Source organism: Micromys minutus (genome assembly GCF_963924665.1).
Source record: "Micromys minutus genome assembly, chromosome: 17".
In the NCBI taxonomy this organism is placed as follows: Eukaryota; Metazoa; Chordata; class Mammalia; order Rodentia; family Muridae; genus Micromys; species Micromys minutus.
Genome location: NC_137952.1, coordinates 7,339,498 through 7,411,586, shown reverse-complemented (window position 1 = coordinate 7,411,586; position 72,089 = coordinate 7,339,498).

Below are 72,089 nucleotides of genomic sequence, written 5' to 3'. Positions count from 1 at the left end.
CTCTAGATGCAGCCATTTTCTTAAGAATTTGGTTAAGTCATTGTTTCTGGTGGCTGAGTAGTATTCCATTGTGTATATGTACCACAATTTTGTATCCATTCATCTTCTGAAGGACATCTGGGTTCCTTCCAGCTTCTGGCTAGTATAAATAGAGCCGCTATGAACATTGTGGTGCATATATCTTTGTTGTGTATTAAAGTGTCTCTGGGGTATATGCCCAGAAGTGGAATAGCTGGGTCTTCTGGTAGTACTATATCCAATTTTCTGAGGTATCGCCAGACAGATTTCCAGAGTGGTTGTATTAGCTTGCAACCCCACCAACAGTGGAGAAGTGTTCCTCTTTCTCCGCAGCCTCACCAGCATCTGCTGTCATCTGAGTTTTGGATCTTGGCCAATCTGACTGGTGTGAGGTGGAATCTTAGGGTTGTTTTGATTTGCATTTCCCTGATGGCTAAGGATGTTGAGCACTTCCTCAGATGTTTCTCGGCCATTCGGTGTTCCTCAACTGAAAATTATTTGTTTAGCTCTGTACCCCATGTTTTCCTCTTGTTCTTTGTGTTCTTTGAGTGTTTTTCTTGTTTCTTCTTTAAAAGCTTGTGAATCTTTTTGCTTTTCCTCCATTTCTTGTTTAAGTAACTCTATCAGCATCTTGAGGTATGTTTTCAGGTCTGTGTCTTCTCTTTCTGAAGTGTTTGGAATTCCGATGTTTGCTTATGGGAGAGCTGGGTTGTGGTGTTGCTAGATTGTCTTGGTTTCATTGGGATATACTCTTTCTCTTTCCTCTTGCCATTTTGTTGTCAGTGATATGTTCTTGCCTTTCCCTTGTATCTCGTCTGTGTCCCTGGATCTCTCCTGGTCCAGATGGCAGAAGGGCCGAGCCCTGTTTTGAGCCTCAGAGTCGCCGGGTGGGTACAGAAGTTCTAATGTTGTGTCCCTGGTCCCTGGATCAGGCAGGGAGGGGGGGGTGCCCTTTCTGTGTGCACTCCTCAGAGATCTCTCTGCTCCCTGGCTGCCTCGATCTCCTACCCACCAGTTTTTAAACCTCAATAGTGATATTTCTAATTGAACAACTTTAACTTAAAAAACAAAGGTAAAAGTACAGATTTTAAAAGCAATTTTGCATAAAAGTATGTAAATACATTTTTGTCAGTTCTTGATTTTTTTTTAAAGTTTGATAGAATGCATTAAAATCTTACTAGTTACACTGAGCATAAAGTATATGTAAAACAAGATGAAACCTGGAAATAGTCAAAGTTTTCTTGGTGGGTAAAGATTAATAAGCTTAATGATTATTTTTTCTTCTTTTATGGCCTTTTTTTAAATTAAAATATATTCTTTTTTTTCTTGACCTTCATATAGTCTGTGAGTTGTTTCAGGGATGTTCAGAGCTTTCTGGGGTTAGTATCCAATTATCAGTGAGTGCATATTACATCTGTTCTTTTGTGACTGGGTTACCTTATTCAGAATGGTATTTTATAGATGCATCCATATTCTTAAGATTTTCATAAAGTCATTGTTTCAGATAGCTAAGTAGAAATCCATTGTGAAAATATACCACAATTTTTGTATCCATTCATCTACTGAAGGTCATCTGAGTTCTTTCCAGCTTCTGGATATTAAAAAAAGGGCTGCTATAAACATTGTGGTACATATATATGTCTTTGTTGTATGTTGGAACGTCTCTGGGGATTATGCCAAGAACTAGAATAATTGGGTTTTCAAGTAGTACAATGTAAAATTTTCTGAGGAACTGCCAGACCGAGTGGTTATACCAGTTTACAAAGCCACCAACAGTGAAGAAGTGTTCCTCTTTCTCTTCTTCCTCACCAGCATCTGTCATCTGAATTTTTGATCTTTGCCATTCTGACTGGTGTGAGGTGGAATCACAGGGTTGTTTTGATTTGCATTTCCCTGATGACTAGGGATGTTGAACACTTCTTTGTGACTGGGTTACATCACTCAGGATGATACTCTCTAGATGCATACTCTTTCTTAAGAATTTCATAAAGTCATTGTGTCTGAATGGCTGAGAAGTACTCCATTGTGTAAATATACCACAATTTTTGTATCCATTCATCTACTGAATGACATCTGGGTTCTTTCCAGCTTCTATTATAAATAGGGCTTCTCTGAACATTGTTGGGCATGTGTCTTTGTTGTATGTTGGAGCTTTTCTGGGGTATATGCCCAGAAGTGGAATAACTGAGTCTTCAGGTGGTGATATGTCAAATTTTCTGAGGAACCACCAGACTGAATTCCAGAGTGGTTATACCAGTATACAACCCCACAAACAGTGGAGAATTGTTCCTCTTTCTCAGATTCTGCTGTCATCTGACTTTATGATCTTAGTCATTCTGACAGGTGTGAGGTGGAATCTCAGGGATATTTTGATTTCCCTGATGACTAAACGTGCTGAGCACTTCTTTAGATGCTTCTGCACAATTCAATATTCTTCGATTGAGAACGTTTTGTTTAGCTCTGTATCCCATTTTTTAATAGGGTTGCTTGACTCTATGGTGTCTAGCTTCTTGAGTTCTTTGTATACCTTGGACATCAGGCCTCTATCAGAGTGGGGTTGGTAAAGATATTTTCCCACTCTGTTGGTTGCCATTATTTTATCTTGAAAGTGCCTTAGTGTTTTTTTTTTTTTTTCTTAACTTTATTTTAAAAAACAAAGATAAAAGAAAAAAATATTTAAACATTTTTGCATAAATGTATACAAATACAGTTTTTTCAGTGCCTGGCTTTTTTATTTTTTTAAGTTTTGATAATCTGCATTAAGGTCTCACTAGTAACAATGAGCAAAAGTTCATGTTAAACAGGATATAACCCGGAATTAGTCAATGTTTTCTTGGTATGTAAGGATTGAGCATAATGTTTCTTTGTTTTTTTTTTTTTGTTTGTTTTTGTTTTGTTTTTTTTTCCTTGAACTTCACACAGTCTGTGAGTTGTTTCTGGGGCAGTGCGAGCCTCTATATTTAGCATCCCACTATCAGTGATTGCCTAATATGACTGTTCTTTTCTGACTGGGTTATCTCACTCAGAATGATATTCTCTAGATGCAACCATTTTATTAAGAATTTGGTTAAGTCATTGTTTCTGATAGTTGAGTAGTACTCCATTGTGTAAATGTACCACAATTTTGTATCTATTCATCTACTGAAGGACATTTGGGTTCTTTCCAGATTCTGGCTATTATAAATAGAGCTGCTATGAACATTGTGTTGCATGTATCTTTGTTGTATGTTAAAGTGTCTCTGGGGTATATGCACAGAAGTGGAATAGCTGGATCTTCAGGTAGTAATATACCCAATTTTCTGAGGAATCACCAGAATGATTTCCAGAGTGGTTCTATCAGTTTACAACCCCACCAACAGTGGAGAAGTGTTCCTCTTTCTCCACAACCTTGCCAGCATCTGCTGTCATCTGTGTTTTGGATCTTGGCCAATCTGACTGGTGTGAGGTGGAATCTCAGGGTTGTTTTGATTTGCATTTCCCTGATGGCTTAGGATGTCGAGCACTGCATTAGATATTTCTCGGCCATTCAATATTCCTTAAATGAGAATGTTTTGTTTAAATCTGTACCCCATTTTTAATAGGGTTGTTTGATTCTCTGGTGTCTAGCTTTTTGAGTTCTTTGTATACCTTGGATATTAGGCCTCTATCTGATGTGGAGTTGGTAAATATCTTTTCCCATTCTTTTGGCTGCCATTTTGTTTTCTTGACAATGTCCTTAGCATTACAGAAACTTTGCAATCTCATTAAGTCCCATTTGTTAATCTTTGACCTTAGAGCTTGAGCCATTGGTGTTTTGTTCAGAAAATTATCTCCTGTTCCTATGTGTTCTAAGGTTTTCCCTACTTTCTCATCTAATAGTTTCAGTGTATCTGGTTTAATGTGGAGATCTTTGATCCACTTACACATGAGCTTTCTACAAGGAGAATGAAAGGGTCTATTTTCATTCTTCTGCATGCTGAGTGCCAGTTGAACCAATACCAGATTTTGAATAGGCTGTTCTTTTTTCATTGAATGTTTACAGCTCCTTTGTCAAAAATAGTGTTACCATATACTTGAGGGCTCATTTCTGGATCTTCTATTCTATTCCATTGATCTTCCTGCCTATTTCTTTACCAGTACAATGCAATTTTCAGCACAATTGGCTTGTAATTTAGCTTAAGATAAGGGATAGTGATTCTTGCAGATGTTTTCTTGTTGTTGAGGATGGATTTTACTATTCTAGTTCTTTTGTTATTTCAGATGAAATTGCACATTGATCTTTCCAACTCAATGAAGAACTGGGTTGGAATTTTGATGGGGATTGCATTGAATCTGTAGATTTCTTTTGGTAGGATGGGCATTTTTAAAATGTCAATTCTTTTATTCCATGAGCATGGGAGATCTTTCCATTTTCTGAGATCTTCCTTGATTTCCTTCTTTAAAGGTTTGATGTTCTTGTCATACTGGTCCTTCACTTGCTTAGTTAGAGTCACACCAAGGTATTTCTTAGTTTTTGTGATTATTACGAAGTGTATCTTTTCCCTAATTTCTTTCTCCACGTTTGTCCTTTGAATATAGGAAGGCTACTGATTTGTTTGAGTTAATTTTGTATCCAGCCACTTTGCTGAACATGGTTATCAGCTGTAGGATTTCTCTGGTGGAATTTGTGGGGTCACTTAAGTACATTATCATGTCATCTGCAAAGAGTAATGTTTTTACTTATTCCTTTCCGATTTGTATCCCTTTGATTTCCATTTGCTGTCTAATTGCTCCAGCCAGGACTTAAGGTACTATGTTGAATAGGTAGGGGGAGAGTGGGCAGCCTTGTCGAGTCTTTGATTTATTTGGGACAGTGTCTTTAGTCTTGCAGAAACTTTGCAATCTCATTAAGTCCCATTTTTTGATATTTTACCTTAGAGCAAGATCCATTGTTGTTCTGTTCAGGAAATTTTCTGTGCCTATGTGTTCTAAGGTTTTCCCTACTTTCTCATCTAATAGCTTCAGTGTACCTGGTTTAATGTGGAGATCTTTGATCCACTTGCACTTGAGCTTTGTATGAGTACATAAGAAAGGTTCTGGATGATACTTGCTTTGTCTTTCTCAGCTGCTTTTCCCCTTCATCCCTTCTAGTCTCTTTGGGCTTTGATGTTATTTCTGAAACAACATTTAGAATTTGTATATGTGGGAAAACAATATATTTGTCTTTCTGGTCTGAATTATTTTTCTTAAAATGTTGCTTTTCATTAGTTGCATCCATTTTCTGCAAGATGGCATAATTTATTATTTTTTATGGCTACCAAATTCCAGTCTTTGCATGCACTGCATTTGCTTCATTCATTTGTCCTTGTAGGTGGCTCCACTCTCTACCCAGCAGAGCTTCCATAAGAAACCTCCTGTAGAGAGTAGCACAGGTAAAAATGGATGGAGATCTTTGTTGTGTCCTGAGTTTCATTATTTCAGGTATATAGTTAGGGCTGTATTATCATATGTTAAAACATCAATTTTTATTTTCTTAATTGTGTCTCTGTGTGTGTGTGTGTGTGTGTGTGTGTGTGTGTGTGTGTGTGTGCAGCTATATGGTCATGTATGTAGGTGCCCTTACACAAGAAAATTAGTGAATATTCTGGGATATGAAGTTGTCTGTGGGTATAGGTACATTTTATTTTGTTTTTTGATTTTTTTGGGTTTTGTTTTTTGTTTTGTGTTTCATTCTTATCTAGGAATTTATTTTTCAATTGAGTGTTTTTCTTCCTAAATGACTCTAACTTTAACCAAATTGAAATAAAAATAAGCAACATACTAGATTAAATATGCTGTTATGTGGATATGATTTAAACTTATCATGGTAAAACTAAAATATGTAAAAATGTCAAAGCCACACAATGTCTGTGTGTTTTAATTTAATTTATTGTTATGTTTATAATTGATTATCTTAGTATAATTAAAAAGATACAAAAACTGCATCAGCTATAATGAAAAATGTTTTTCTAACAAAAATGTAAAATATGTACCACATATTAATATATATTTTCATACATTTACTTATGTACACAAATATTTGATTATATATTGATAGGAAGACTTTATATACAGGGAAATATGCCATTTTGTGCTTATCACTTTGAACAAGTAGAGTTTATGTTTCAACTTGTACTCTTTCTTCACTTTAATCTTTAGAAGTGTATATGCAAATCATACTATATTGCTTGACAAAATTATGTAGGTAATACTTTTTAGACTATATAATTATATTTATTTTAGTATTATATATTGAAAGTTGTCATACTTAAGAATGTCAAATGACATAGAAGCAAACAAAGCTGGAAATAAAGAAGAAATTGTAATTGAGAAACTGCTTCCATTAGATCATTATTGGGCAATCATTTGTGGCATTTTTCTGGTTGAGAACAAATGTGGGATGGTTCAGTCACTGAATTGTCTGTTTCCCCAGGAAAGTAAGGTTTGGCCAAATAAGAAAAATTCCCCCTGAAGCCAGTGAGCATTGTTGCTTCATATCCTGTTTGAGTTCCAGCCACCTGACTTGATTTCCTGCCTTGGCCTTTCTTATGATGGAGTATAATATGAAGCCAAATAAATAATTCTATCTCCCAGTTGCTCTTGGTCATACTGTTTGTCACAACAACAGAAGAACATACCAGAAGATGGATTTTAGTTTATGCTTATGAAAGGTACACTATTTTGTTTTACTTTATATGATTAATATTTTTTGAGGCAAAGTGATAAATTGGATAATATTTTTTAAGAAGAGGAAAATGCTATATTTACTTATTCATACACATAGGTATTATGTATGTCTTATAAATTCTCCTGCGTGTATATTTACATGTTTTAATGCACTCATCAAAAGTTAATTTCAGAAGAGGATTAACACATATTTCCATTCTCTGGCATTGATGCTCAATTTTCCTACTAGGAGAAGACACCAGTTAGATATGGTAACAATTTCATGAAGGCCTATTAGTGCCACTTGGGGCATTTCTCATTTCATCCAATACAAATTAAGAAGATTGACAATATTACTATTCTTCCTAATCTAAATATCATGATTAAAGTATTAATGTGCATTAATAGTACATTTGAATTGTTTAAAAGTCTTGTTGCTGATTTGTTTTGAAAAGCCTTCAAATTAAGTATGCCTGAATCCAAATTTCTCATTTGGTGGTAAAAACACAATAAAATAAAACTACAAATCCTCTCTGTACTGAAGTATCACTGCACTGCTAACAGCTACAGCCAGGTCTGTGGATTACAGCAACTCAAATAAATTAATTAGTAAAACTAGCAATTAATTTGCAGCCCATTTATCAGAAAAGCTTAATGACTCTGACATAAGCCCATATCTCATTTCACAACCTGCTGTACCACCCCTGCTCCCTGCAGCTGTTCCTTCATGTTCTATGGAACACCAGCATGCCTGCAAAATGCCTGCCAGAATTGGTGTCCCCAGGTCCTCCACACTTGTGGGGCGGGAGCCTGGTGGAGATCTGGGCGAGCTGATACATTTGCCATGCCAGACAGTATTTTCTCTGCCCAGTCCTTTGGGCCCGATTACATGATAGTAGCAGATGGTTCCCTATTCTCACATGCTTTGCAAATCTCAAAAAGGAAAAAAAAATGAAAGTCCTATTGCTGTCATTTCATTTTTTGTATTGACAGAAGGTAAGACTCAGAGGAAGAGAAAGGTTCAGGGAACACGTGAGAACTACAGTGAGAAATGACAGAACATCAATCCACACATCTTTTTATGTAAAAGGGATGATGAATGAGGCATTCTCACCTATGATTCAGTTAGTCTATATTTCATTGCTTATGGTAGCTTTTTTTATCAAAGCAAGCACATAGATGAGGGGGAGCTATCCTTTTTGTAAACATGATGGCTAAATAACTCACTTTCTTTGAAAAGAAATAAACTAAGTCAATCCTGAACTTTTAAATTTCTTTTTCCTCTCAAGGACATGTACTTTTATTATTTGTACTACACTGACTCTTTTTCTTCACTCTTATGGGATTTTGGAGAAACACAAGTCTTCTACATAAACTCCCAGGACAACTGCAGTCTATAATATATGGACTATACTTTGTATTTGGTTTTACAAGGTGCTTCCACTATACATTTTTTGATAAACTGCAAATTCCATATTTAAAGGCAAACAACATTGTTAAAAATTAACAAGAAAAAAATGATTGTGAAAATTCATTATTTAGAAGTTATACTTTTTATATTCAAGAAGTTCTTTGATGTTCTGACATTATGTCTCCAGAGATAGTCAATGCTCCAAAGAGAGCAAGAAAAATAAATGCAATTTATGAACTTTTATAACATAGAAAAAAATGACACTGTGTGTATGTGTATATGTCTATGTTCATGTATGTGTATATGTAGTGTGTGTATGTGTGTCTGTATGTGAGTATGTGCACATAAGAGACAAAGAGAAAAAAAAAAGCATCATTTTAGTGAGATACAGAAACTTTGTATTAGAGCCAGCAGGCAAAGGAAAGATGAGATGTCATCCTTTACTCAGTTGGAACCAGAAAATGAGATGGAAATGATAGAGAAACTTAGAAATAAGTTTATCTCTAATTAATTAAAAAATAATTTTTCAGCAGAGAAAAAATCTGTCTTAAAAACAATGATACATGTACTTCATATAAACACACACACACACACACACACACACACACTCATGAAGTATTGCTTTCTGAGAATAATTCATATACTATAATTCCAAATACCATTTTCTAATAGCCATCATAATCTAACACAAGTGGTCAAGAAGATAAATGTTTTTATATGATTCAGAAACAATGCTAACACATAAAACAATAACATTTTAATAAACTCATTTTCTGAGAAAATTTGTATTCTATTCTTAGGATAACACATTATAAATCCTCATAATAGTAACAATCACTACTTTGTATGTAAGTGCTAATCAAGGAACACCAAACATGATTCTTAGAGGTGACATTTCAAAAGGAGAATTAGATTCTAGAAACCACCTGTAGAGATGATTTTAAAGAATGTACTCAAGAACTGAGAACCACATGCATCTGAGACATTGATTTAAAAAGAACTAAACACTTACTGTAGGAAATGTAAATTTGACCTAACAGGATTTAGCACCTCTGAGTGTTCAAGCAAGATGTTTCTCAAGATGATATATGAAAAACTGTTTTACACAATGGAAGCCTATGTCAACAATGTTTGGCTATGGGCAAGAATGGATCTGAATTTAAAGAGTTGAGGAGAGAAAAAAAAAATCTCAGCTAAATTTCAGGCAACTCAAAATACCAAGTCCTATGATGTAAAGTTCTTTGTTATAAAGAATGTAATTTGGGGTTTCTGTATAAGACCCTTTCATATTTAAATAAAAAGTACATTTCAGGAAAATGATGTAAATTTTATTTAAAAGAATGATTCTTTGAAGCAGTCTTTCTTGAGTACTCTAAGCTTCAGAGTAGTTTTGAATTGTTTCTATTTTACAGAACTGGGTAGGTAAAATGTAAACTTGTCAGCATTCCCATCTGTTCTGTTCATTTTCATATCCTCAGTACACAGGCCAGTATCTGTCCTTAAATTAGATTTCAATATACTATTAATAGACAAGTAATAGATATAATAAAAGTAAATAAAACTTGCTCAGAAATTAATGATGCAGACAAGTACAAAATAAAGGCATTCTAGAGTCAATGTTCAAAGAGAAAATACTCAGTGGAATACTATTCTCGACAATAAAAATAAATTTCCAGAAAAATCCTGACCTCAAGCTATATTGTAGACCAATTGTGATTAAAAAAAAAAAAAAAGCATGGTAATGGTACAGAGACAGGCAGGTAGTTCAAAAGAATAAAATCAAAGACCTAGAAATGAAGTCACACACCTATGGTCACTTGATCTTTTAAAAAAGATTTAAGAACATTCAGTGGAAAAAGAACAGCCTCTTCAACAAATGGTGCTGGTTAAACTTGCAGTCAGCATGCAGAAGAATGCAAATAGACCCCTTCTTATCTCCTTGTACAAAGATCAAGTCCAAGTGGATCAAAGGCCTCCACATAAAGTCAGGTACACTGAAACTGATAGAACAAAAAGTAGGGAAGAGCTTAGAATGCAGAGGCACAGGGGAAATTTTTCTGAACAGAACACAAGTGACTTATACTCTAAGATCAATAATTGATGTATGAGACTTCATGGAATTGCAAATCTTCTGTAAGGCAAAAGACATAGTCAAAAGGACAAACTTGAAACCAACAGATTGGGAAAAGAGCTTTTCCAATCCTACATCTGATAGAGGGCTAGTATCCAATATATACAAATATACAAACTCAGGTGACAGCAGATGCTGGCAAGGATGTAGAGAAAAAGGAATACTCATCCACTGTTGGTGGGGTTGTAAAATGGTACAACCACTCGGGAAATCAGTCTGGCTCTGGTGGTTCCTCAGACATCTGGACATATTATTATGCGAGGACCCAACTATACCAGTCATGGGTATATACCAAACATCTAATAAGGACACATGATCTACCATGTTCACGGCAGCCTTATTTATCATAGCCAGAAGTTGGAAAGCACCCAGATGTCCTACTTCCAAGGAATCCATACAGAAATTGTGGTACACTTACACAATGTACTACTACTCAGCTATTAAAAACAATGACTTCATGAAATTTCTAAAAAAATGAATGGAACCTGAAGGATGCAAAACAACCCTAATATTCTATCCTGAGTGAGGTAACTGAGTCACAAAAGAACAGACATAGTATGTACTCACTGATAAGTGGATACTAGTTCAAAAAGCTCATAATACCCAAGAAAAAAATCACAAAATTTATGAAGCTCAAAGAGAAGGAAGGTCAAAAGGTGGATGCCTCGGTCCTTCTGAGAAGGAAGAACAAAACACTCATGGTAGGAAATAAAGGCACAAATAGGGGAGCAGGGATTGGAGAAAAGATCATCTACAGATGGCCTCACCTAGGTATCCACCACATATGCAGCTATTGCTGATATCAAGCAGTACTTATTGGCAAGAACAGAGATGGTTGCTTCCTCAGAGGCTCTGGCAAGGCCATTCTGATAGAAATAAGGATGCTTGAATCTAACCATTGGACTGAACAAAGGGTCTTTAATGAAGGAGCTATAGACAGGACTGAAGGAGCTGAAAGGTTCTGCAATCCCATGGAATAAACAAAATTATCAACTAATCAAACCCACCCCACCTCCCAGAGAAAATATCACCAATCAATGTGTCCACATGGAGAGATTTATATCTCCAGGTATATATGCAGCAGAGGATAGTCTTCTCTGGCATCAATGAAAAGAGAAGTCTTTGGACTTGTGACGGCTTGATTTCCCAATGTATTGGAACACCAAGACGTTGAGGTAGGAGAGGGTGATTGGGAGAGGAAGCACCTTCATGGAGGTAATGGAAAGGGGTGGGGGGATAAGATTTGGGTAATGGGATAACACCTGAAATGTAAATATGGAAAATATCCAATAAAAATGGGGAGGGATAAGATATTGAACTGGTGTTCTCAAAAGAAAAGAGAAATTCTCCCTTTAAATTTCCAATGGTAGGCTGGAGAGATGCTCAGAAATTAAGAACGTGGACTGCTCTTCCAGAGGTCCTGAGTTCAAATTCCAGAAACCAGATGGTGGCTCAAAACCATCTTTAATAAGATCTGATGCTCCCTTTCTCTGTGTTTTAAGACAGTGACAGTGCACTTATATATAATAAATAGATAAATCTTTAAAGATAAATTAATTAATTAATTAATTAATTAATTTTCAGGGTGAAGAATCAAGAAGCTTTAAGATTATATTAACATGTAAGATATATTTTAAGATATATTTTATTTGTCATAGAATTTTGTGTTTAAAATATAGTCTTTATATTTAAGATATAAATCTGTCTTAAAATACATTTACTATTAGACACATTTGCTGATGTATCTAAAGTATAACCCAAAAACTAAACTTCAAAGTAGTCAACTATGCCACCTTCTTTAAGTTTTAGAAATTTGAACTGTATCAAACAATGAGAAATTTTTATCTACTGAAATATTCTCAATTTATTCTTTATTGTCATTGGTCAAATTATAATCAGTATCTGCTATTTTGTAACATTTTCTATATTTCAAAGTGTTATCACAAACAAATCATTTGACCATAACATATTGCCAGGACATTTCTTTATCATTTAAATATTATTCCTCTATTGGATATCTTATGTATTTACATTTCAAATGTTATCTCATTTCCGGGTTCTTTCCTCTCTCATTCCCCTTCCTGCTTCTAGGAGGATGCACTTTCACCTCATCACTATGGCATTCCCCTATCCCAGGGATTCAATCTTTCACAGTACCAAGGACTTCTCCTCCTGTTGGTGCTAGACAATGCCATCATCAGCTACATATGTCTGTGAAGCCCTGGGTCTCTCTATGTGTACTGTTTGGTTGGTGATTTAGTCACTGGGAGCTCTTGGGGAACTGGTTAGTTGATACTGTTGTTCTTCCTATGGAGTTGCAAACCCCTTTAGCTCCTTTATTTCTTTCTCTAACTCTGTCATTGGGATCCATGTGCTAAGTTCAATGGTTAGCTGCAAGCATACTCATCTGTATTGGTAAGGTTCTGGAAGAGTTTTTCAGGAGACATCTATATCAGGCTCCTGTCAGTAAGTACTTTGTGGCATCAGCAATAGTGACTGTGTTTGGTGGATACATATGGGACAATTTGATTATAAATTATTTCACAATATGTAAAGGGAAAATTATATGTTTACAGTCTTATTGGTAGTAGTGGAGTATTTTAATAAAAGCTCCATTTCAAGACAAAATCTCTGATAAAATTTGTATAAGATTTTTAATCCAACAATATGATTTTAGTGGAAATGAATTATATCCAAAGACCCAGGTCTGTGAAATCTGGTTAGAATGGAGATACGCCATAAAACTTTAATCTCTCTAGATGGATTAGAGGCATGTCCTTATTAGACATTTTTTACATTAAAGTTAGTTTTTTAGAATGAAGCAGTAATTTTTGAATTATCATTTAATTTAGGAGCAGACAAACTGACGAATCAACACTTTGAGAGAAGTCAGAGATAGGATACCACCAACTCTGAGGAGAATAGCACAGGAAATCAAAGTTGTTTAAGAGCACTATGAAGATTCAGTAATTTGGGAGTGAATGAGTGGAGTGTGTGTGTGTGTGTGTGTGTGTGTGTGTGTGAAAGATATATATATATATATATATATATATATATATATCGAGAGATCGAGAGAGAGAGAGAGAGAGAGAGAGAGAGAGAGAGAGAGAGAGAGAGAGAGAGAGAGAGAGATCAGTGTAAGTCAGCAGAGGCAATTGAAACCAGAGAATAAGAAGGATCTAGAACATTAGAGAAAAACTTCCAAGTTGGTTTGAGGCTAGACAGAGCAATTCAGCCAAATCTGAGAGAAGACATATTGAATAAGTCAGCTAGCCAGAGTTCAGACAGAATTAGAAAAGCTGAACTTATTATGCCTTTGAATCAACAACTACATCAGATGAACACAAGTTATATTTACAAAAGTAGAAATCCATTAATCTACACTCACTAAGGACAGGATAACTTTTTACTTGATACATATCTTCCATATGTTTTTTCTGAGCATCATGCAAAAGATCTGACCTTGCAGTTGCTTTTCAGAAAACATTTGATGAATCTGTAATGTTAGACCAAAAACAGTAACAGTTTGCTTCTTACATAAGAGTATGGAAAATGTCCTAATTAGAAAATATATAAAACCAAATGAAAAGAAGAAAATATAAATATCAAATAACCACATGGCAAATGTTATCAGTTTGTACAACAGTGAAAAAAATGATCGATTCTTTTTGTTCAACTGGAAGAAATATAAACTTAAAACTATCAATTTTGTTTATGTTTTAGCTTTTATAGAATTCAGGGTGTCTAATTAAGGACTGCCTTCATTTTAATCACTCAGGTTTGAAGCTTTAACATGTAAAGCGATTCCTCCCAAGAAATGAATAAAAATGAACGACAACTGGTTAAATGTCCTTTAACCGTGTGAAAATTTGATTTGGGGCCTATAGGGTTGGATGCAAAAATACTGATTCTATAGACTATAATTCAGTCAAGACCATAAACTCCATTTACAGAGCAACCAAATCATGGTTTTTCTCTGGGTTTACTGTGTACTATCTTTTTGTAAAATTATTTTATTGGATACTCTCTGAATTTACATTTCAAATGTTATTCCCTCCCCCACTTTCCCATGCCTCCTCCTTCTCCACTTGTCTCCATTAAGGTGCACCCTCTCCCAATCACCCTCTCCACCTCAGTTCCTTGGCAATCCCCTGTATTGGGAAAATACATGCTCACTGGCCAAAGGTCTCTTTTCACATTGATAGCAGATATTGCTATCTTCGGCTTCATATACAACTGGAGTCATGGGTCTCTCCATATGTGTTCAATGGTTGTTTTTTTAGTCCACTGGAGTTGTGGAGGGTTTGGTTGGTTGATAATGGTGTTCTTCACATGGGGTTGCAAATCTTTTCTGCTCATTCAGTCCTTTCTCTAGCACCTTCATTGGGGTTTCTTGTTCAGTCCAATGGATAAATGCAAGTATACTAAACAGTACCTACATGACTCTGGCAGAGCCTCTTTGGTGGCATCCATATCTGCTTCCTGTCAGTAAGTACTTCTTGGCATCAGAAACAGTGTGTGGGTTAATTTTGTGCATATTGGGTGTATCCCAGGTGAGGCAGTTTCTGGATGATGTTTTCCCCAAACCTTGCCCCTGTATTTGTCCCTTTATTTCCTCTTGTGAATATTGTTCTTCCTTCTATGAAGGACTGAGGCATCCACTTTCTGGCCTTCTCTTTGAGCTTCATATGTTCTGTGCATGGTTTCTTTGATATTCAGAGCTTTTGGGGCTAGTATCTGCTTATAAGTGAGTAAATACTATGAGTGCTATTTTGTAACTGGGTTATCCCAGGTAGAATGATAGCTTCGAGATCCATCCAGTTGCTTAGCAATTTCATGAACTCGCTCTTATTAATAGCTGCATAGTGCTTGATTGTGTATGTGTACCACAATTTCTATATAATTTCCACTGCTGAAGGACATCTGGGTTCATTCTAGCTTCTGGATATTATAAATAAGGGTGCTATGAACAGGACTTAGCATGTGTTCTTGTTAGATGTTGGAGCTGTTTTGGGGTATATGCCCAGGAGCGGTATAGCTGGGTCCTAGGAAGTTCAATGTCAAATTTTCTGAGGAACATCAGACTGATTTCCAGAGTGGTTGTACTAGTTTACATCCACACTGACAGTGGAGGAGGGTTCCTCTTTATCCATAGCCTTGCCTGAAACTGCTCTCACCTGAGTTTTTGATCTCAGCCTTTCTGACTGGTGTGAGGTAGAATCTTAGGTTTATTTTGATTTGCATTTTCCTGATGTCTAGGAATGTTGTTTATTTCTTTAGGTGCTCCTCAGCCATTCGATATTCCTCAGTTAGGAATGCTTTGTTTAGCTCTGTATCCTATTTTTAATAGGATTTTTGATTCTCTAGAGTCTAACTTCTTGAGTTATTTGTATATATTAGATACTAGCTCTCTATCAGATGAAGAATTGGTAAAGGTCTTTTCCCAATCAGTTGGTTGTAATTTTGTCTTTTTGACAGTGTCCTTTGCTTTACCGAAGCTTTGCAATTTTCTGAGGTCTCATTTGTTGATTCTTGATCTTAATGCATAAGCCACTGCTGTTCTGTTCAGGAAATATCTATAGCCTCTGTCTACATATTCTAAACTCCTCCACCTTTCTGTTCTATTAATTTCAGTGTACCTGGTTTTATGTAGAGGTTTTTGATCCACTTGGACTTGATCTCTGTACAAGGAGATAAGAAAGGATCTATTTGCTTTCTTTTGCATGCTGACTGCCAATTTAACCAGCACTATTTGTTGAAGAGGATGTCCTTTTTTCTTTGAATGTTTTTTTTACCTCCTTTGTTGAAGATCAAGTGACCATAGTTGTGTGGGTCCATTTCAAGTATTCGATTCTATTCCAGTGATCTACCTGACTGTCTCTTTACCAATACCATGCAATTTTTTAAACTTTATTTAAAAAAACAAAGATAACAGAAAAAAAATTTTAACATGTTTTGCATAAATGTATACAAATTCATTTTTGTCAGTGCTTGGCTTTTTTTTTTTTTTTTTTTTTTTAATGTGTGCTACTCTGCATTAAGGTCTTACTAAGTAACAATGAGAAAAAAGTACCTGTAAAACAGGATTTAACCCAGAATTAGTCAATGATTTCTTGGTGTGTAAGGATTCAGCATAATGGTTTTCTTTTGTTTGTTTGTTTGTTTGTTTTGTTTTGTTTTCTTTTTTTCTTGAGCTTCACACAGTTTGTGAGTTTTTTCTGGGGCAGTCCGAGCCTCTGGGTTCAGCATCCCACTATCAGTGACTGCATATTATGTCTGTTCTTTTGTGACTGGATTATCTCACTCAGAATGATATACTCTAGATGCAACCATTTTCTTAAGAATTTGGTTAAGTCATTGTTTCTGATAGCAGAGTAGTACTCCATTATGTAAATGTACCACAATTTTTGTATCCATTCCTCTACTGAAAAACATCTGGGTTATTTCCACCTTCTGTCTAGTATAAATAGAGCTGCTAGGAACATTGTGGTGCACGTATGTTTGTTGTATATTGGAGTGTCATGGGTATATGCCCAGAAGTAGAATAGCTGAGTCTTCAGGTAGTACTATGTCCAATTTTCTGAGGAATTGCCAGAATGATTTCAAAAGTGGTTGTATCAGTTTACAATTCCACCAACATTGGAGAAGTGTTCCTCTTTCTCTGCAACCTCGCAATTATTTGCTGTCATCTGAGTTTTGGAACTTGGCCAATCTGACTGGTGTGAGCTAGAATATCAGGGTTGTTTTGATTTGCATTTCCCTGATAGCTAAGGATGTCGTGCACTTCCTTAGATGTTTCTCAGCCATTCGATATTCCTCAACTGAGAACGTTTTGTTTACCTCTGTACCCCATTTTTAATAGGGTTATTTGATTCTCTGGTTTCTAGCTTTTTTAGTTTTTTGTGTACTTTGGATATTAGGCCTCTATCTGATGTGGAGTTGAAAAGATCTGTTCCCATTCTGTTGGCTGCCATTTGGTTTTCTTGACAATGTCCTTAGCCTTACAGAAACTTTGCAATCTCATTAAGTCCCATTTGTTAATCTTTGACCTTAGAGCTTGAGCCATTGGTGTTTTTTCCAGAATATTTTTTCCTGTGCATATGTGTTCTAAGGTTTTCCCTATTTTCTGTTCTACTAGTTTCAGTGTACTTGGTTTATTGTGGAGATCTTTGATCTACTTGCACTTGAGTTTTGTAAAAGAAGATAAGAAAAGTTCTATTTTCATTCTTCCGAATGCTGATTGCCAGTTGGACCAACAACATTTTTTCAATAAGCTGTCCTTTTTCCACTTATTGTTTACATATCCTTTGTCAAAAATCAGGTGACCATATACATGAGGGCTCATTTCTGGATCTTCTATTCTATTTCATTTATACACATGACTATTTCTGTACCAGTATCATGCAGTTTTCATCATAATTGCCTTGTACTATAGCTTGAGATCAGGGAAAGTGATTCCTGCAGATGTTTTCTTGTTATTGAGGATGGATTTCACTATTCTAGTTCTTATGTTATTCCAGATGAAATTGCACATAAATCTTTCCGACTCAATGAAGAACTGGGTTGGAATTTTGATCATTATTGAATTGAATCTGTAGATTACTTTTGGTAGGATGGCCATTTTTAAAATGTTGATCCTTTCAGTCCATGAGTATGGGAGATCTTTCCATTTTCTGAGATCTTCCTCAATTTTGTTCTTTAGAGGTTTGAAGTTCTTGTAATACAGGACCTTCACTTGCTTAGTTAGAGTAACACAAAGATATTTCATAGTTTTTGTGACTCCTGTGAAGGGTATCTTTTCTGTAATTTCTTTCTTCACATGTTTGTTTTTTGAATATAGGAAGGCTACTGATTTGTTTGAGTTAATTTTATATCCAGCCACTTTGCTGAACTTGTTTTTTCCGCTGTAGGAGTTCTCTGGTGGAATTTGTGTGGTCACTTAAGTACACTATCATGTCATCTGCAAAGAGTAATGTTTTTACTTCTTCCTTTCTTATTTGTATCCATTTGATTTCCTCTTGCTGTCTAATTTCTCCAGCCAGGACTTTGAGTACTATGTTGAATAGGTAAGTTGAGAGTGGGCAGCCTTGTCAAGTCCCTGATTTAATGGAATTGCATCAAGTTGCCCACTGTTAAGTTTTAAGTTGGCTGTTTGTTTGCTGTAAATTGCTTTTATTATGTTTAGGTATGGACCTTGGATTGCTGTTCTTTCCAAGACTTCTAACGTGAAGGGGATTTGAATTTTGACAAATGCTTTCTCAGTATCTAGTGAGAAGACAATATGATTTTGTTCTTTGAGATTGTTTATATAGTTGATTACATTGATGGATTTCCTTATATTAAACTATCCCTGCATACCAGGGATGAAGCCTAATTGGTCATGGTGAATGATCATTTTGATGTATTCTTGGATTTGGTTTGCAAAGATTTTGTTGTGTATTTTTGCATCAATGTTCACAAGTGAGATTGTTCTGAAGTTCTCTTTCCTTGTCGGGTCTTTGTGTGGATTAGGAATGAGGGTTATTGTAGCCTTAAAAAATGAGTTAAGTAGTATTCCATCTTATTCTATTTTTTAGATTAGTTCAGAGAGTATTGGTATTATGTCCAGAAGCAATATCTGATAAAATTCTGCACTGAACCCATCTGGACATTGGCTTTTCTGGGTTGGGAGGATTTTGATGACTTCTTCTATTTCTTTAGGTGTTATGGGATTATTTAGATTGTGTACCTGGTCCTAGTTTAACTTTAGGATCTTGTATCTGTCTAAGAATTCATCCATTTTCTCCAGTATAGACTTTTGTAGTAGGATCTGATCATTTCTTTAATTTCCTCAGTTTCACTTGTTATTTCTCCACTTTTTTTTTCTGATTTTGTTAATTTGTATACTGTCTCTTTGCCCTCTAGTTTGTCTGGCTAAGGTTTTATCAATCTTGTTGATTTTCTCGAAGAACCAGGTTTTGGTTTTGTTGATTCTTTTAATGGTTCTTTTTGTTTCTCTTTGGACTATTTCTGCCTTAATATTGATTATTTTTTGCCTACTACACCTCTTGGGTGTATCTGCTTCCTTTTGTTCTAGGGCTTTTAGCTGTACTGTCTAATTGCTTATTTATGCCCTCTCCAGTTTCTTTTTGGAAGCGCTTAGAGCTATGAGTTTTCCTCTCAGTACTACTTTCATTGCATCCCATAGGTTTGGGTATGTTGTGTTTTTGTCTTCCTTAAATTCTAGAAAAATTTTAATTTTTTTCTATATTTCTTCTTTGACCCTGCTATAGTTTAACAGAGCATTGTTTAGTTTCCATGTATATGTGGGCTTTTGGTTGTCTTTTTTGTAGTGAAAGGCCAGCCATAGACCATGGTGATCTGAAGGATGCATGGGAGTATTTCAATCTTCTTATAACAATTGAGGTTCGTTCTGTGTCCAATTATGTGGTCAATTTTCCAGAAGGTGCCATGTGGTGATGAGAAGAAGATGTATTCTTTTACTTTAGGATGATATGTTCTGTAGATATCTATTAATTCTAGTTGGTTCAAAGTCTCTCCTAGTTATACAGTGTCCTTGTTCAGTTTCTGTTTCTATGATCTGTCCATTGGTGAGAGTGGGGTATTAAAATCTCCCACTATTATTGTGTGTGGTTAAATGTATTTTTTTTTAGCTTTAGTAGTGTTTCTTTTATGAATGTGGGTACTTTTTTATTTGGAGCATATATGTTAAGAATTGAGAATTCCTCCGGACAGATTTCCACTGTAATAAGTAAAGGGTGTCCTTTCTTACTTTTTGATAACTTTTGGTTGGAAATTTACTTTATTCAATATTATAAGAGCCACTCCAGCTTTCTTCTTGGGGTTGTTTGCTTGTAAGTTTTTTTCCCAACCTTTTACTCTGAGATATTGTCTGTCTTTGTCTCTGAAATGAGGTTCCTGTATGCAGCAAAATGCTGGATTTTATGTATCCAGTCTAATAACCTATGCCTCTTTATTGGGGAGTTGATTCCATTTATGTTAATAGATATCAAGAAATAGTGGTTGCTGTTTCTTGCTATTATTCTTTTTGTACTTTGAGTTGTGCCTTTGTCTCTTTCGTCTTTTGTTTTTCTTGCATAGGAGTTTTCTTGTTTTTACTAGGATGTAGTTCCTTTCATTGTATTGGGTTTTCAACCTACAATTCGTTCTAGTGCTGGGTTTGTGGTCAGATATTGTGTAAATTTAGATTTGTCTTGAAATATTTTCATCTCTCCATCTACGGTGATTGATAATTTTGCTGGGTATAGCAGCTTGCGCTGGCACTTGTTCTCCCTTAGGGTCTGCATAATGTCTGTCCAGGCTCTTCCAACTTTCATAATCTCTGTTGAGATATCGGGTGTGACTCTGATTGGTCTGCCTTTCATTGTTACCTGACCTTTTTCCCTTACTGCTTTTAGTATTCTTTCTTTGCTTTGGGCACTTGGTGTTTTGACTATTATGTGTCCTAGGAATTTCTTTTCTGGTCCAACCTGTTTTGAGTTCTGAAGGCTTATTTTATGCTCGTGGTCATCTCATTTTTAATGGTAGGGAATTTTTCTTCTACAATTTTGTTGAAGATATTTACTGTGCCTCTTAGTTTATATTCTTCTCCCTCTTTTATTCCTATTATTCTTAGGTTTGGTCTTCTCATTGTGTCCTGGATCTCATGGATATTTTGTGTTAGGAGCTTTTTGGTTTTTGCATCTTCTCTGACTGTTTTGTCTATGTTTACAATGTTGTCTTTAGCCCCCGAGATTCTCTGTTTCATCTCTTGTAGTCTATTGGAAATGCTTGCATCTGTGACTCCTGATTTCTTTTTTAGGTGTTCTACCTCTAGAGTTATCTCTTTTAGTGTTTTCTTTATTGTGTCAATTTTTGTTTTAAATTTCTTCTTCCATTCATTCATCTCTTTGTTTCTGTTTTCCTCTAATTCTTTGAATTCTTTGAGTGTTTTTCTTCTTTCCTTTCTAAAAGCTTCTGATTCTTTTTGTTTTTCCTCCCGTTCTTGTTTAAGGGTCTCTATCATCATCTTGAGGTACGATTTTTTGTCTGAGCCTTCTTTTTCTTGAGTGTTTGGCATTCCGCTGTTTGCTGCTATGGGAGAGCTTGGTACTGGTGTTGCCATGTTGTCTTGGTTTCATTGGGAAATGCTCTTTTGCTTTTCTTTTGCCGTAATGTTGTCAGTGATATGTTCTTGCCTTTCCTTTTTACCTGGTCTTTGTCCCTGGATCTCCACTCTTTCAGGTGGCGGATGGTAAGAGCCCTGTTCTATGCCCCAAAGCTGCCAGGTGGGAACAGAGGTCCCGATGCTGGGTTCCTGGTCCCTGGTTCAGGCAGGGCAGGGGTGTGCTTTCTGTGTGCACTCGGCAGAGATCTCTCTACCCACGGGCTAATCGTATCTCCTTTTCACCAAGTCTTTACCTTTGGGAACTGCTGGTCCAGGTGGCAGATGAGCTGAGTCCTGTTTTGTGCCCCAAAGCCACCGGGTGGGAACAGAGGTCCCAATGCTGGGTTCCTGGTCTCTGGACCAGGCAGGGCAGCGGCATGCTTTCCGTGCACACTTGGCAGATATCTCTCTGCCCCCTGGTGACTCGGATCAACCTCTCACCAGGCCTGTACATTTGGGAACTGCTGGTCCAGGTGTGCAATTTTTATCACAATGTGAATGGTCAGAAATTCAAGGCTCATACATAAACATGATAAAATCAATCAATATACAGCAAACTAGTAGCTCATATCAAATGAAAGGGTAAGAAAGTTGAAGTAATCTAACTAAAATCAGGGACTAGAAAAGGCTGCCCACTCTCTCCTTACCTATTTAATATAGTAGTGGATGTACTAGCTAGAGCATTCAGACATCAAAAAGAGGTCAAGGGGATAAAAATGGGAAAGTAAGAAGTAAAATATGATTATTTGCAAATGATATAATAGTATATTTAAGTGATCCCAAAAATTCCACCAGAGAACTTTTAGAGCTGATAAACACCTTCAGCAAAGTGGCAGGGTATAAATTAACTGAAACAAATTAACTGAAACAAATGTGTAACAATCCTCTACTCAAAGAACAATCTGGCTGAAAAAGAAATTGGAGAATTGACACCTTGTACAATAGTCATAAAGAATATAAAATACCTTGCTGTGACCCTAGCCAAGTAAGTAATGAATATTTATGACAAGAACTTAAAGTCTCTGAAGAAGGAAAGTGAAGAAGACCTCAAAAATGGAAACATCTCCCATGTTCATGGATTAGAAGGATCAACAAAGTAAAAATGGCCATCTTGCCTAAGGCAATCTACATATTAAATGCAACCTACATCAAAAGTCCACCTCAATTTTTTTTATAAATTTAGAAAGAGAAATTTGCAAATTAGTTTAAAACAGTATAAAACCCAGGAAAGCAAAAATCGTTCTCAACAATAAAGGACCTTCTGGGGAAATTGTCATTCCTTACCTCAAGCTACATTATTGTGTACTATCTTGATATATTTTATTCTCTTTCAGATTTGAAACACTTGTCTAAAGAGAATGAGAAATTATTCTGCTTTCAGAAATAATACACTGAATAGAACAACAATATAACATAGCACTCTTCATTCAGTTTTTCTTATTGTAGCTTTATATGCTTTTCTGTGATAGTTAATAGAGACAGATCTGAAAGAATGCCTTTTATTACACTATCTTTTGGAAAATTTAACAGGGGCTGATGGAGTACTATGTTGGCCAATTATCAGAGGTGCAGGTACCTTGACTTGTAATTTTGTTTGAGAAACTCAATGATAGAAGTTGCTGGTTATTTGAAACAATAGAACTTCTTTGACCATCCTAAAAGATAATTTATTGGAAGTCAACATAAGTTATGAGTTCCATGAAAAGTAGTTAAAACTTGAATCTTTGAAGAAAAGGAAACAAAATGAATAGGATGATTTTCAACCTTATTCAACCCTTTTACAGTGTCTGCCCTTTTCTGAGGAGACTCCCCAGTATATGCTAATACTTTGTTTAGCTTCAGAGAACTTGCCAAGATGCAGGATGCAGGCAAGATCATCAAAGGATCCCTATAATAATTGTGCCATGGTTACTTTTATTTCCTCTTTGTGCTGTTAGAAAATAAATCTTATAAACTGATTTTCTATTTTTTTACAATTTTATTGCATATTATCTGTATTTACATTTCAAATGTTATGCCCTCACGCCCACTCTCCTCTCTCCTCCCCCTCAACTTGCTTTCATGAAGATGCTCCCTCTCCCAATTTCTCTCTGCACCTCAGTGCCTTGACTGATGATGGTGTTGTTCTTCCTATGAGGGTACAAACCCCTCAACTCTTTCAGTCTTTAGCACTTATCAGTAAGTAGGGATAATTTAATAATTGTTACATGAAAGAACATCCTACCCTGAAGAGCAAAACAAATCCACTAGATATGATTACAAAGAGGCAGAATCACTAGAAAGTTAATATTATATGTTCTCTCTCATTCTCCTTCCCCATTTTCTCTCCTTTCCACAACTCTCTCCTTGAGTATATGTTAAGAGCTTCACAGAGAGATGGACACAGAAGCATAGCTATATAATGCAGATACCATTCTTAGTGATGACTATGATTATTTGATCTATTAAGAAGAGAAAAAAGGAAACTTCTTCATTATGGTAAGATTGAAAGCTGGTACAACCAATCTGGAAATGACTCTGGAATTTTCTCAAAAAATTGAAAATAGTACTACCTGAGAAACTAGCTATACCACTTGTGGGCATATACACGAAAGATGCTCTAACATACCACAAGGATACATGTTTCACTATGTTCACAGCAGTCTTATTTATAATATCCAAAAGCTGGAAAGAACCCAGATGTCCTTCAACAGAGGAAAGGATATAGAGATTTTGATGCATTTACAAAATGGATAACTACACAGCTATAAAACTACAATGAATACATGTATTTCTTAGGCAAATGGGTGGATCTACAAAATATTGTCCTGAGAAACCAATCACACACACACACACACACACACACACTCATAGTATACACTCACTGATAAGTGGACATTAATCCAAAATAACTCAGAATACCCAATATAAAATTCACAGCCCACATGAAGCTTAATAAGGATTACCAAAGGGCTGATGCTGCACTCCTTAGAAAATGGCATTCTCAAAAAAAAATACAATGACACAGTTTGAAACAGAGACTGCTGAACCTGGGTATCCAGCTCATATTCAGCCACCAAACCCAGACAATATTTTTGATTCCAAGAAGTTCATGCTGTCAGAAGCCTGATATAGCTGTTTTTCGAGTGGCTCTGCCAGAGCATGACAGATATAGACGCAAATGCTCACAGTGAACCATTGAACAGAGAAGGGCCCTTTTTTAATGGAGGAGTTAGAGAAAAATTGAATGAGTTGAAGGGGTTTGCAGTCCCATAAGAACAACAATACCAGCCCTAAGAACATCTGCCACCAGGAAGAGCAGAGACCAGACACACAGGACTGGCTAGAACCAGGTGAGAACTATTCCAAATAGCCAGGGTGGCAGAGAGATCTCAGCAGAGCACGCAGAAAGTGTGTGCCTGCCGGGCTTGCTCCAGGGATCCAGGAACCCGGTGGCATTAGGCCCTCTGTACCCAGCCAGGGGCTTCCGGGGTGCACAACAGGCACTTGGAACATCTGCCACCTGGAAGAAGAGAGACCCAGACATGCAGGACTGGCGAGAACCAGGTGAGAAATGATTCCAACTAGCCAGGGGGCAGAGAGATCTCAGCAGAGCCCGCAGAATGTGTGTGCCTGTCAAGCTTAATCCAGGGATACAGGAACCAGGTGGCATTGGGCTCTCTGTTCCCAGTTGGTAGCTTTTGGGGTGCACAACAGTTGCTTGGACCATCTGCCACCAGGAACAGCAGAGATCCAGAGACACAGGGCAGGTACAAGAGAAACCTGATAACCAATCACTGACAACAAGATGGCAAGAGGAAAGCAAAAAACCTGCCCCAGGGAAAGCAAGACAACCTGGCAACACTAGAACCCAGCTCTCCCATCACAACAAACAGCAGAATACCAAACACTCAAGAAAAAGAAGACTCAGACACAAAATCCTACCTCAAAATGATGATAAAGATCCTTAAACAAAAATGGGAGGAAAAACATAAAAAAAATAGAAGCTTTTAAAGAGGAAACAAGAAAATCACTAAAAGAACTCAAAGAACTACAACAAAACAGAACCTAAGAGATGAAGGAATGGAAGAAGGGATTTAAAACAGAAATAGACACAATAACAAAAAAACTTAGAGACATCCCTAGAGGTAGAAATCCTAAAAAAGAAATCAGGAGTCACAGATGTAAGCATTTCCAACAGACAACAAGGGATGGAAGAGAGAATCTTGGGGGCCAAAGACAATATTGAAAACATAGACAAAACAGTCACAGAAGATGCAAAAACCAAAAAGTTTCTAACCCAAAATTTCCAGGAGATGCAGGACACAATGAGATTACCATACCTAAAAATAATAGGAATAATAGAGGGGAAGCAAATAATATCATTCTCTGGCATCAATGGGAGGAGAGGCTTTTGGTCAAGCAAAGGCTTGTTTTCCCAGTGTTGAGGAATGCAAAGATGCTGAGGTGGGAGAGGCTGGTTGTGAGAAGGAGAACCTTCATGTCCGCAATGGGATTGGGAGGGGGGATGGGACTGGGAGAAAGGGGATAACATCTGAAATGTAAAAAACAGTGAATATCCAATAAAAATATTGGTTTATAATAAAAAGTTAAGAAGAGGGCAGAGAATATCAACTAAGAGGTACTGTAAAAATCTTCAACAAAATCCTGGAAGAAAACTTCCCTATCCTTAAAAATGAGATGCCCACAGGCATAAAAGAAGCCTGCAGAAGTCCATATAGGTTGGAACAGAAAAAAAATTCCTCTCAACACATAATAATCAAAACACCAAGTGCCCAAAACAAAGAAAAAATACTAAAAGCAGTAAGGGAAAAAGGTCATGTAACATATAAAGGCAGACCAATCAGAATCACACCAAATTTCTCAACAGAGACTATGAAAGTTAGAAGAGCCTGGATAGACCTCAAGCAGACCCTGAGAAAGCACAAGTGCCAGCCCAAGATGCGATACCGTGCAAAACTATCAATCAGCATAAATGGCTAGACGAAGATATTCCAAGACAAAACTAAATTCACACAATATATTATCAAAAACCCAGCACTAGAATGAATTATAGGTGGAAATCTCAGTACAATGAGGGGAACCACCTCAGAGTAAAAACAAGAAAACTTCTAAAGAAGAAAACCAAAAGAAGAAAGACACACAGGCACAATTAAACCTACCAAAGCAAGAATAGCAGGAAATAGCAACCACTATTACTTGATATCTATTAACATAAATGGGCTCAACTCCCCAACAAAAATATATAGGCTATCAGACTGGTACATAAACAAAACCCAACATTTTGCTGCATATAGGAAACTCATCTCAGAGACAAAGACAGACACTATCTCAGAATAAAAGGTTGAAAAAAAATTTTCAAGCAAATGGCCACAAGAAGCAAGCTGGAGTGGCAATTGTAATATCGAATAAAGTAGATTTTCAACCAAAACTTATAAAAAAAAAAAGGAAGGATATTTTTTGCTCACTACAAGGGAAATCTGTCAGGAGGAAATCTCATTCCTTAACATACATGCTCCAAATACAAAAGCACCCATATTTATAAAAGAAACCCTTCTAAAGCTCAGAAAATACATTGTGCCCCACACAATAATAGTGGGAGACTTCAATAACTGATTCTCACAAATGGACAGATCATGGAAACAGAAACTGAACAAGGATACTGTAAAATGAGCAGAGGTTATAAACCAACTGGAATTAATAGACATCTACAGATCATATAAACAAAAGAATACACCATCTTCTCAGGACCTCATGGCACCTTCTCAAAAATTGACCACATAATTGGACACAGAAAAAGGCTCAATCAATATAAGGAGATTGAAATACTCCCATGCATCCTTTCAGATCCCCATGGTCTAATGCTGGTCTTTAATAACAACAAAGACAAAAAAAAGCCCATATACACATGGAAACTAAACAATGATCTATTAAATGACAGCAGGGTCAAAGAAGAAATAAAGAAAGAAATTAAGGATTAAATGAAAATGAAAATATGACATACCCAAACCAAAGGGATGCAATAAAATCAGTGTTGAGAGGAAATTCATAGCTCTGAGTGCTTCCAAAAAGAAACTAGAGAGAACATACACTAGCCACCTGACAGCACAGTTGAAAAGTTCTAGAACAAAAAGAAGCAGATACACCAAAAATGAGAACACTGCAAGAAATAATCAAATGTAGGGCTGAAATAGAACAAATAGAAACAAAAAGAACCATTGAAAGAATCAACAAAACCAAGAGCTGGTTCTTTGAGAAAATTAACAAGATTGATCATCCCTTAGCCAGACTACCTAGAGAGCAAAGAGAGAGTACCCAAATTAACAAAATCAGAAAGGAAAGTGGAGAAATAACAACGGAAACTGAGGAAATTCTAGAAATCATCAGATCCTACTACAAAAACCTATACTCAACAAAGCTGGAAAATATGGAGGAAATGGATGTATTCCTAGACAGATACAAGATAACAAACCTAAACCAGGACCAGGTAAACAATCTAATAGTCTCATAACATCTAAAGAAATAGAAGCAATAATCGAAAGCTTCCAACCAAAACAAACCTAGGTCCAGATGGGTTCAGTGCAAAGTTTTATCAGACATTTATTGATGACATAATACCAATACTATCCAAACTATTACACAAAATAAAATTTGATAGAACACTACCTAACTCATTTTGAGGCTAAAATAACCCGCGTTCTTAAACCCCACAAACAACCTACAAAGAAAGAGAACTTAAGACCAATTTAACTTATGAACATTGATGCAAAAATACACAAGAAATTCCTTGCAAACAGAATCCAAGAACACATCAAAATGATCATTCACCATGACAAAGTAGGCTTCATCCCTGGGATGCAGGAATGGTTTAACATAAGGAAATCAATCAATATAATCCACCATATAAACAAACTCAAAGAACAAAATCATATGGTCATCTCACTAGATGCTGAGAAAGCATTTGACAAAATTCAACACCCCTTCACGTTAAAATTCCTGGAAAGAACAAGAATCCAAGGTCCAAACTTAACATAATAAAAGCAATATACAGCAAACCAACAGCCAACATCAAACATAACAGTGGGAAACTTGAAGCAATCCCACTCAAATCAGGGACTCAACAAGGCTGCCCACTCTCCCCCTACCTATTCAATATAGTACTGGAAGTCCTGGCTGGAGAAACTAGACTGCAAAAGGAAATCAAGGGGATACAAATCGGAAAGGAAGAGATAAAAACATCACTCTTTGCCGATGACATGATAGTGTACTTGAGTGACCCCAAAAATTCCACCAGAGAACTCCTACAGCTGATAAACAAGTTCATCAAAGTAGTTGGATAAAAAATTAACTCAAACAAATCAGTAGCCTTCCTATACTCAAAGGACAAACATGTGGAGAAAGAATTTAGGGAAAAAGTACCCTTCACAATTGTCACAAAAACTATGAAATACCTTGGTGTGACTCTAACTAAGCAAGTGAAGAAACTGTATGACAAGAACTTTAAACCAATAAAGAAGAAAATTGAGGAAGATTTTAGAAAATGGAAAGATCTCCCATGCTCATGGATTGGAAGCATCAACATTTTAAAAATGGACATCTTACCAAAAGGAATCTACAGATTCAATGCAATCCCCAACAAAATTCTAACCCAATTCTTCATTGAGTTGGAAATAGCAATGTGAAATTTCATCTGCGATAACAAAAGACCTAGAATAGAGAAATCCATCCTCAACATCAAGAAAACATTTGCGGGAATCACTATCCCTGACCTCAGGCTAAATTACATGGTAATTGTGCTGAAAACTGCATGGTACTGGTACAGAAATATGCACCTCAGTAAATGGAATAGAATAGAAGATCCAGAAATAAGCCCTCAAGTATATGGTCACCTGATTTTTGACAAAGGAACTGTAAACATTCAATGGAATAAAAACTGCTTATTCAACAAATGGTGCTGGTCCAACTGGCACTCAGCATGCAGAAGAATGAAAATAGATCCTTTCTTATTTCCTTGTACAAAGCTCAAGTGTAAGTGGATCAAAGATCTCCACATTAAACAAGATACACTGATACTATTACATGAGAAAATATGGAAAACCTTAGAACTCATAAGCATAGGAGAAAATTTCCTGAATAGAACAACAATGGCTTGAGCTCTAAGGTCAAAGATTGACAAATGGGACTTAATGGGGTTGGAATGATTCTGTAAGGCTAAAGACATTGTCAAGAAAACAAAATTGCAGCCAACATAGTGGAAAAAGACCTTTGCCAACCCCATATCAGATAGAGGCCCAATATCCAAGGTATAAAAAACTCCAAAAGCTAGACACCAGAGAATTAAACAACCCTTTTAAAAAATGGGTACATTGTAACTAGTAAGATTTTTTTGTTGTTGTTTTTTAATGAATGTTTTAGTTTATTGTTTGGAAAAACTCCCACTAAAAACCCAATATTTCCTTGCAAGACTTAAAACCAGATTTAGTCACCTTTGAAAAATCTTTTTATTTTTCAAGATCACGTTCCTTCAAGCGAATCCATTTCAGAGAATGCTGATGCTGTTAAAAGTCTTACCAATGCATGCTCTGTGTCAAAAGATTAAAATGTATTAAACAGTCTGGCACAAATCCATCACTTACAGTAAAACCAAATTGATATACATGGTATGGTAATAGTCAGACTCCTACGGCATTTTTATCAGGACCACTCTTCTTTTCTTTTCTTTTTTTTTTTTTTTAACGACTTTATTTTACAAAAGAAAGATAAATGTACAGATTTTAAAAATTTTTTGTTTAAAATTATACATTATTTTCAGTACTGTTTTTTCAGACATTGAGATAATTTTTACATAAAACCATGTGAATATATTTTTTTAGTCAGTACTTGATTTTTTTCAAGGGCTTGACAGTATACATTGAAAACCTAATAGTTACAATAAGCGTAAAGTACATGCAAAACAAAACGCAACATGGAAATGGTCAAAGTCTTCTTGTTTGGTAAATATATGTATATTTTTTTGTTTTCTTTATTACTTGGACTTCATACAGTCCGTGAGTTGTTTCTGGGGGAGTGCAAGCCTCTGGGGTTAGCATCCCACTATCAGTGACTGCATATTATGTTTGTTCTTTTGTGACTGGGTTATCTCACTCAGGATGATATTCTCTAGATGCAGCCATTTTCTTAAGAATTTGGTTAAGTCATTGTTTCTGGTGGCTGAGTAGTATTCCATTGTGTATATGTACCACAATTTTTGTATCCATTCATCTTCTGAAAGACATCTGGGTTCCTTCCAGCTTCTGGCTATTATAAATAGAGCCGCTATGAACGTTGTGGTGCATATATTTTGTTGTGTATTAAAGTGTCTCTGGGGTATATGCCCAGAAGTGGAATAGCTGGGTCTTCAGGTAGTACTATATCCAATTTTCTGAGGTATCACCAGACAGATTTCCAGAGTGGTTGTATTAGCTTGATACCCCACCAACAGTGGAGAAGTGTTCCTCTTTCTGCGCAGCCTAGCCAGCATCTGCTGTCATCTGAGTTTTGGATCTTGGCCAATCTGACTGGTGTGAGGTGGAATCTCAGGGTTGTTTTGATTTGCATTTCCCTGATGGCTAAGGATGTTGAGCACTTTCTCAGGTGTTTCTCGACCATTCGGTGTTCCTCAACTGAAAAATTTTGTTTAGCTCTGTACCCCATTTTTTAATAGGGTTATTTGATTTTGTGGTGTCTAGCTTTTTGAGTTCCTTGTACACCTTGGATATTGGGCCTCTATCTGATGTGGTGTTGGTAAAGATCTTTTCTTATTCTGTTGGTTGCTGTTTTGTTTTCTTGACGATGTCTTTAGCCTTACAGAAACTTTGCAATCTCATTATGTTCCATTTGTTAATCTTTGAACTTAGAGCTTGAGCCATTGGTGTTTTGTTCAGGAAATATTCTCCTGTACCTATGTGTTCTAAGGTTTTCCCTACTTTCTCATCTAATAGTTTCAGTGTATCTGGTTTTATGTGGAGATCTTTGATCCTCTTACACTTGAGCTTTGTACAAGGAGATAAGAACTGGTCTATTTTCATTCTTTTGCATGCTGAGGGCCAGTTGGACCAGCACCAATTTTTGAATAGGCTGTCCTTTTTCCATTGAATGTTTACTGCTCCTTTGTCAAAAATCAGGTGACCATATAAATGAGGGCTCATTTCTGGATCTTCTATTCTATTCCATTGATCCACATGCCTATTTCTCTACCAGTACCATGGAGTTTTCAGCACAATGGCCTTGTAATGTAGCTTGAGGTCAGGGATAGTGATTCCCGCAGATGTTTTTTTGTTGTTGAGGATGAATTTCGCTATTCTAGGTCTTTTGTAATTCCATATGAAATTGCACATTGATCTTTCCAATTCCATGAAGAACTGGGTTGGAATATTGATGGGGATTGCATTGAATATGTAGATTGCTTTTGGTAGGATGGCCATTTTTAAGATGTTGATTTTTATAATCCTTGAGAATGGATGATCTTTCCATTTTCTGAGATCCTCCTCAATTTCTTTCTTTAGAGGTTTGAAGTTCTTGTCATACAGGTCCTTCACTTGCTTAGTTAGAATCACACCAAGGTATTTCATACTTTTTGTAACGATTGTGAAGGGTACCTTTTCCCAAATTTCTTTCTCTACATGTTTGTCCTTTGAGTACAGGAAGGCTACTGATTTGTTTGAGTTAATTTTGTATCCGGCCACTTTGCTGAACTTGTTTATCAGCTGTAGGATTTCTCTGGTGGAATTTTAGGGGTCACTATCATGTCGTCGGCAAAGAGTGATGTTTTTATCTCTTCCTTTCTGAATTGTATTCCCTTGATCTCCTTTAGCTGTCTAATTGCTCCAGCCAGGATTTCCAGTACTATGTTGAATAGGTAGGGGGAGAGTGGGCAGCCTTGTTGAGTCCCTGATTTTAATGGGATTGCTTCAAGTTTCTGGCCATTAAGTTTGATGTTGGCTGTTGGTTTGCTGTATATTGCTTTTATTGTGTTTAAGTATGGGTCTTGGATTCCTGTTCTATCCAGGACTTTTAACATGAAGGGGTGTTGGATTTTGTTGAATGCTTTCTCAGCATCTAGTGAGATGACCATGAGATTTTGGTCTTTAAGTTTGTCTATATGGTGAATTACGTTGATGGATTTCCTTATGTTAAACCATCCCTGCATCCCAGGGATGAAGCCTACTTGGTCATGATGAATGATCGTTTTGACGTGTTCTTGGATTCGGTTTGTAAGGATTTTGTTGAGTATTTTTGCATCAATGTTCATAAGTGAGATTGGTCTGAAGTTCTTTTTCCTTGTAGGGTCTTTGTGTGGCTTAGGTACAAGGTTTATTGTAGCCTCAAAAAATGAGTTGGGTAATATTCCATCTGATTCTCTCTTTTGGAATAGTTTGGCGAGTATTGTCGTTATATCCTCAATAAAGGTCTGATAAAATTCTGCACTGAACCCGTCTGGACCTGGGCTTTTTTTGGTTGGGAGGCTTTTGATGACTTCTTCTATTTCTTTAGGTGTTATAGGGTTATTTAGATGGTTTGCTTAGTCCTGGTTTAACTTTGGGACCTTGTATCTGTCTAGGAATTCATCCATTTCCTCCAGATTTTCCAATTTTGTGGAGTATAAGTTTTTGTAGTAGGATCTGATGATTTCTTGAATTTCCTCAGTTTCTGTTGTTATGTCCCCACTTTCCTTTTTGATTTTGTTAATTTGGATATTCTCTCTTTGCCCTCTAGTTAGTCTGGCTAGGGGTTTATCAATCTTGTTGATTTTCTCAAAGAACCAACTCTTGGTTTTGTTGATTTTTTCAATGGTTCTTTTTGATTCTATTTGGTCTATTTCTGCCCTAATTTTGATTATTTCTTGCCGTCTACTCTTTTTGGGTATATCTGCTTCCTTTGTTCTAAGACTTTTAGCTGTGCTGTCAGGTTGCTGATGTAAGCTCTCTCCAGCTTCTTTTTGGAAACACTTAAGGCTATGAGTTTTCCTCTCAATACTGCTTTCATTGCATCCCATAGGTTTGGGTATGTTGTGTTGTCGTTTTCGTTGACTTCTAGAAAATCCTTACTTTCTTTCTTTATTTCTTCTTTGACCCTGATATCCTTTAACAAAGCATTGTTTAGTTTCCATGTGTATGTGGGCTTTTTGTTGTCTTTGTTGTTGTTAAAGACCAGCAGTAGACCATGGTGATCTGAGAGGATGCATGGAAGTAATTCAATCTTCTTATATCGATGGAGGCTCGTTCTGTGTCTAATTATGTGGTCAGTTTTTGTGAAGGTGCCATGGGGTGGTGAGAAGAAGGTGTATTCTTTTACTTTTGGATAGTATGTTCTGTATATATCTATTAATTCTAGTTGGTTCAAAGTCTCTGCTAGTTTTGCAGTGTCCTTGTTCAGTTTCTGTTTCCCTGATCTGTCCATTTGTGATAGTTGGGAATTAAAGTCTCCCACTATTATTGTGTAGGGTGAAATGTATTTTTTTAGCTTTAGTAGAGTTTCTTTTATGAATGTGGGTGATTTTTTATTTGGAGCATATATGTTAAGGATTGAGAGTTGCTCCTGACTGATTTCCCCGGTAATATGTAAAAAGTGTCCTTCTTTATTTTTTTTGATAACTTTTGGTTGAAAATTTAATTTATTCGATATTAGAATAGCCACTCCAGCTTGCTTCTTGGAGCTGTTTGCTTGGAAGTTTTTTCCCACACTTTTATTCTGAGATAGTGTCTGTCTTTGTCTCTGAGATGAGTTTCCTGTATGCAGGAAAAGGCTGGATTTTGTTTATGTATCCAGTCTGATAGTCTATGTCTCTTTATTGGCGAGTTGAGACCATTTATGTTAATATATATCAAGGAATAGTTGTTTCTGTTTCCTGCCATTATTGCTTTTTTGGGTTGAGTTGTGTCTGTGTTTTTTTCTTCTTTCAGTTTTCTTGTTTAGGAGTTTTCTTGTTCTTACTAGGCTGTATTTTCCCTCATTGTATTGGGTTTTCCTCCTATAATTCTTTGTAGTGCTGTGTTTGTGGTCAGATATTGTGTGAATTTTGATTTGTCTTGAAATATCTTCGTCTCTCTGTCGATGGGGATTGATAGTTTTGCTGGGTATAGCAGCTTGGGCTGACACTTGTCTTCTCTTAGGGTGTGCATGATGTCTGTCCAGGATCTTCTAGCTTTCATATTCTCTGTTGAGAAATCGTGTCTGAGTCTGATTGGTCTGCCTTTTTATGTTACCTGACCTTTTTCCCTTACTGCTTTTAGTATTCTTTCTTTACTTTGGGCGCTTGATGTTTTACTATTATGTGTCGGGAGGTATTTCTTTTCTGGTCCAACCTATTTGGAGTTCTGAAGGCTTTTTTTATGCTCATGGTCATCTCATTCTTGAGGGTAGGGAAGTTTTCTTCTATGATTTTGTTGAAGATATTTACTGTGCCCCTTAGTTGATACTCTTCTCCCTCATCTATTCCTATTATCCTTAGTTTTGGTCTTCTCATTGTGTCTTGAATTTCCTGGACATTTTGGGTTAGGAGCTTTTTGTTTTTTGCATCTTCTCTGGCTGTTTTGTCTATGTTTGCAATGTTGTCTTCTGCCCCCGAGATTCTCTTTTTGATCTCTTGTAATCTATTGGAAATGCTTGCTTCTGTGTCTCCTGATTTCTTTTTTTGGTGTTCTGACTCTAGGGTTATCTCTTTTAGTGTTTTCTTTATTGTGTCAATCTCTGTTTTATTTTCCCTTTTCCATTCCTTTATATCTTTGGTTTTGTTTTCCTCTAGTTCTTTGAGTTCTTTGAGTGTTTTTCTTCTTTCTTCTTTAAAAGCTTCTGAATCTTTTTGCTTTTCCTCCCTTTCTTGTTTAAGTAACTCTATCAGCGTCTTGAGGCATGATTTCAGGTCTGTGTCTCCTTTTTCTGGAGTGTTTGGAGTCCTGATGTTTGCTGTTATGGGAGAGCTGGGCTCTGGTGTTGCTAGATTGTCTTGGTTCCCTTGGGATATACTCTTTCTTCTTCCTCTTGCCATTTTGTTGTCAGTGATATGTTCTTACCTTTCCCTTGTATCTCGTCTGTGTCCCTGGTTCTCCACTGGTTGAGGTGTCAGATGGGTAGAGCCCTGTTTTATGCCTCAGAGTTGTCGGGTGTGAGAATAAGTTTCAAGTTCTGTTTCTGTTTGCTAGGTCAGGCAGAGCTTGCAGGGCAAGGCAGGGGGTGCACTTTCCTTGTGTACTCCACAGAGATCTTTCTGCTCCCCTGCAGCCCAGATCTCCCACCCGCCAGTTGCTCAAACTCTATGAGCCACCGATCTGGGTGGCAGATAGGCCAGGCTCCGCTCTGTGTCCGGAAGTCGCCTCCGGGTGGAAACAGAAGTTCTAATTTTCTGTTCCCAATCGCAGTTGCTCAGCCTCTATGAGCCGCTGATCTGGGTGGCAGGTAGGCCAGGCTCTGCTCTCCGTCCAGAAGTCGCCTCTGGGTAGAAACAAATGATCTAATTTTCTGTTCCCAATCTTTGGATCGGGCAGGGCGGAGCAGGGTAAGTTAAGGTGTGCAATTACCATGTGCACTCCACAGAGATCTTTCTGCTCCCCTGCAGTCTTGGTCTCCCACTCACCAGTTGCTCAGCCTCCAACTAGTAAGATTTAATGCATATTATCAAATCTTTGAAATAATTAAGTACTGACAAAGTTGTATTCTTATACTTTAATGCAAAAATGCTTAAAATCTGGACATTTATCTTTGTTTTTTTTTTAAAATAAAGTGGTTCAATTTTTTAAAAAAAAAGAAATATGCACTAAAGCAAAAAATAAATGGCGTACAGACTTTTAAAAAATTCTCAATTGAGGAATATCAAATGGCTGAGAAACATCTAAGGAAGTGCTGAACATCCTTAGCCATCAGGGAAATTCAAATCAAAACAACCCTGAGATTTCACCTCACACCAGTCAGATTGGCTAAGTTCCAAAACTCAGATGACAACAGATGCTTGTGAGGATGTGGAGAAAGAGGAACACTTCTCCAATGTTGGTGGGGTTGTAAACTGATACAACCACTCTGAAAATCAGTCTGGCGGTTCCTCAGAAATATGGACATAGTACTAACAGAAGACCCAGCTATCCCACTTCTGGGCATTTACCACATAGATGCTCCAAAGTACAACAAAGACACATGCACCACATTGTTCATTGTACCTCTATTTATAATAGCCAGAAGCTGGAAAGAACCCAGATGTACTTAAGTAGATGAATGGATACAAATATTGTAGTACATTTACACAATGGATTACTACTCAGCAATCAGAAACAATGACTTAACAAATTCTTAAGAATATGGTTTCATCTAGAGAACATCATTGTGAGTGAGATAACCCAGTCACAAAAGAACAGACATAATACACAGTCACTGATAATGGGATGCTAACCCCAGAAGCTCGCAGTGCCCAAGAAACAACTCACAGACTGTAGAAAGTACAAAAAATAAAGAAAACAAAACAAATTGGAATTGGAAAGATCAATGTGCAATTTCATATGGAACAACAAAAGACACAGAATAGCGAAATCCATCCTCGACAACAAGAGAACTTTTGCGGGAATCACTATCCCTGACTGCAAGCTTTATTACAAGGCAATTGTGCTGAAAACTGCATGGTACTGGTACAGAAATAGGCATGTGGATAAATGGAATAGAATAGAAGATCCAGAAATGAGCCCTCGTGTATATGGTCATCTGATTTTTGACAAAGGAGCCATAAACATTCAATGGAAAAAAGACAGCCTATTCAACAAATGGTGCTGGTCCAACTGGCCCTCAGCATGCAAAAGAATGAAAATAGACCCGTTCTTATCTCCTTGTACAAAGCTCAAGTTTAAGTGGATCAAAGATCTCCACATTAAACCAGATACACTGAAACTATTAGATGAGAAAGTAGGGAAAACCTTAGAACACATAGGTACAGGAGAAAATTTCCTGAACAAAACACCAATGGCTCAAGCTCTAAGGTCAAAGATTAACAAATGGGACTTAATGAGATTGCAAAGTTTCTGTAAGGCTAAGGACATTGTCAAGAAAACAAAACGGCAGCCAACAGAATGGGAAAAGATCTTTACCAACTCCACATCAGATAGAGGCTTAATATCTAATGTATACAAAGAACTCAAAAAACTTCACATCATAGAATCAAATAACCCTATTAAAAATGGGGTACAGAACTAAACAAAATGTTCTCAGTTGAGGAATATCAAATGGCTGAGAAATATCTGAGTAAGTGCTGGACATCGTTAGCCATCAGGGAAATGCAAATCAAAGCAACCCTTAGATTCTACCTCACACCTGTCAGATTGGCCAAGATCCAAAACTCAGATGACAACAGATGCTGGCGAGGTTGCAGAGAAAGAGGAAAACTTCTCCACTGTTGGTGGGGTTGCAAACAAATACAACCACTCTGGAAATCAGTCTCGCGATACCTCAAAAAATTGGATATAGTACTACCTGAAGACCCAGCTATTCCACTTCTGGGCATATAACCCAGAGACACTTTAGTACACAACAAAGATATACGCACCACAATGTTCATAGAAGCTTTATTTATAATAGCCAGAAGCTGGAAAGAACCCAGATGCCCTTCAGTAGATGAATGGATACAAAAATTGTGGTACATTTACACAATGGAATACTACTCAGCCACCAGAAACAATGACTTTACCGAATTCTTAAGAAAATGGCTGCATCTAGAGAATATCATTCTGAGTGAGGTAAGCCAGTCACAAAAGAAAAGACATAATATGCAGTCACTGATAGTGGGATGCTAACCCCAGAGGCTCGCAGTGCCCAAGAAACAACTCACAGACTGTAGGAAGTCCAAGAAATAAAGAAAACAAAACAAAACAAAAAAATATTTACACAACAAGAGAACTTTGACTATTTCCATGTTACATATTGTTTTGCATGTACTTTGTGCTCATTGTAACTATTTGGTTTTCGATGCATACTGTCAAACCTTTAAAAAGATCAAGTACTGTCTATTCATATAGATTTATGCAAAAATTATTTTAAAATCTGAAAAAAAAGTACTGACAAAAATGTATTGTATAATTTTATGCAAAAAATGCTTGAAATCTGTACATTTATCTTTGTTTTGTTAAATAAATGTGTAAAAAAGGAAAAAAGAAAGTATATTATAAAGTGAACAATACTTTGGTAAAAGCTGAGATTTTTTTAATACATCAGGGACAATTAAATGTTTTGGTTTTGTTGTTTTTTAGTTGTTAAATTAGAAGATATGAATAAGATAATGGGATAGTGTTCAACCTTTAGCTGCCAGCAGAATAAATTTACTAACTACAGGCCCTATTTACCTTCAAGCATTTACATAAGTACAAATCACTCTTCAAATATAGTATAAGCCATGAGTATAAGCTATATTTTTGGCTTTAGATTTCTGTAGAAGTTCGAATTCTAGTGAGTCTGTATTTGACTTTTTTGACTACTAGCACTGAATAACAAGCCATTGAACATAAAGTGTAGAAGTAGTTGGAAACAGGATATACACATGCAATACACTGGACAAGTTTTGAAAATAACACCCTTGACATAACAGTCCTAGGCCATAACTGCATCTCTGTACTTGACTGCTCTCTGGCCTTTTTCATCCTGTTCATGTTCTATGCTAGTTTCACACACTTCCCTGTTTCTCAGCACTACCCAAAATACATTTTATAAATTCCTTTAACGCGTAAAAACATTAGAATTGATTTTTGATGTTTTTAACCTAGACTTTTGTTTAGGACGTAAGGACTCAAAAATAAGTCTTTAGGACTACAGCCTTCTAAACTAATTTCCATGTGCTTTTAAAGCCTCTTGGAATTTATTTTATAGTCAATGAAAAATAGGATATGACTTATATAGCTTGTCAGAAATACTTCTGCATAATGTATGTCTGCATTTTCTTTTTATGAATGCTGCTGAAGTAGACTTCAGAGTGAAATGGATACGTATTGCTCAAGTTTTCTAGTCTTTAATCATTGTTAAAGGTGACTTTTAAGGTTTGATTGTAAACTGATATTATTCCCAGGTACTGAGTTCAACTATGAAGGTATTTCTCTACCTATTATTCTCTTTGTGTGTGTGTGATGCTAAGTAAATCATGTTTGAAAAGAGCACAAACATAGAAATTATCATATCTGCTACATGGTTTATGATCCTATTATATTAATAAAGTTTAAATTAACATCACAAAAGACTACTGGAGTTGTTTAATTAGTAGAAAAGTTCATAGAATTGCCTTGAACCATTTGATCCCAAATTTTCATCCTGAGCTCCACTGTAAAAGCATCAGACTATAGTTTTTCAAATAAGATATATAAAACAGTTTGTCTATTTCTGACCACTATAAGATTTTTTCATTGTATTCAACTAATGCATATCTCATAACAATTTCAGATGAAGTCTGAATTTTTAGTTAAATTCCAAATTTGTATGAGCATAAGCTTTAAATAAAATATGTATAAAAAGATGGAACAAAAAATCTCTGAAGTAAAACTAAAAGTAGGCATTTGTTCTTCTAATGATTTTGAAAGATTGTAAAATTTTAGGGCCATGGAAAGGTTTGAAAAGAGGAAGAGAAGGGAGGAAATAATGTAATTATAGTATAACCTCAAAATTTTAAAAATCTATCATGAAAAATCATAAAATATTCCTCTCTGTTTTAGAATTTTAGTAGTGGATTTTAACAACCCCATTTGAACTCTTTATTTTGCAAGAGGCAAAAACACATGTTCATTTTTTTTTTTTTAAATGGATGGGCTTTTCCTATGTAGACCAGGCTTTTCTGAAAGTTAATAGGAAGTTCAAACTGGTTTCAGTCTCTGATTCTCATATCTATTCCTCCTGAGTTCTGGAATGGAAGGCAAACATTGTCATCATATCTGTCTGCTCTCTGCATTCATTTTCAATTGGCAATACCCATAGAATAATAATTGAAGACAGTCTATTCCAACAAGGACAATCTCATAGTACATACTTCATTAATCATAGAGAAGGAATGTGCAGTATAAGCCTTATGATGAAAGAAAAACTGAAAATATTTATTAGAAACTTCTGTGGGCAATATATCCATTACATATTTTGAAACAACATTAAAACAAAAAAAAACCATCATCCTTGACTCACAAATGTAAAATTCATCTCTAAAATGGTTATGCCTTCTTCAACTGATGTAGCAAGTAATTAGGAGTATTTTGATTCAGAGAGTGGTTTATAGAACTTGAATATTCACTCTTTCAATATCATCTGTATGTAGGAGTATGCTACAGCCAAACTGGCATTCACCATATATTAATATTTTCCAAAATTTTTAGACAATTTAAATAAATTAAAAAAACTAAAGATGACTTCATTTCCAATAAGTGGAATTAACATATTTATTAACTTATCTCTTACACCTTTGGCGTGTTTATCAATATTTACATGTACTGATACTTTTTCTTGCTAGTTTATTGTAAACTCACTTTTTTCTACACATCTTTTGCTTTCAGTATAGGATCTTCATTATCATTATCTTGGATAATTTCTAAAATTCACATACCCTATTCTTATTCTCAAAATGCTTTGTTTTTTGTTATGTTTATTTTTTAACATAGTATAGGAATAAGATAAAGAAAAATATTGCTAGAACATGCTTTAATAGCTGTCATGGAAGACATCAACTTCCTGATACCTCGACAGCTAAATTTTGCGTTGTATCTATGGATATAATGCTAACTTGACACGGCATAAAGGTTTACAGGGAAATAATGTAGAAAGTTTGTGACTTTAACTCAATTGTTTTCTAGATTTTGTAAACTATAATAATAACATTGTAGATTATTACATAATGTAAAAGAATTTTTCTTTTTATAAATTTTGTTCATTTTTTGTTAATTAGCCTTTTTATTTATTTTTTGTTTTTTGTTTTTATTTTGTTCTAAATTGAAGGTCCCTAACTTGTCCTGCTTTCATGAGTGGCCAAGATCAAGGGAAAGGGGAGAGCAACCAGCTGGTGCAGGGAGGGTCATTTCCACATTTCATTTACACACAGAACTAAACAGACAAGCACAGGGTCACTATTGTGGTTAGAAGTTGGCAGCATGGGATGGGGAAGGATGAGGAGTAGGGGTGTAGTTTCAAAAAAATATACAGACTCTTCCCAAACTGGGTGCTTAAGATGAAATTTGGTCAGCTTCAACCCAGGAGGTATTAGAAGATGAAAAGAAGTTTGGGAAGGCCAGAACCCTCAAGGACTGAGAGAAAAGAATGGTTCATGGCGGGTTGAGGGATGTCTGGCAACTGGTGTGAAGGGAATAGCCCTCCCTCTGGTGGGATACCCCCAGACTCTCAGGTCTGCAAGGGAAGGGGCAGCCTAAAATACCCAAGAACAGGTCTGTGGCTGCTAAATGCTCCAGACAGGGGCCTGCAGGTGGCCTCCAGGAAAGTGATTGCACTGTCACCTAGTTTCTCTGACAGGGTGCAGTAGTCCTTGACCTCTTCGTAGCAATTGTGATTCATGCTTGATTCCTGTCAGCTTCTTGAAAGCATCCTTGGAGCTGGCATAGATTATTTTGCTCTTAAGGGGTGCACTCTTAGGAGCCCAGAAGACGAACACCAAGTCCTCCTTCTTGCTCCCCTTGATCTCATAGGTTACATCATAGCCGCAGTCCTTGTCCGGTATCATCGTGACAAAAGTGGTGTAGGGTTGTCCATAGTCGACCCTACATCTCCTTCCAGAACCGTCTTGCCCTCCTCCAAGAGGATGCTTGTTTGTCCTCATTCAAGCAGAACACTGCCTTCTTGTGTTTCTTCACTTCTGGCATTGAAGACTTGCGAACTTTCATGCCATTCAACACTTTGAAGACACCATTGGAGACTGCCTCACCAGAGGACGTGTTTCTAGAAGAACTGAGCCGCTGCAGCTGCTGCTGGGTTCCGACCGAACCAATTTTATTCGTTTTTATCTAAAAATTTTTATTTCATCCATCTATTTCTCTTAGTTTATTTTTCTTTCTTTGCTATGTAAATGAGCTTCGTTAGGGTAAGCTCTGTGAGGGTGGGTGAGAGGCGATTGTAAGACAATGAACAGCTTACCTGTTACACTTCTGAAGTAAATAAGAAGCTGATCACGAAATCTTCCTTAATTAACTAAAAGGTTAAAAAGATAACATATTCATGCTTGGCTTATCTTATGTGGTTATTGCTTTGTTTTGGTTTTGGTTATTTGCTTATTTGTACTTGGTTACTCCATATCTTTTAGGGAAAGAAACAGTGTTTTCTCCTTTACCTCTTTCATTAGCTTGGTTTCTTCTATGTTGACTCTTCTTTCGTTGCTTCCATCTGTTTGACAGAGGAGGTAGTGGCTAAAGTATTAAATTATCTAGGGATAATTGGTTCTTTGTTTACATTAATAAATGACATTAACATCCAAGATACTGAAAGGGTTAGTGAAACTCTTCCTTCCCAAGTATATCTTCCTGAATTTCATGTAAAAGTAAAGGATATATTACCAAAAACTGGGAGAAAGGTGACCCTCTTATAAACTAGCAAACAATCTGACAACATTCTAATATTATTCTAGCATCTAGGATTTAGACCCTTTACATAAGTAAGAACTGTTGAGCTTTGAAATCAGATATGTAGCTGAAGGTCTTTAGAAACAAAACATAAGTATTGTGTGGCTTTTCTTGAATGCTAGGTATTGACAATGATAAAGCTGCTGGTAAGATCATATTGTTACATAATCTAACACTGATTTTACTCTTAAAGTCCATTAAATATTCAAGGTTTTATGATAAAGTAGCCTATTTATGGGTTACATTTTCATTCACAGTGATCAATGGAAGGCTTGATTTTATTTTTTCTTTAGTTTTCTACAAACTATTTTGGTGCTGACAGCACTTCCCAGATTATCTTTATGGCCATACAACCCTCATATAAGCGACAATTTTATCTCATGGCATCTTTTAATAAAGCCAAACAAATATATGCATAAATAGACATTACTCTTAAAAAAACAAATTTAGCCATTTTCATTTGTTTATTTAAATTGTTTTAAATCAAGGCTTAATTATATGAGAAGGTATTTTTATATATAATTTGCATTCAGTATTGCAGAGGAGGAATCAAAACACATCACTTCTGAGACTGCTGAGAATCAAAAGATTTTTAAGTCCCAGAGGATCTCTAAGGACTCAGTTTTATATACCTTCCTTGAATGTAGATGCAGCGTAACCTTTATTATTTATGAGATGCCTAAAGGAGAGAAATGAGGCAGTTAATTTCTTAATAAGGTTATTGCACTTCATTAAATTGCTAATAATCACTTTTCTTTTAAAGCTCATTTATTAATTTAGCAAAATTTATTGAATATCCATTACTATTAGCCTCATAATACGTATTTTTAGTACCTGGCTGTCTCCATCATGCCTATGTCTTCATCTTTCTTTTTTATTTTCTTCAATACATTTTTTCTTTTTCCGAGATATTTTGAATATTATACAATAATCAATGCTATGTCATGAATTCATATTAATCACTAATAAATCTCACAGATAGACCAGGAAAAAAGACCAACTAGTGAATATCTATCATGTTCTTGGTATTTTTTTAACTTAAAGTATAAAGATATCTTTAGAAAAATAATTGGGGGGAGAGATAATAGGAGTGGATTAAATAAATATAGAGCTGAAGTATCTTAGTATCGTTGAGTGCTTTTATCATTTACGCTGATTTATTTATTGATTTATATGTGCATGTGCACACACACATATGAACCATGGACCTTGTGTAGAGATCAGAGAGCAACCATATTAGTTATTCTATAGCTGTGAACAGATATCATGACTAAGGTTACTCTTTTAAATGAAAGCTTTTAATTACTGACTTAATGACTGTTCCACAGAGTTAACACATTAGCTTTACTGAGGGAAGCAGAAAGGCATGGTAATAGACCAAATGCTGATAACTATCAACTAGATCCATGGGCAGCTAGTGGAGACAGAAGGAGATTGGTCTTCATGAGGATATTTGTAACTTCTAAACTCTCATTCACTGATAAGACAACACCTTCTAATTCTAACCAACGATCCGCAAACTGGAATTCAAGCATTCAAACATATGAACCTATTGGAATCATTATCATCCAACCTATAATAACAAACCTTTGAAGTTGATTGCTTATTTTCTCTATTCATTCTATCTTGTGCAGTAGATTAAGCAAATCAAACCCTCAACATATATAACATTGAACCATCTCTAGGAGGCACATTCTCTTCTTTAAAAAAAATCACTTTCTAAACACTGTTTTTAATCAATATTTTTTCATGTATATATATATACCAATAAGAATTATTTAACTGGGTAGTGATAACAAAGTGAGTAGAGAATTGTTATGTTCTCATGGTAGTTGTTAAAAAGCCCTGGGGTAGGCTTTATGGTATTTTCCAAACTAGAAAGACCAACAAACAATAATGTATCATTTTTTCACTAAATATCTTAATACATATTATGGAGGGAAATTGTAATAGGGATGAAAACTAAAGAGAGAGCTGGGATAATAGATTAGTACATTATAAGACAAAGCATTGGTATGTCATAAAGTCCTCTGTCCAGAAATAATTATCTCTAGTATTCTTTAGGTACTATCAGCAAAGAAATGTACTATTATTAAGACATAAGTGTCTTTAATTCATGGCTTCCTCTAATTCATTACTTCACTCAGAAGAATTTTCCTTTGGTAACTTTGGTGACGTTGTATCTGATGTTATAAACACTACTGTTAATGTACTACTGTAATATCTTAAGCAGAAGGCACAGTTTACCTAAGAAAATTTAATTTATCTAGAGAAAGTAAAATAATCCTACATAGCTGTTAATTTTAAAAAGAAACCAATATTATATCATAATATCTCATCTAATGAGAACACATTTTATGGTTATGTTTCCTGAATCAAAAAAGCTACAAAACAAAGAAAGAAAAGAGCAAGAAAAAAAAGGAAGAAAAAGAATCTTTTTTAGTTTGTTTCTGAATTAATATTCAGCTAAATTAGGGTATATTTTAGTGTTGCAACATGAAAGGCTGTAACAATTATATTGTAAGAGAAATTAAGAAAGGTTAAAAATCAATATTTGCATTGATCTCATATTTGTTACTTATACAAAGATACACAGGGTTATTAGTATTTTACTTTAAATCTGAGAAGTTCACTATTATTTTAACTTCTTAAAATAGTAAAACAAAAATTTTAAATTTATTTATTCCTATTGGCATTGCAGCTTGAATAATATTACCTACAATAATGAGGTTTTACTTTCTTAATTGATTTTCTGAGGCTTATATTATTCTTATTCTATCACCAAAACTTAGAAATAATATATTTTATGATACATTGTCCTTCTGTAAATCTGTTGATCAAAATATGGATCATCCTCTATAAATACAGTGGTTTATTCTACAGAATGGTATGAAGTGAATCAGGTCTCAATGTTGATTTAATAGGATTGCAGGCACTGGTGCTTTCATGCTAATAAAATGTGAATATATTAGAAACATCTGATGGTTTCTTGACACAAGTCTAGGGAAATATGCAATATCCCCTGTGTTTTCACATAATAACACTGACTACTTTTAGAGAAAAGTTACTATCACTGATATGCTAACATAATATAATGCGATATAATAATATTATATAGTAAACTACCAGATCAAATAGACATATAATAGAGAAAAATATAAAGAAAATATAACAGTGAATTATATTATGTTTATAGCCCAGGAATTCTCAAAATTCAATTTTTCATAATTAGAAAAACATCATTTAAGTATTCTTGGTATAGTGTGTACATGATATTTCTAGTGTTTGTAAGATGTAATAATGGCTTAATGTGAAATTTGTTTTTATTCTAACTTAGCACTAAATAGTAGATTTTATAATTATAACTATATATATGTAGACAACTTCTAAAGAAAATCATGTTTAGATTATTTTTTCTGTGAAAGATACAGCTCACAGCTTACACAATTCCTACTACTTGTTTCAAGTTGTATCTGTTAAAAAAATAGTTTATCAATGTCATTCATGTAATACGCAAACAATTTTCAGTTAAACCTAAGAAATAATACTAGACAACAAGCAAAAGTAAATTTACATTCATCACCTACTGATCAAAATTTGTCACATATAATGATGAAAAATAAATATTAAATGTAATGCTAAATATATCATTGGACTAATGAAATAGCAATATATTTGTATCTGTGTTATAAAGTATATACATTAAATAATAACACAGACAATATAAAAATTGAAAGAAGGATAAATGGCTTAGGTAAAGGCCCAGTTAAAATTGCTGTAATGTCAGGACCAGTGTGTACTAGGGAACATAATTAATCAACAAATGCCCACTAAAATTTACAATGGGTAAATGATTACGGGGGAAAAATAAAGGGAAGTCATTGAAATTCATTGTTTTGAAATAGCTTTGCTAATTAATCACTAGTCAAAACATAAGGCAGGATTAAAAATGATAGGTGGCCTCTGCTTCTGCTTCTCATGGAGTTGATAGTTTTATTGCATTGGCATGCTGCTCTTTTTATCACTGTGACCCAGTAAAAGCAACTTCAATAAGGATTCCTTCAGCCTTACAATTTCTGAAATTCCAACCAGTCATTGACTTTTCCATTTCTAAGTACCACTTCTGTCACTGAATATTCCTACTACAGGAGACTGAATCAGAAAAAACATGTTCATCTTATAGTGGCTAGATGCAGATAGAGTGAGAGAAAGCAAGGCCACCTGGGAAGTGATACTCACCAGAACCCCATGAGATTGGATGGGACCACATACATAAGTAGTTCATCCCTTAGTTGCTTTTCTTCATGCCATATATCACCCAAACAGCTTGACAGTCACACAGATCCATGCCTTACTAACTTCCTAGGTGTTTTACAGTCCAACCAAATTGCCAAATAGGCTCTCTAGTAACTACTTATAGGCATTTAAGAAGGCTATGATGACAGTGCCAAGAACCAGCCTCAGCTAGGTCTGGGTTCCTGAGAGGGTTGCTAAAGATCAGCAAAAGAAAAGATTCCAGGTCAAATTATGGGCCTGTGTTCTGCTGAGATGGCTTTCCAAACATCTTTCTCTCTGTCTTCTGCTCTGCTCAAAACCGTTTTCTCCTGCCATTATAGAAACACTCTTATTGAGACAACTTGCTTTCTGCTCAAGACTTAGCTTTCCGCTAGTCAGGATTCTAAAAGCTCTCTGGATAGCTCATGGGTCTCCTGACCAACTTTATATAAACTGCTATGAAAAAAAAATCTGCTGACTGAACCCAGACTTTTGCTTTATATGTGTTGGGGGCTTTGTATCAGCTGGTGTTTGATGGCTGGTTGGTGACCCAGTGTCTGAGAGATGTCCGAGGTCAAGGTTAATTAAGACTGCTGGTCTTCCTAAGGGCCGCCTTCCCTTTCAGCTTCTTCCAGTTCTTTCCTAATGCAACCACAGGAGTCAGCCGCTTCTGCTCATTGGATGGGTACAAATGTCTGCATCTGACTCTTCCAGTTGCTTGTTGAATCTTTTGGAGGGCTGTCACAAGCCCTCCATAGCCTCAGTAATAGTGTCAGGCCTTGGGGCCTCCCCTTGAGCTAGGTCCCACTTTGGGCCTATCATTGCACATTCTTGTCATGAGGCTTTTCTTTATTCCATCCCTGCAGTCTTTTCAGAGAGGAACAATTATGAGTCAGAGTTTTATCTGTGAAATAGTAACCCCATCCCTCATTTGATGCCCTGTCTTTCTGCAAAAGGTGACTTTTATAAATTACCTCTTTAGACAGTAGGACATTTTATCTAAGGTCCTAAGGATGTGGAGAAAGAGAAACACTCCTACATTCCTGGTAGAATTGCAAACTGATACAACCTATCTGGACATCAATTAGGAGATACCTCAAAACACTGGAAATAAATCTACCTGAAGTTATAGCAATACCACTCATGAGAATGGACTCAAAAGATGTCCTATCATGTAACATGGGCAGGTGTTCCATATTGTTCATAGCTGCTTTGTTTGTGTTAGCCAGAAGCTGGAAACAATTCAGATGTCGCATGACACAAGAATGCATACAGAAAATGTGGTTCATTTACAGAAAGGAACAATATCTTCTGTCCTTACTGAGGCCATGCTGGACTTGATATAAGAGAAATGAGAAACTATGTTTTTGTTTCATGACAGAATACCTAGGCAATGAATTACCAAGTTGGTTTAAACCTGATCTTCAGTGTCTTGCAAGAGACAGAGTTATGTTATAGCTTATAGCCTAGCTTTGAAAAGTAAATATACAAATCCTAACAAGTTTCTATAAGAAATAGCACCACTACGAACATTGTCATACATATATTGTTCTATATTTACTCAAAGTTCCTTTTGAGTTAAAGGCTGTATAACTCAAGCATGTGTATATTAGATGCAAAAAATATTTTCTATGCTTTTATGTAGAATTCTTAAGAATTTCAAAAGCGTGGGTAAGAGATGTTTGAATATTACAAATTTATTTTTTTAAAGCAGAAGAAATTATCTTTTAAAATTAACCCTGTATGTTTCCAAACACCTACAAAACATCTGGGGTATTTCTAATGTTTAAAATTACACTTATTTGGTTTATTGTGTGTATACCTGCAGAGAAACATATGTGGAGTTAAGAGGACAATCAAATTAGTTTGTTCTCTCCTTATGCTACATGAGTGCCAAGGATCTAACTCGAGCATCAAGTTTGATCTCAGTTATAATTACCTGAAATTTGCTACACAATTGTTAATTTCATATTGGCTGTATTTTTATGAAAATATGTCACTACCAGATTACTGTGCATCACTTTCAAAACATAATGTAAGAATTCGAAATCTGAAGCAGGCCTTGGCATTAAAATTTACTATTCTCAAACATAGTAATATTGCTGGTATTCCAGCCATGCTCTACAATGCATATCCTTGGGTATGATTTAGGATTTTGCATATTGGAATCAGTACAAGTATCTATTCAAAGCTGCTTTGTGATTGAACAGATTTATGAATTTGTTTTGATGTCTTTTGTATTTCAACTCAAAAAAAAAAAAAAAAAACTGTAATTCTTTATTAACTGAGGTAAGCCTTTAGTGCCATTCAAAACATTACCCAGTGGAACGTATCAGATAAAATTGGAAAACTAGAAAAACATGCATCTCCAACAGCAAGGTTTATAGCATGTTCACTCCAAACATCATTTATCTCATATTTAATGGGAATAAAGGCAACCTGTGTAGTGTAAACTATTTACTTACCTGTGTAAACCTTTAAAATATGCTAGAAAGTCTTTACCTCCTAAAATGGTAATAACAGAAAAGAAAATTTAGTACAAAATAGAGTTGCTTGTCTTGTCCTTTTATTCATTGAGTTATTAATTTTGAAAAGCAATGCTCAATGTTAGGTCTTTGCTGGATGTCTTGTTTGGTTTCCAAACGACAATAGTAAATAATTCCAAAATAGGCACACCTCTCTCTCAATTCAGACAACAGAAATTTTCCAATCATCTTTAAGGTGTCAGACTTCATCTTTTGTGCATGAGATACTTCAAGGAGTCAAAATACTAGTGGATTATAGAGACTGTAATGAGCATCTTAGCCAAATATTTTAAGTTTCAATATGTTAGTCACCCAACTCTAACTAGAACAGTAAATTATTCTTCCCCTTAGGAAAGCTGGATAAATACTATGTTCTCTGTCCATGTTTAAAAATCATGAAGAAGCAGGTGAATTCTGTATTTATAAATAACATTGAGCTGCCACAGTATGAAATGGAGAAGGGTGGATGGAATATCTTTATTGTTTCAGCATCCATACATTATCTCAGGCACTTATTAAAATATGATCAGCCTTGACGAGAACTGATAAGTCTTTCTGAGAGGAATGCATCATAACTAGACCAAATACTTAGATTTCCACCCCTCAAAGTATTTCATAGGTAATGATGAATTTAGATCTATTTTAAACATATGGAAGTCCTGCTTGTCAAATGGTAGGGTTTTTCTTGTTGTTTTGTCTGTGTCTTGTTTAGTTTAGATTTTTTTTTTTTAAGAAAACCCTCACTATTCTGAAATATAGTATATTCAATGCACGTGGGTTGTTTATATGAGCATATGGCAGAAAACCACTGGTAGGTGATTATTTCTTCTTCACTCAGGATTCATGTTTGCTGGTAACTAGAATCTCTAAACTTGTGAATCACCTTTCGGTCCGGTATACTTTACACTTGTCTTTGAAATTGTCATGCCAAAGCCAAAAATATCTTAAAACTTTTCAGAGAACACTATAACATTAGAGAACTATTTGTGAGACATATATGGGTTTTTCAAAAAAGTTAAGAATTAAATCTTGTAACAGGAAAAATTCAGTAGATTATATAAATATGACCAGTCATAACTGGAATGACAAAGCAACATTAGTACATTAGATCACTCAGCTGGTCTCATATGAAGATGCAAAATAGAATAAAAGATGAAAGAAGTATTCTGTCAACACATGACTTTAAAACTTTCGCAAGAGTGACATGTATAATACACACATACATGTATAACATATGCATAGGACATATATTGTATATCAATTTTATATAATTCATATATAAAATTATGATAGTAAAGACTTTATTTGTATTATTAAGGGAAATATTTGTAAGTACAGAGGTCAGGAAAATGAAGTATTCACATTTCCAATGGTTTTGCCAACTTATGAAAGGGAAGGATATGAAAGGGAGCTGAGAAAGGTCAGTGTCAGACATGGCCTTGTAACAGAGGAAGCTGTGAGAATAGAGTAATGAGAAAGAGAATCTTTTAATGGCTAATCTAATAAAATGATGGAAGAAATTTTGTAGGGAGCCGTTTGTGCTGCACCCAAACATGGTGCCGGCTTCCCGCCGAGAACTCAGCAAACGGAGCTGTTGCCCAGCCAAGAGACTTAATGCGCATGCACCACATAAGTCACAGCCCACTCTTGGGGCACGTGATTGAGCTACAGGAGGATGCACCAATCAGGTAGCAACACGCGTCTCCTAGGCATGTATAGCAGTGCATTTTCTCCCCCACGTGAAGAGAAGAAGAAGACAGTGGAGAGATTGCGGGAGACCCCACGTGGAGGGATGGCTGAGAGGCACCACGTGGAGAGGGACCCAATAGGAGAGATTGTGGGAGATCCCGCATGGACAGAGACTGGACAGAGAGATCGCTCATGGGGGACTGCGCGTGTGAGGTCGACTAGAGAGTAGAACTCGGTAGGGAGTCCCCGGCCCAGAGAGAAGTTTCCTGCTCAAGAAGCCCCATTCTCAAAGTGCTGTTCAATAAAGGTTATTCCGCAGAAGCTGTTTGTTTGTTGCACGCCTGTTCCTAGCGGCGGGAAGCGTTGGCGCGTGACAAAATTTAACAAATTATGAATATTGTAAGTAACAAATATGAAATATGATCACACTTAAGAGAAGAAAACCATTGCATGTTAACAATATTTAAGGGAATTTAAAATGAAAATGGTCATATTTATTCGTTTTCCCCATAATTGTTAACGCATTGTTTAATTATTAGTCTTATTGAACTAACTTTATGGGCTATGCTCATTGTAAAGCAAATATTTCTAAATTACTAAGAAGAATATTAAAAAATGTATTTCCTCAGAGAGTGGATGAAACTCACTAGTGTATAATTATTTTTACTGTCAGGATTTATTTGATGGCAAATGCAAAATCTCCAATTTTATCTACCTAATAATTTCTCTCAGATCAGTTCAATATAATATTAAGATAGGAGGAAGAACTACTTTATTATTATCTTGATTGGTAATCTCTGCTTCATAGTCTTTAAAGTTAAAATTAAATATCTCACCAGAAATGTCAAGTATAGAATGGATCAAGAGTAAGGGAGCACTGGGACTGAAGAAATTACTTGGTTTGAAAATTGCTTGCCACAGACATGTGAAAACAAGGGTTGGAATCCGAACTGCCATATAAAGAAAATTGCTGGATGTGGTTTGCCTGTAACCCCAGTGTAAGGAGATGGGCAGAGATAGATTCTGGAACTCATGCAGCCAGCTCTAGTGAGGTATGGATTTAATGAAAGATCTCTACTAAAAATGTAGTGGAGAACACAGTGCTAGAGGAAGGGATTCTCAATTCTTACTAAAAATAGGCATTATATGTAACATAATAATATGCACAGTATGCACACACATGCACGGACAAACACACACTAATACAAATTCTGTCACTTCACTAACTACACCAATCTGTAAGGTCCTATCACTTCTAATTATAACTTAATACATTAAAATTACTTTGACTGAATCACTTACTCTGATTCCAATTTATTAACGTGACATATTCAGTTACTGATAATTAAATTAGAGATGTTGTGCAGACTAAGTTTCAGTTAAAGTTTGCAATGTGTGCTCATATTTTATATCTTTTATCACTGTTGTGATATTAGTGTCTATTTCACTTCACATAACTGTCATCTTCCCTTTTCAATCTGACAATATTGATATAAACCATTTCATCTTAAATTTATATTGGTGTTTTTTTAAATGTTTTCTAAGTCTGAGAGAAATAGGTAAACAGTTACTGCACGTCATTCACTTAGAATAATATGTTCTTCAAGAACATGAATGCACTTTCTCACTAGATTAAATGAGAGAATGAACTCATTTCATCACTGCTACTTTAAAAATAGTTTTGTTTGGGCCTTAAACCAATAGCACTATATCCACCACTTTGACTTTCATTACACTTTTCTAAAAATTATTTTGAAGAACTTACAGTTATTTGACCAGTCATTTTTATTGTGAGAGAGCCAAATATGAAAAATATTTACGCTGATTCCACTACTATCTTTAAACACCAAACTCTATAATTCTACTATCAAAATGCTAAGATTATGGGCATACACCAATAAACCTGGCTGTCTGGCTTGCAGGGAATCAAACCAAGAGCACAATGCATGCTAGGCAAACACTCTAGCAACTGAGCTACAGCCCTGTCTTTGACCATAGTATTCACGTCTTCAGAACATTTGAATGTTTCCCAGTAGGAACACCTGTACTTACCAGTAGTATTACTTTTCTGTTTCACTCAAATCAAAGTCAGGAGTCTTTTCTTTGATTTTACACTACTGAGTAATATAGCTTAACTTTTCTGTCTGCTTTTTAAGCTTTTGTATACACCGTTATCAGACTAAATAACTCTATCTAAACTAGTTTACATCTATTATATTAAAAACCAAATGTTTCTTACTGGAGGAAGTGACACAAAAATACAGATTATTTCCACATTAATTTGTGATTACCCTCCTCCCAAAAAAATGTAGTCTCAATTAGGCTTAGAAAATCTTCAGTTCTTTTCACAATAACATTTATAAAAATTCCTGACTTCCCCAGTTCCATAGTAAGTTTCAGTAACTACACTTTTCATAGGAGGAACTTTAAATGTCCTTAGGCTTTCTTCTCATGTGAATTGGAGTGGTCAATTAGCATCCCATACTTAAAAACATTCTCACTTAAGTCCACTCCATTAGAGGGCTTTATAATCTCATATTTACTTCTTTTGTTACAGTATATATGTTTCTGTATGTTAGCTGGCATGAACCTGATATGGATGCCTTTTCAGAGGCTCTGACAGAGCCATACTGATACAAATGAGGATTCTTATAGCTAACCATCGGACTGAACACAGGAACTCAATGAAGGAGCTAGAGATAGGATTAAAAAACCTGAAAGGATCTGCAACCTCATAAGAAGAAAAAAAATCAACCAAAATAACCCACCACAACTCCCAGGGACTAAAACTCCAACAAATGAGTTCACAAGGAGAGATCCATGTCACCAGGTACATATGCAGCAGAGTATAGAATTCTGTGGCCTCCATGGGAGAAGAGGCCTTTGATCCAGCCAAGGTTTATTATTTCAGTGTATGGAAATGCCAAGGCACTGAAGTGGGAAAGGGGTGTTGGGAGAGGGAGCACCTTCATGAAAGCAATAGGAGGGGTGGAGAGATGGAACTAGGAGGGATAGGGGATAACATCTGAAATGTAAATACAGAGAATACCCATTAAAAAATTGGACCTGAAGAACTAGCTTTACCACTCCTGGGCATATACCAAAAAGACACTCCAACATACAACAAGAACACATGTTTTATCATGTTCATAGCAGCCTTATTTATAAAGTCAGAAGCAGGAAAGTACCAAGATGTCCTTCAACAGAGGAATGGATACAAAAACTGGTACATTTACACAATGGAGTACTACTCAGCTATTAGAAACACTGACTTCATAAAATTCCTTGGTAAATGGATGGAACTAGAAACAATTATCTTGAATGATGTTACATAGTCCCAAAAGAACACACAAGGTATGAATTCACTGATAAGTAGATACTAGCCCAAAAGCTCTGAATAACCTTGAAACAACTAACAGAGCTTTTTGAGCTTATGAAGCTCAAAAATAAGGAAGGCAAAAATGGAGATGACTCAGTCCTTCTTAGAAGAGAAAAGAAAACACACATGGGAAGAAATACAGGGACAAATAATGGAACATGGATTAAAGAAAAGATTACTCTGAGACTGCCTCACCTTGGGACCCACCTCATATGCAACCACTTATTCCAAAGCACTATTGCTGATGCCAAGAAGTACTTACTGGCAGGAGCCGAATGTGGATGCCTCCTCAGAAGCTCTGCCAGATACTGTTGAGGATTCTTGCAGCAAACCATGGGACTGAACATGGGGTCTCCAATGAAGAAGCTAGAGCAAGGTCTGAAGGAGCTGAAAAGTTTTGCAACCCCATGGAAAGAACATTATCAACCAAACAAACCCGTCAGAACTCCTAGATACTAAAACACCAACCAGTGGACACACATGGAGACACCCATAGCAACAGATGCATATGTAGCAGAGGATAGAAATGTCTGGCATCAATGGGAAAAGAGGGCTTTGGTCCATTGAATGTGTGTTTTCCCAGTGAAGGGGAATGCCAAAGAGCTGAGATGGAGAGAGTTGTTGGGAGAGAAAGCACCTTCATGGAAACAAGTGGAGGGTAAGGGGGATGGGAATTTGTGAAAACGGGATAATTTTTGAAATGTAAACACAGAGAATATCTATGTAAAATAAACAGAGCAAACAAACAAATAAAAATTCCTTTGATCTACACCTTATCTATCTGTTACCTTGGGTTGCATCTCAAAGACAAAAGTAAAACAAACATACTGCCATCAGTTTTTGAAACTCAAGTTAAATTACATATATTCTACTACTTTTAAAAATTATGGTCTCTTGTGTTTCTCAACCATGAATCCAGACAGACATGCCAAAAAGAGTTTTCTGCTTTCTTTTCACTTTATGTATACCAGAATATCAATGTATTTACTGAACTCTATGGAATTAATGTGTTGTGGAGTCATAGACAAATGAGTCTTGAAGGTTGCAGATGTTGATTCCTCTTAGAGCATTAATCTACACATGCAAAGCTCGGCTTTCCATGCAATACTCATGCTATCATATTCTTCTAGGCTATTAAATTTTTATTATGCTCTTTGAAGCCATCTGCTTCCATTTGCTGTGCCAGACCAAGAACTATCTTGAGTCATAATGTTTGTTTGTTTTTCGTTTTTGTATATTTTTTTGTTTTTAATTAAAGGACTGAATAATAAATAATAGTTTGAAAATATAAGAATATTTTCATATATCACAGGAAAATTTAACATATCTATTTTCAAAGACCACTTGGGTGTTTCTAGAGTTTTTAGTTCTGAATACATTCCTTTGTTTTAATGCCTTTCTTAATTTTTTATAAACACACAATAAATAAGCTGTTAGGTGCAAACATCACCTCTGAAGTAAAATGTAAATTACCAGAATGAAGTCCAGGAATGACTTTATTCTAAAAGACAGCACATCTCCAATCCTTGAATGAATGTTATTATTTTATGGACAGTCTTTCCTTTCTGCCCTACCATGTTTATTGTTATTATTTTTTAACTTTCTGATGAAAATGCTTTTATCCATTACTTTCAATAAAATTTCATTCTTGTTCTTACATTACTTGTGAAAGTAACTTGTAATCGCCAAATTTATTTGTTGTGTTGGACACTTACTAATAAATAAGCTCACCCTTTCTAGCTTTTTCTAAACTATGGATGGCAGATTCAATTTAGCTCTTCTGGCACAAATTCCTCTGCAAGCTGACTAATAATCTGGCTTCTCTCAGATTTTTCCTGAATTGCTCTGATTGGATACAAACTAACTCTGATAGTTATTGTAATCTTCTGTCATTTTCTTATTCTCTGGCTTCAACTGCCTCTACTGACATGCACTGAGCTGCTCCAGTCAGAAATGAACTCAACTCTACTGCAGTGCAATCACTGCAGTGACTCCCAACAGACTCACTTGACTCCACCACAGGGAATGTAACTGACTAAACAGAAATGACTGACTTATTTCCTACCTGGTCTTAAATAACTTTTTTTTCTTGTTCTATTGTCATGAGAGTTGGGCAAATTCTATCTCTCATTGATTCTGTAAAACCTTTCTCTGATTCATCACTTTGTCTGCCCATCACTAAGAATAGTTATCACTTTAAAACATGGTTGCTTATTTATAGAAAATAACCTAACTTATATTGTGTAAGATTAAATATGTGTACTAAAGTTTATTCTGTATCCTACCAAGGGTAGTCATGTTGCTGGATTAAAATTCTTCTAAATTTCTCCTGTTCTACTTTCATTCACAAATTTCCCTGAATCCCCATTTTCCACATTGAATCTTTATATATTTCTCTGTGTCAATGTGACTGACACTCATAGTAAGGTTTCTGGTAAGTTTGAATTGTTAATTGCTAGAAAGTCTTGACAAATGATATATAACTTTCCATATTTCTAATCTGAAAAAGTAGAAATTTCTAACTCAAGAAATTTTCACATAAAGTTTATGTACTAAAGGTATAAGCATATAGCTGAATACATACTTAATAATTCAATATTTTAATGATGATGAATTATTTTATTATACTATCAGATTTCATAAATATAAAGAAATAACAAACGTGGATAAAGCTTATTCCAACAGGAATTTTACTGCATAAGTTCCAAAAGCTCACTAGAAAAGACTTAGATATAACATATACATAATTTTAGAAAAAAAGAGAGCTCCATTAAAATTAAGGTATTTGGCATAAGAATACTAAATAATAATATCAATATTCCCAAAAAATATAAAGATAATTATTAAATATATGGGAACTACAATATTTTTTTACTATCCAAAGCAATTCTGGAAAAAAAATACCAATGCTAGAGGTATATTATCTGAATTAAAATTCTACAAAATAACATTTGTAATTAAAATAGCATGATTTTGAATAAAAACAATAAGCAAAACAATAACATTACCATCACAAACCAACAAAAATTTTAATAATAATAATAATAATAATAATAATAATAATAATAACAATAATAATAATGATAGTGTTAGTGGTTGTGATGATGATGATGATAGTAAGCTCAGATATATTTTTCTTTCATTTAAATATAGATAGATAGATATACATATATAAATATATATATCAAACTCTGCTCCCCCTCCCTGTTTCCCATTCAGAGCTTCTCCTCATCTCCCACCCCTTCTGCTGGGTAATCCCCCACCCTGCCAAATCAAGTTTCTACCCGAGTAGAATTATCTTCTCCCACTGAAGCCATACAAGGCAGCCCTGTCACAGAATGGATACTAAAGTCAAGCTAATTCTTTAGGAAGAGCCTCTGATCTAGGTATTGAGAAGCCTACATAGAAAATGGGCTACAAGTCTCCTCTAAATGTGCCAGGGTTGTCATACCAACCTATGTGTGTTTTTTGGTTGGTGCCTCAGTCTCTGAGAACTCTTAGAGGTCCAGAAATATTTTCAACATTTAGAGTCAATTGATTTTTTTTATGAAAAAAACCAAAGAACAAACTGTAGGGAAAATAACTTTCTTCAGTGGTAATAGAAAACCTGGATGTCCGCATACAGGAGCATGATGCTACATCTAAAATTCTCATTTTATAAACAGCAATTCAGAATATGTTATAGACTTAAATGTGTACCTTACATAATGAAGCTATCAGAATATTAGCTATATATATTTCTTTGGTCTGTGTAAGAATTACTTTGGAATCCAAAGATAAAAAACAAAAAAAAATATCAAACAGAAAAATAGATTGGTGTCAAACTATTTAAGCATCTACACAGCAAAGAACAAGCTTAACAGAGCTAAGGGAAATGAAAAGAATTGGGGCAAAGATTTGAAAACTGTCCTCTCACAAGATATTGTTAAGATTTATAAAGAACTCAAAAGCTCAAAGTAAGTAAATACACAATCTGATTTAAAATTGTTCCAGACAGACATTTTGATAAACAAAAGCTCTGCAAGATGTTTCTTCACAGTATTGGCTTTTATCACAAGAGAGCAAACACATCTTGGCAGGAATACAGAAGAAAAAGTACTCTCAGAGACTTTCTCAACAAATATAGAGTAGTGTGAATTTTATGGAAGCAAATATAGAGTTTTCTCACACAGATAAAACTAAAATTGCCCTTATCAACAAGGGTTGCAGTAATACTCAAAGGAAAACACCAAAAGAAAAAATGAAAAAAAAGTTATTTTGTAATACTTCTTAGAATATCCACAGTATTAAATTGGCCTCATTGTTAATAGTTAGACAGACTTCTAAAAATTGGTATACATAAATATCATAATATTTTGAAGCCAAAAATAGTATAGGCTTCTATTTTCCAACATTAGTAACACCATGGGCACTGTTGTAGAAAACTATATAAAGTAATATACTGAATTAAATAATTCAAGTAGATAATGGCAAATAGCTCAGGGTGTCAACTCAAATCAACTCAAAGAATTAAAACTCTGAATTCAGAGAAGTAGCAAAGAAAATTCTAAGCATCCCTAAAAAAAAAGATTTAATTTATTTTATGTTTACTTTAATTAATTTCATAAGGAGAGGGTGTGTATTTACATTTGTAACCCGTTGTTTGTGTTTGTAAGTGGTGACAAGTTTTGATACATAGGGTAGAGAAAAGAGGGTTCAAAGGTACATTCTAATTGTTAAGTAAATGTGTAAGTTCTGGTGCTCTGTCATGCAACAGGCTAAATAGATATAAAAAATACCTGCTCATCACAAGCAAGAATATAGAATTAAGACTGTGTACACTGCAAAAATTGTATTAAAAATTCATAATGTCAATAATGAATAGAAATTTCTAAAATTATCAGGAAAATATATTACTTTATTTAAAACTGAAAAGAATATTGAAATAAAAGTAACCACTAAAGATTATGTTATTTTAAATATCAGATAAGATATTTCAATTCTATTCATTGGTTCATACTCAACTATAGATATTCCTTTCTTGGGGCGTCTAAAATAATTCTTAAATACAATACCTACCTAAACACATAGCTCCTTTGACCAAAATTTTCCATCTAAATAATAATTGTCTAAATCCTCAAAGAGACACTTTGTCTGGTTGGCTAATTGTATAGACTGGTAAAGACAGAAGCATATTCACTTATATAGGAAAATAATGAATCAGCCAATGAAGTAAAATAGCTACTTCCTGTGAAATATATTCTAAATCTACACATCGCTGTGTGGTGGATGACAATGACAAAGAGCAATAAAGAAAAAAGGGGTTTGCTTTAGCAGATGATTTCAGACATTCTTTATCACTGAGGAAAGGAAGTGAAACCAGACATTAAAGGCAAGAAATTAAAGGCATATCTCTTCTGTATTTGACACAGCATTCTCTTTGCTTAAGGAACTAATCACACAGCTAAAGCAGTACACCAAAAAAAAAAAAAAAAAAAAAAAAAAAAAAAAAAAAGCTAAAAGCAAAAAGAAGTATTGACTTACAGAGTAGATTACACTAAGTGAGATTTCCTTCTTTTTCTTTTTTCTTTCCTTTTTTTTTGTTTTTTCGTGCATTTTAAAACTTTTCATTTAATCGTTTTTTTTTTCAGTCAGGATTTTATCTCTTTCTCACTCCACACCCTGATTGTTGCTCATCCAAGAGCTCCTGCCCCTGTCTTCATGAGAATGTGCCCCCCACATCTCAACCCAGCATACATCCTCAATCCTTAGAACCTTCAGTATCTTGAGTGTTAGGTGCATAGTTTCTGACTGAATCTAGACCCATCAGTTCTTTGCTGTATATGCTTCTGGAGCCTCATATCAGCTGATGTATGTTCTCTGGTTGGTGGCTCAGTGTCTGAGAGATCTCAGGTGTCCAGGTTAATTGAGACTGCTGGTCTTCCTATGGGGTTGCTCTCCTTCTCAGCTTCTTCCAGCTTTTCTATAATTCAACCGTAGCGGTCAGGAGCTTCTTTCCATTGGCTGGGTGTAAATATCTGTATCTGTCTCTTTCAGCTGCTTGTTGGGTCTTTCAGAGGGCAGTCATGATTAATAAGCCTCTTTTGGAGAGCACAACATATTAGTGTCAGGCCCTGGAACTTACCTTTGAGCTGGATCCCAATCCAAAGCTAGACCTCCTTTTTCCTCAAGCTCTTCTCTATTTTATTCCTGCGTTTCTCTCAGACAGGCACAATTATTGGTCATGGTTTTTTTACTGTGGAATGACAACCCCATCTTTCACTTGATGATGTCTTTCTGCTGGAAGTAGGGTCTGCCATTCCTTCTCCTTACATTAGGGTGTTTCATCTAATGCCCCTCCCTTTGAATCCCATGAGTCTCTTCACCTCCTAGGTCTCTGGTGCTTTCTGGAGTGTCCTTCCCACCAAACTTCTTTTCAAAACTTCCTGTTCCAATTCTTTCTTTTGGCACACGGGACTTCAGACGCAATATCTGATCATGTCCCCTCTTCCCCTTCTGGCCCCTTAACCCAACAAAGTCCCTATCTCACTCCCTGCTCAAGTGATTGATTTCTTCTCTCTCCTATGAGGGATTGAGACATCTTCAGCTGGGCCTGTAGCCTGTTAACCTTTTTGAGTTATGTGGATTGTATTCTGGATTTTTTTGTACTTTTTAGCTAATAGCCACTTAATAGTGAGTACATACCATGAATGTCTTTCTGCACCTGAGTTACATCACGCAAGATAATATTTTCAAGTTCTATTAATTTGCCTGTAAATATCACTTTGTCCTTATTCTTAATAACTGAGTACTATTATACTATGTAAATTTACCACATTTTCTATATCTACTCTTCTGTTGTAGGACATCTGTGTTGTTTGTAGGTTCTGGCTATCACAAGTAAGGATGTTATGAACATAATAGAAGTAGCATAGTGAGTGTACCTACTGGGTATATGTCCAAGTGTATTTTACCAGTATCTTCAGATAGATTTATTTCTAATTTTATGAGGAAACTCCAGATTGGCTATACCACTTTGATATCCCACCAGCAATGATAGAGGGTTCCTCTTTCTCCATATCCTTACCTATATGTTCAGTCAGTCACCTGAGATTTTGAATTTAGATATTCAGATTGCTGTAAGGTAGAAGATCAGGGTTGTTTTGGATTGCATTTCCTTGATCATTAAGGACTTTGAAAAAATTTTATTGGGTACTCTCTGTACTTACATTTCAAATGTCACCCCTTCCCAGTCTCATCCCCCTTCCCCCTCCACTTTCTTCTATTAAGGTGCTCCCTCTTCTAACCACCCTACTCAACCTCAGCTCCCTAGCATTTCCCTACACTGAGTGCATTGGACCAAAGGACTCTTATCCCATTGAAGCCAGATAATGCTATTCTCTTCTATGTATGCAACTGGAGCTATGGGTCACTTCATGTGTGTTCATTGGTTGGTTTTTTAGTCTCTAAGATTGGATGGTTGATTATGTTTTCCCATAAGGTTGCCAAACATTTCTGCTTCCTCAGTCCTTTCTCCAGCTCAGTAATTTAGATTTCATTGCTCAGTCTGATGCAAGCATCCTCAACTGTATCTGGATAACTCTGGTAGAGCCTCTGAGAAGGCATCTATATCAGGCTCCTGCCAATAAAAACTTATTGGCATCATAAATAGTGCCTAGGTTTGGTGGCAAAATATGGGGTAGGGCTCCAGGTGAAACAGTGTCTAGATTTTTTCTTTAATCCCAGCTCCTTTATTTGTCCCTGTATTTCCTTCCATGAGCATTTTGTTCTCCCTTCTAAGAAGGACTGAGTCATTCACATTCTTTCCTTTCAAATTTTGAGTTCATAATGTCTGTGAATAGTTTATTGGTATTTGGGGCTTTTGGGAATAGTATCAAATTGTCAGTGGGTGCACACCATGTGTGTTCTTTTGTGACTGGGTTACCTCACTCAGGATAATAGCTTCTACCTTCATCTATTTGCCTAGGAAATTCATAAAGTCATTGTATATAATACAAGAGTAGTATTTCATTGTATAAAAGTACCATAATTTCTGTATCCATCCTCTGTTGAAGAACATCTGGATTCTTTTTTCAATTCTGGCTATTATAAATAAGGCTGCTATGAACATGGTGGAGCCGGTGTCTTTGTTATACACTGGAGTGTCACTTGGGTATATGTCCAGGAGTGGTATAGCTGAGTCTTCGGGTAGTACTATGTCATATTTTTTGAGGAAATTCCAGACTAATTTTCAGAGAGGTTGTACCAGCTTACCTACCTATCAACAATGAAGGAGTGTTCTTCTTTCTCAATATCCTAACCACCATCTGCTGTCACCTAAATTGTTGACCTTAGCCATTTTGATTGGTATGAGGTGAAATCTGAATGTTATTTTGATTTGCATTTCCCTGAAGACTAGGGATGCTGGGCATTTCTTTATGTGTTTCTTAGATTTTCAGTATTCTTCAGTAGAGGATTCTTTTTTTTTAACCTCTGTACCTCATTTTAATAGGATTATTTGGTTCTCTGGAGTCTAACTTCTGTAGTTCTCTCTATATATTGGATATCAGCTCTCTATCACATGTAGGATTGGTAAAGATCATTTCCCAATCTGTTGGCTACCATTTTGTCTTATTGACAGTGTCCTTTGTCTTACAGAAGCTTTGCAATTTCATGAGGTCCCATTTGTTGATTCTTGATCTTAAAGCATAAGCCTTGGTATTTGGTTCAGGAAAATTTCCCCGGTGCTTATGTGTTCTAAGTTATTCTCCACTTTGTCTTCTATTACCTACAGTGTACCTGGTTTTATGTGGAGATCTTTGATCCACTAGGAATTGAGGTTTGTACTAAAACATAAGAGTGGATCAACATGCATTCTTCTGGAAGCAGACTGCCCCTTGAACCAGAACCATTTGTTGAAGATGCTGTTATTTTTTTTTTGACTTAGTGATGTACATTTATTTTCTTTTTGTTTGAACACCTTTATTTTATAAAACAAAGATAAATGAACAAATTTTAAGCATTTTTGCATTAAAGTATAAAAATACATTTTCGACAGTGCTTGGATTTTTTTCCCCCAATGGTTTGATAATCTGCATTAAGGTCTTACTAGTTACAATAAGCATAAAGTACATGTAAAACAGGATGTAACTCAGAATTAGTCAGTTTTTTTGGTGTGTCAGGATTGAGCATACTGTTTTTTTTCTTTTCTTTTTCTTGAACTTCACAGTCTGTGAGTTGTTTCTGGGGTGTCCAGAGCTTTCTGGGGTTAGTGTCTCATTATCAGTGACTACATATTATGTCTGTTCATTTGTGACTGGGTTATCTCACTCAGGATGATATTCTCTAGATGAAATCATTTTCTTAAGAATTTGTTAAGTCATTGTTTCTGATAGCTGAGTAGTACTCCATTGTGTAAATGTTACACAATTTTTGTATTCATTCATCTAGAGAAGGACACTTCGGTTCTTTCCAGCTTCTTGTTATTGCAAATATAGCTGCTCTGAACATTGTGATGCATGCGTCTTTGTTGTGTATTGGAGTGTCTTTGGGCTATTTGCCCAGAAGTGGAATAGCTGGATCTTCAGGAAGTATTATGTCCAATTTTCTGAGAAATACCCAGACTGATTTCCAGAGTGGTTGTATCAGTTTTCAACCCAACAAACAGTGGAGAAGTATTCCTATTTTTCCACACCCTCACCAGCATCTGCTGTCATCTGAGTTTTGGATCTTGGCCAATCTGACTGGTGTGAGGTATAATCTCAGGGTTGTTTTGATTTGCATTTCCCTGATGGCTAAGTATGTCAAGCACTTCATTAGATGTTTCTTAGCCATTCTATATTAATCAATTGAGAATGTTTTGTTTAGCTCTGTACACCATTTTTAATAGGGTTATTTGATTCTCTGGTGTCTAGCTTTTTGAGTTCTTTGTATATCTTGGATATTAGACCTCTTTCTGATGTGGAGTTGGTAAAAATCTTTCCCCACTATATTGGTTTCCTTTTTGTTTTCTTGTCAGTGTCTTTAGCCTTACAGAAACTTTGCAATCTCATTAAGTCCCATTTGTCAAACTTTGACCTTAGTGCTTGAGCCATTGTTGTTCTGATCAGGAAATTTTCTCTTGTGCCTATGTGCTCTAAGGTTTTCCCTACTTTCTCATCAAATAGCTTCAGTGTACCTGGTTTAACATGGAGATCTTTGATCCACTTACACTTGATCTTTGTACAAGGAGAATAAGAAAGGGTCTATTTTCATTCTTCTGCATGCTGAGCTCCAGTTGGCCCAACACCATTTGTTGAATAGGCTATCCTTTTTCCTTTGAATGTTTGCATCATCTTTGTGACAAATAAGGTGACCATATATTTGAGGGCTGAATTCTGTATCTTCTATTCTATTCCATTGGTCCATGTGCCTATATCTGTACCAGTACCATGCAGTTTTAAGCACAATTGCCTTGTTATATCGCTTGGGGTCAAGGAGAGTGATTCCCGCAGATGTCTTCTTGTTAAGGATGGATTTGGCAATTTTAGGTCTTTTGTTATTCCAGATGAAATTGCACATTGCTCTTTCCAACTCAATGAAGAATTGTGTTAAAATTTTGATGGGGATTGCATTGAATCTGTAGATTGCTTTTGGTAAGATGGCCATTTGTAAAATGTTGATCCTTCCAATCCATGAGCATGTGAAATCTTTCCATTTTCTGAGATCTTCCTCAAGTTCCTTCTTTAGAGGTTTGAAGTACTTGTCATGCAGGTCCTTCCCTTGCATAGGTAGAGTCACACCAAGGTATTTCTTAGTTTTTGTGACTATTTTGAAGGATTTCTTTTCCCTTATTTCTTTCTCCACATGTTTGTTCTTTGAATATAGGAAGGCTACTGATTTGATTGAGTTAATTATATAACCTGCCACTTTGCTGAACTTGTTTTTCAGGTGTAGGAGTTCTCTGGTGGAGTTTGTGGGGTCACTTCAGTATACTACCATGTCATCTGCAAAGAGTGATGTTTTTAGTTCTTACTTTCCAATTTGTTTCCCTTTAATTTCCTTTTGCTGTTTAATTGTTCCAGCCAGGACTTCCTGTACTATATTGAATAGGTAGAGGGAGAGGGGGCAGCCTTGTCCAGACACTGATTTTAGTGGGATTGCTTCAAGTTTCCTACCGTTAATTTTGATGTTGAATGTTGATTTGTTGTATATTGCTTTCATTATGTTTAGGTATGGACCTTGGATTCCTGTTCTTTCCAAGACTTTTAACATGAAGGGGCATTGAATTTTGTCAAATGCTTTTTCAGAATCTAGTGAGATGTCCATGTGTTTTTTTTTTTTCTTTGAGTTTGTTAATATGTTGTATTATGTGGATGGATTTCCCTATATTATACCATCCCTGCATCCCAGGGATGAAGCCTACTTGATCATGTTAAGTGATCGTTTTGAAGTGTTTATTTATTTGACGTGATTATTTAGATGGTTTACCTTCTCCTGGTATAACTTTGGTGTCTTGTATCTGTCTAAGAATTCATCCATTTCCTCCAGATTTTCCACCTTTGTTGAGTATATGCTTTTGTAGTAGGATATGATTTCTTGAGTTTTCTCAGTTTCAATCGTTATTTCTCAAATATTCCTTTCTTATTTTGATAATCTCGATACTCTCTTTGTGCTCTGGTTAGTCTAGATAAGGGTTTATCAATCTTGTTAATTTTCTCAAAGAAAAAGCTCTTGGTTTTGTTGATTCTTTGGATGGTTCTTTTTCTTTCATTTTGGTCTATTTCTGCCCTAAGTTTGATTATTTCTTGCGTTCTACCCCTCTTGGGTGTATCTGCTTACTTTTGTTCTAGAGCTCTCAATTTTGCTGTCAGGTTGCTATTGTATGCTCTCTCCAGTTTCTCTTGGGAAGCACTCAGAGCTATGAGTTTCCCTCTCAGTTCTGCTTTCATTGCATCCCATTTGTGCGGGTATGTCGTCCTTTCATTTTCATTTAATTCTAGAAAATCCCTAATTTCTTTTTCTTATTTCTTCTTTGACCCTGCTATCCTTTAATAGAGCATTGTTTAGTTTTGATGTGTATATGGGCTTTTTATTATCTTTGTTGTTACTAAAGGCCAGCCTTAAAACATGGTGATCTGAAAGTATGCATCGGAGTATTTTAATCTTCTTCTATCACCTGAGGCTCATTCTGTGTCCAATAGTGTGGTCAGTTTTCAAGGAGGTGCAGTGAGGTGCTGAAAAGAGGGTGTCTTTTTTTTTTTTTTAAGATGATATGTTCTGTAGATATCACTTAATTCCAGTGAGTTCATAGTCTCTGCTCGGTTTACAGTGTCCTTGTTCAGTTTCTGATTCCATGATCTGTCCATTTGTGAGAGTGGGGTATTAAAGTCTCCCACTATTATTGTGTGGAGTGAAATGCATTTTTTGATCTTTAGTAGGGTTTCTTTTATGAATATGGTTGCTTTTGTATTAGGAGCATATATGTTAAGGATTGAGATTTCCTTCTGACAGATTTCCCCTGTAATGAGTAAAAAGTGTCCTTCCTTATCTTTTTTGATAACTTTTGGTTAGAAATTTACTTTATTTGATATTAGAATATTCACTCCAGTTTGCTTCTTGGGGCCTTTTGCTTGGAAGTTTTTTTCCCAACTATTTACTCTGGTATAGTGTCTGTCTTTGTCTCTGAGATGAGTTTCCTGTATGCAGCAAAATGCTGGGTTTTGTTTATTTATCCAGTCTGATATCCTATATATTTTATTGGGGGAATTGCGTCCATATATGTTAATAGATATCAAGGAATAGTGGTTGCTCCCTCCTGCTATTAATGCTATTGTAGGTTGTATTATGCCTGTGTGTCTTTCTTCTTTTGGTTTTCTTGCTCAGGAGTTTGCTTGTTTTTACTGGGATGTATTTTCCCTCATTTTATTGGTATTTCCACCTATAATTCGATATAGTTCTGGGTTTGTGGTCAGATATTATGTCAGTTTAGATTTGTTTTTAAATATCTCCATCTCTCCATCTATGGTGATTGATAATTTTGCTGGGTATAGCAGCTTGGGCTGGCACTTGTACTCTCTTAGAGTGTGCATGATGTCTGTCTAGGCTCTTCTAGCTTTCATAGTCTCTGTTGAGAAATCAAGTGTGATTCTGATTGTTCTGCCTTTATATGTTACCTGACCTTTTTCCCTTATTGCTTTTAATATTCTTTCTTTGCTTTGGGCACTTGGTGTTTTGACTATTATGTGTCGGGAGGAATTTCTTTTCTAGTCCAACCTATTTGGAGTTCTGAAGGCTTCTTTTTTCTCATTGTCATCTCATTCTTAAGGGTATGGATGTTTTCTTCTACAATTTTGTTGAAGATATTTACTGTGCCTCTTTGTTGATACTCTTCTCCCTCTTCTATTCCTATTATCCTTATATTTGGTCTTCCTAGTGTGTCCTGGATCTCCTGGAATTTTCTGGTTAGGAGCTTTTTGGTTTTTGCATGTTCTCTGACTGTTTTGTCTATGTTTTCAATGTTGTCTTCGGCCCCCGAGATTCTCTCTTCTATCTCTTGTTTCTGATGGAAATGCTTGCATCTGTGACTCCTGATTTCTTTTTTAGGATTTCTACATCTAGGGTTGTCTCTTTTAGTGTTTTCTTTATTGTGTTCATTTCTGTTTCAAATTTTTTCTTCCATTCCTTCATCTCTTTGGTTCTGTTTTCATCTAGTTCTTAGCGTTCTTTGAGTTTTTTTTTTTTTTTTTCTAGTTTCTTCTTTAAAAGCTCCTAATTCTTTATGCTTTTCATTCCATTCTTGTTTAAGGATCTCTATCATCATCTTGAGGTAGGATTTCGGGTCTGAATCTTTTTTTGGGTCTGAATCTTTTTTTTTTTTTTTTTTTTTTTTTTTTTTTTTTTTTTTTGAGAGTTTGGCATTCTGCTGTTTGCTGTGATGTGAGAGTTGGGTTCTAGTGTTGACAGATTTTCTTGGTATCCCTGTGGTTGTTATTTCGATTTCCTCTTGCCATCTTGTTGTCAGTGATTGGTTCTTGCCTTGCCCTTGTAACTCCCTTGTCCCTAGATCTTTGCTGTTCCTGTCCGACCACCTGTTCTGTACCCAAAGCCGCCGGCTGGGAACAGAGTGCCAGATGTTCCTGGTCCCTGGATCAGGCAGGGCAGGGGCACACTTTTTGTGCATGCTCTCCAGAGATTTCTCTGCCCCTTGGCTAGTTGGAACCCCTTCTCACCAGGCCTGTGTCTCTGGGTCTCTGCTGTTCCTGGTCGCAAATGCTGTTTTTTGTTCATTCAGTGTTTTTGGCTTCTTTGTCAAGACCCAGTGACTGTAGGTGTGTTGTTTCATTTCTGGGTCTTCCATTCGATTACATTGATCTAGCAGCCTTACTCTGTACCATGTGGTTTTTATAATGATTAATCTGTAGTACAGCTTGAGAATAGGGATGGTGATTACTTCAGAATTTTTTTTTTTTGGTTGAGAATAGTTTCCTTTATCTTGGATTTATAGTTATTCAAAATGAATTTTCAAATTGCTCTTTCTAACTGTATAACGAATTGAGTTGGAATTCTAATGAGGTTTATATTGAATCTGTGTATTGTTTTGGCAAGATTCCCATATTTCCTTTGTTGATCCTTCCAAACCCTGAGTATCAGAGATCTTTCTATCTTCTGATTTCTTCTTCAATTTCCTTCTTCTGAGACTTTATGTTCTTGTCACACAGACCTTTCAGTTGCTCTGTTATTGTTACATCAAGGTATTTTATGTGGTTTGTGACTATTGTGAATTACGTCATTTCCCTAAATACTTTCAAAGCCTAGTTTTTCTTTGTGTGGAGGAAGGCTACTGATTCATTTGAGTTAATTTAATATACATCCCCTTTGCTAAAGGTTTTCATCAGCTGAAGAAGTTCTCTAGTAAAAATTTTGTAGTCATTTAAGTATACTATCATATCATCTGTGTAAAGTGATATTTTGACTTCTTATTCAATTCATATCTTTTTGACATCCTTTTGCTCTCTGATTTCTCTTGTTAGGACTTCCAATACTATATTGAATAGGTTGGAGAAGAGTAGAGAGCCTTGTCTATTCCCCAATTTTAATGGGATTGCTTCAAGTTTCTGACCATTTAATTTGATGTTGCTACTGGTTTGCTGTCTGTTGCTTTTATTATGTTTAATTATTGCTACTGAATTCCAAGTCTTTCCAAGACTTATAACATAAAGGGGTGTTGAATTTTGTTAAATGCTTTCTCAGAATCTAGTGAGATTATCATATCTTTTTTTCTTTGAGTTTGTTTATATAGTGGATGACCTTGATGGATTTGCATATAGTAAACTATTTCTGCATCCCTGGAATAAAACCTACTTGATCATGGTGAATGATCATTTTTAAATGTTCTTGAATTTGGTTTGCAAAAATTTTGTTGAGTATTTTTGTGTCAATGTCTAAATTTTTTAAAGTGTTTCTCAGCCATTTGATATTCTTCCTTTGTTAATTTTTTTGTTTAGTTTTATACCCCCTTTTTATTGGGTTGTTTGATGTTTTGGTGGTTAGCTTCTTGAGTTCTTAATATATTTTGAATATGAGCTCTCGATCAGATGTGGGGTTAAGGAAGATATGTTCCCAATCAGTATGTTACTGATTTTCCCTACTGACTGTGTCTTTTGCCTTACAGAACCTTTCTAATTTCATGAGATCCCACTTATTTTTTTTCTCATTGTTATAAGATACTCTGGATTTACATTTGTGGTGTTATCCCTTTCCCCCACCCCGTTCCTGTCAACCCTCCCCCTCAATTTGCCTTCACAAAGGTACACTCTGACCTAATCACCCTCTCCATCCCATTGCCTTGGCATTCCCCTATATTGGAAAAACATGCCCTCCCAGGACCAAAAGCTTTTTCTCACATTGATGCCAGACACTTGTATCTTCAGCTACATATGCAACTGGATCAATTGGTCTCTCAATATGGGCTAAAAGGTTGGGGTTTTAGTCCATGGGAGTTATGAGGAATTTGGTGTGTTGATAATATTGTTCTCCCCATGCTTTCAGCTCTTTCTGTCCTTTTTTTAGCACCCTCATTGGGGTCTTTCTGTTCAGTCTAAAACTGCTACAACATATAACAAGGACACATGCTCCACTATATTAATAGTATCCTTATGTACAATAGCCAGAAGCTGGAAAGAACTCAGATGTCCTTTAACAAAAGAATGGATACAGAAAGTGTGGAATATCTACACAATAGAGTACTACTCAGTATTAGAAACAATGACTTCATGAAATTCATAAGCAAATGGATGGAACTAGAGATTATCATCCTGAGTGAGGTAACCCAGTCACAAATGAACACAAATGATATGCACTCACTGGTAATTGAATACTAGCCCAAGAAAGCTCTAAATGTCAAGAAACAATTCACAGACACTAGAGGAAATGCAAGGTCCAATAGAGGAAAAGGAATTGAAGAAAAGATCATTCAGAAGCTGCCTCACCCGTGGATCCACCACATATGCAGCCACCAAATCCAAGCAGTATAGCTGATGCCAAGAAGTACTTACTGGCAGGAACCAGATCAAAATGCCTCCTCAGGGACTATGTCAGAGTCATATAGATACAATTGAACATGCCTGCAGCTAGTTATTGGATTGAACACAGAGGTCCCATTTATTATTTCTTGATCTTGGAGTGTGAGCCTTTGGAATCCTGCTTAGAAAATTTTCTTTGGGCCAATGAGTTCAAGAAATTTTTCCACTTTTTCTTCTTTTAGAGTCAAGTGTTCATAGGGCCAAGGTCCTCTCCTCTCATTGATGCCTGATAAGGACATCATTTGCTACATATGTTGCTGGAACCATGGGTGCCTCCATGTGTACAATTTTTTTGGTGGTTTATTCTCAGTGAGCTCTGGGAGATCTGATTGGTTGATATTGTTATTTTTCCCATGGGGTTGCGAATCCCTTCAGTTCCTTCAGTTTTTTTTTTTTTCTAACTCCTCCATTGAGGACCCCATTCTTATTCTAGTGAGTGGTTGAGAGCATCAGATGCTGTATGACTCTCAGGAGACAGTTATGTCAGGCATCTTAAAGCATGCACTTCTTTTCATCCACAATATTGTCTGGGTTTGGTGACAATATATGGGATGGATCTCTGAAGTCTCTGGATGGCATTTCCTTCAGTCTCAAATCCACCCACAATAGGCTTGAACCTAAAAATAATTTGAAAATTATGTCAATCTTCTACAGGCATGTTCACTTTCAGTGTGGATTACACAATTTCTTTATT